Source organism: Gossypium raimondii, chromosome 3 (genome assembly GCF_025698545.1).
Source record: "Gossypium raimondii isolate GPD5lz chromosome 3, ASM2569854v1, whole genome shotgun sequence".
NCBI lineage: Eukaryota > Viridiplantae > Streptophyta > Magnoliopsida > Malvales > Malvaceae > Gossypium > Gossypium raimondii.
Genome location: NC_068567.1, coordinates 47,840,288 through 47,912,376, shown reverse-complemented (window position 1 = coordinate 47,912,376; position 72,089 = coordinate 47,840,288). Strand labels below are relative to the sequence as shown.

Genomic DNA, 72,089 nt, shown 5'->3' with positions numbered 1-72,089 from the left:
GAAGCATATGCATAATAGACATTTTGGACAATGTAGACTTTATAACTAAGGCAATTTCAGGTATATAAATTGCCAAATTTTGCATAAACTATGTCTTTTCTATTATATATAATTAGTTGCGAATTCAATAATGTCTATTATAGATTTACAGATTAAAGTGGAAAAAGAACACAGAAAAGCTTGAGGATGTCCCTGATGGTATTATTGTTTTAAAAGAGATAAACATGTCAAGATAAAACTCAGTTAAGGAATCAGTCAAGATATTACTGACATCATTTTTCAACCAAATGCAGCATATATTAAGATATTGTATTACCATAGAGAACCAAGTACCATTTATTAAAGAACATCTTGATTAAATAAAATGAAAAAATCCAGATTGACTTGGTTAATGAAATAACTCAACTCCATAATTTGAGAGGTAAAAGAAAAGGGAAAAAATAAAGTGTCTTAGTCTATTCTTGAGATAGTAGCATATAGCAAAAATTATATGAATGAAAACATATCAAACTTGGGTCTGAAACCATTACCATATGCTGCTTGTGAAGGCCTTGCAGCACTGAAGTGGATTGCATCTGTCTGTGGTTTGCGGCGCCTTGCATTGTGGTCAGAAAGACGCCGGCGGCAGCTTCGCTTCTTTTCATCAAACTCTGACAGAGCATGGAACCTTTGACATCATGAATGAAAATTATGATTTCAACATTCATAATGAGATAGAATCACAAGTTCAGTAGTAAAGAATCAAATCACTACCATCAACTAAGAAATTCAAGTCTTCAATACTAAGATAATTAAAACAATATTTTACCTGCTACACTGCTGGCAGAACCGGAGCTCCAGACCACCTACAATAACCTTAGGGCTCTTTGAGTGACTTTCACAAACTCTGTGTTTCCGATGGTAATCCTTAGCCGAAGAAAGATCAAGGTTACAGCCTTCGACTTGGCAACGCAGAATATGTTTTGTCTGACAATTGGGTTTGGATCTCTTTGCCGGGGAAGGGGATGGTCCAGGAGTGGCAGAATAAGATGAAGTCTTTGAATTGCTTCCTGTGCAAACATCTTCAAAGTATGTTTGCTTGCCAAGCTTTAAACTGAGCAATGGCTCACCAGAGCCAACTGAAGCCTCAAATATTGGGGAACTACCGGTGTGCTCAACCTTGGAAACCTTTTTCTTGTTGCTAATTTCATGTGGTATAGCTTCAAAAGCCTCCAAAGTAAATGTGGTCACTTTTACCTCTCCCGCAGATGAAGAATTAATGGATGCCGATTTCGAACTTTTAGACAAAGAAATAAGGCCCAAATCTGATCCAGAACCACCACTACCTCCAGCAGCAGCACCAGAAGAATAGAGAGACCCAGAGTCCAGCTCTTCCTCGCCCTCAATATCCCACTCTGCCGATCTTAGCTTCCTTGGAATTTCAGTTGGTGTCGCATTTAACATCATTAGGTTCTCCCACTCCCATTGCAACGGGGTTTTGGCATTCCAGTCCATGAGAGAGATAGAACTCACAGAACAGTTCAAACAATCTTCTTCATATAAAAGCCAAGCCACTTGTCAACAGATCCTAAAATATAACCTAGAGGTTTGCTCAATTCATTAAGGAAATAAACGAAAAGAATTTCAATCATCCTAAATTCAGTAACCTTATATATGAAGCAGACCATTCAAAGAATCCTTATAGACACATAGCACGCAAAACAACTGATAAACAAAAATTAATCCCTGCATATCAAGTTCAAAACTTACCTCTAAATCTAACAGCATCAAAGTCCAACCCTCTCTGTTTCTCAGATCTAGAGTGGTACAAGTTAGAAAATTTTCTATCCACTTCAACGAAACAATATTTAGTCCACTCCTTCCCCAAGTTTAAACTAAAAAGGGTTTGTTGATGCCACTTCAAATCCACTTAGCAAAACAATCGCAACCAGGGTAGTAGAGAGGTTTGACTAAACAAAGCAATCACTTCTCAAGCCGAGCGTTTTTTTATGCAGATATCAATATCCAACAGAAAAGAGAGCTTAAGCAACGACAAAAAGTATGTTATATTGGACCTTGCAGATTCGAACTAGAATAGTAGTAGAGCTTTTTTCTCATCCATTCATTATTGCTAACGCAAACAAACTGACACCATAGTTCCAAACTGTCTCTCTATACGAGTCTTGTACGAATGTAAGCTGATCTTCAACCCCAAGTAAAAACATAGTAGTGTTCCATAAACCTTCAACATCAGCAGTAAATTCCACCACCAAAACTCTAGAAAAATTTAGCTTATCTATTAACCCATCCAACAATAACTACCCGGTCTAGCCTCTTTAACAAAGCAGCTCCCTCTCTCTCTCTCTGCTCGCCCCACTATCTTCAATAATTCTAAGAAGCAGTAACAAAGTCCAAGTAGAGGAACCCAAAAATTAAACAAATAAAAGGATTCACGTTTTAATCAAGTAACCTAGTCTAAAAAACACTCTAACACTTTCAATAATTCCAATTCAATTATCTGGGAAATCTTGCAAAGTAGGTCCCTGACTCAGACCCACAACTACTGTACAAAACAAAATTCAATGAAACCCTAATCTACCATAAATTCTTGTACCGAAAAATATCTACCATACTGATGTATAAAAAGCTATCCCGACAACCATTTTTACTTGAACCCCCACGAGAACCATTAAAATCAATCAACAAATACCATACATGTCAACCAAAAAAATAAACAAAAAAGAAATTCTACTCACAATTTTTTTCTCCATACAATATATATGAAGTTTTGCATTGAAACAGAAATAGAACAAACATATAAACTAAAATATTCATTTTTACTAAAAAAATAGAAAGTATTTGGTCCCCTTCTTAGATATCATTCGTCATATCGTTTTTCCTTTTAATGTTTTGATAAATTCTTCTCAGCTTTCAGCCAGAAATACAAGGTAAAAAATAATAAAAAGGAACCCTTTTAACAAACATAAACGCAGTCGTTTCCATTTATTTTCCCCAGAAAACAAGAAAAGAAAAGGAACCATAACAAAAAAAAAAAAACGCACTTTACCTTCTTTTTTTTTTCTTTCTAAAGTTAAAACAAGTTCACATAATAAAGGTAGAAGATAGGAAGAAAATGATGTTTCAATCTGAGCCGCAAAAACAAGAGATGTTTCCCCATTTTTAGAAACTCCAGTACCTCATTATTGCTTTCTTTGTTAATCCAAAATGAAAACTCTGTTTTATCTTTCCTATTTATTAACGGCGTTTAGTAAAAACAAAGTGAAAACATATATAAAAGAAGAAGAAAGAAAGAAAGAAAAGGCAAGGCAAATGCTTTCTGGTGAGATTGAGTTACTTACCGATGCGTACTTCAATGGTGGGCAGAAAGAATAGAAAAAGAAAGAGCAGAAGGATTAAAGATCTTGAAAAAGAAAGGAGATAAGGTACAGCAAAGCACAGCCCACAGCCGAGTCCGAGTCTGAGACCGAGTCAGGGTCTCTTTCACAGACTGAAAATGGAAGGACAAGCAACGAAAGAGGTGGTGAGAGTGGCGCAAAAAATAATTAAAGCCTAGCTTTTTTGGAAGAAATTATTTCCTTTTATTATTATTATTTATTTATTTGTTTGTTGTATTATTACTGCTGCAGTAACTTTTTTTTTAAATGCAGAAATTAAATTAGGTAGAATTTATTTAAAATAATGACACGTGCCAGTACAAAAGCTGATTGCATTGCAACTTTTGCAGGTTATGGAGTATGGACTATGGAGTAGTAGTTTTTTGGACGGTAATGAAAGGGTTGCCTTTTTCTCGTCAGTTACAGGTAGCCAGCCCAACTAATATTAGGTCTATTAATTATATTATCCGATGTTGTATTTTTAATCCCTTAATTGTTAATTAAAATTTTACCTATAAAAAAGCAACGTATTAATAAATAAATTTAATGTTGATCTTATAATAAAATTCCAAATTTTAAAAAATACAAAAATTAGAAAATAAGAATTTAAAGAATTTGATTAAAAATAAAACAATGCAGATTATTGGAAAGGCGGGGCAGAATTCAAAATATTAAAAAGAATAAATCATCCCTACAATTCCTGAATTAAGAGTTTGTGCTGCAAAATCTACTTGACATTAATTATTATAAGTTAATGAAACCTTTTTCTATTTTTGGTTTTAAAATATATCAACTAACTCTCAGGTTTTTGATGATTATTCTATGTTCTGTCATATTATAATTAAGGAAGTCCAATTTTTTGGATTATGATAATCATACTAGCATCAAAACATTAAAATAATTCACCTATCCAAGGGACCACAATTTGTGTTTAGATGGTGGATCTTTCTCACTTTCACCATTAAAATAAACCTTTAAACTCAGTATTAAAATATAATGTCATTAACTCTGAGCAAATTTGTCAACCCAGAGCTTCCACCGTACGTACAATCAAATATGGGTGTCAACTGTCAACCTATCCTTTAAACCCCCCTTTTTTCATTCTAATCTTTTAGGATCCCTTTAACAATTATTTGTAACATATTTTGACATTTTTATTTCTAAACCCTAATATACAATTATTCACATTGACACTTTGTCCCCTCTTAACTACCAAATCAAGTAGCAGAAACAGAGATAGTAACATATTGCTATTATTAATATTATTATATATAAGGAGACTGCAAGCATTTTCATTTTTCATTTTAAACATAAGATCATAACAATGAGATGGATTACTTTGAGTAAATGAAAAGAAAGGGATTTTATTGAAGGAAATGTTGGAATTAGGAATAGGAAGGGGGTTTGGGCATATTTTCCATCATCTTATCTTTCAAAAGCCTTCGCATGATTTTGCCAGATGGGGATTTGGGAATGGTGTCCACAAATTGCAGAACCCTCACTTTCTTGTAGTGTGCAACATTGGAGGCTACGTACTCCATTATGTCCCTTTCGTTTTCTTTGGCATTTGGGTTCATCACAACGCATGCCGCCGGAATTTCCCCTGCTTCTTCGTCAGGCAGCCTGTATTTCAATTCCACTCTTCATTGAGTTTGAGTGTAACAAATAGGTACATGTTTAATACAAGTATGACTTTATCTATTCAATACTTAAATATATTCTACAAAATAATAAAAATTTGTCTCATATTTGAAAGAGATTGGACAAAAATATATAAGTTCGAAAATAAAAATATCCGTTTAAAATATGTATCAAGCTCTGAGTTTAATCTATTTCTCAATGTTATAATATATTATAATTTAAATCATATAAAATTATATATATAGCCATTATACATAGTGTAATTATTAAAATATATTAATTTATTTATGTTTGAAAGTTTCATAAAACAAAATTATATATAAAATTAGAAAATATTAAATATAAAAAAGTAACACATTTAAAAAAAATAAAAATAACTTGGACAGATCTAAATAAAAGAATTTGGATAATATTTAACCCTTTTATGTATTTAGAGCATCATTATATTGTATAGGATACAGTGGCAAACATAGTTGCTAATACTTACGGCACCACTGCTGCATCTTCGACTGAGGAATGAGTAAGGAGGATGGCCTCTAGTTCCGCTGGAGCTACCTGTGAAAGTACCAAACACTTCCAAATTTTAGCCAATTCAATTCAACTGCTCTGAAATATGACAAGGTTATTGCTGTTTATGAGATCAAGTTAAAAAAAGTATATGGGTTGGTTTTTTCTTTAGAAAGGAAAAAAGCTAGAAAAATGTCATAATGTTGAGCGAGCTTACTTGAAAACCCTTATACTTGATTAACTCCTTTATGCGATCCACAATGAAAATATCTCCATCATCATCTATATAAGCAATGTCACCTGTATGGAGCCATCCATTCTTGTCAATGGTTCGATTTGTCTCCTCCTTGTTTTTATAGTAACCTGTAAGGTTCAAAAACCTTTTTACATTCCAATATGATTTCAAATGATCTTATGATGTATAGCTGTTACTATTGTTTTGCACCTTGCATTACACATTGGCTCCTTACACACAATTCGCCTGGGGTATTCTTCGGAAGGGATCGACTGGTATCAGGATCGATGAACTTGATCTCTAGATTAGGAAGGATAAACCCAACTGAGTTTTTCTTTGCAGTGTCATGGCCTTTCATGGGGTTTCCATGGGTGAGTGTGATGCAGCTATGCTCAGTTAGTCCATATGCCTAGTAGCAAAAAGAATATCAAACAGATAAAGTATCCAGTACTATAAGGCAAAGCATGAGATTCAAGTGACTTTAAAAGGGTCATTGCTTACCTCTTGGACTTGGACACCAGGAAACTTGTTTTCGAACGAAGCAAGAAGCTCAGGGGCTAATGGAGCTGCTGCAGTCATTATAGCCCTGAGTTTGAGCTTACTAAGATCAAATTCCTCAACTATGGGGTTCTTAACCAGGGCCAGAATTATCGGTGGCACAATGGGGGCAAATGTGACCTCTTGTGTGATCAGTGCATTGAGGAATGTCCGAAGATCGAACCTATTCATGACCACCACTTTCCCTTTGTTCCTAAGTGTGGCACAACATATTCCGGTGATACCATAAATGTGGAAGAAAGGAATTAGGCCTAATGTGGTGACTTCACCGATCATCTCCGATCCAACACTAAAGAGCGAGGAGCATAAGTTAGCCACTAAGTTTCTATGGGTCAGCATTACACCCTTTGAAATCCCTGTGGTGCCTGATGAGAATGGGAGGGCACATAGATCACTCTGGAGAACTTCTTCCTTAGTAAACCGAGTGCCTGTACCTGCACGGTCCCCGGCTTCCAGCAACTCGTCCCAATTCGTGGCGCCTTCAATGTGCTCCTCGCCTATCACAACGACGGGTTGCTCCAGATTCTTCACCTGCTTTTTCAATTACCATATATTATGTGCCATTACATTTCCTAGGTTTCAAGAAAAAAAAAGACAAAGTACCATATAGAGCCTAGAGGATTAATTTCATCACCTTTTCATAGTTTGGGCCATTTGTTACTATCAACTTAGCATTTGCAGCATAAGCTTGTTTCTTTATTTCCGATGGGTGCGATGCGGGGTTTGCACCTGAGAAAACACCGCCGGCAGCCATGATTCCAAGAGCAACAATGCCATACTCAGCAATATTTGGGAGTAATACCAGAACTACATGGCCTTTCCTAAGGCCAAGCGACCTCAAGGCCTTGGCAAACCTCCTCGTGTCCCTAACCACATCACGGTACGTGTATGATTTCCCGGACACTGCTTCAACGAATGCTACCTTGTCAGCATATAACTCAGCATCCTGGAGAACAAATTCCGGCAACGTCAAGTTATCCGGCACTGAAACCGGTGGGTATTTGCTACGGAAAATATGTTCATCTTCATCTTCAGAATGTTGCACTTGGGTTGGATTTTCCATAGTTATTTGCAAAGAATGAATTGAAGGGGTATAGCCTTGCCCTTTGCTTTATAATGGAATGTGAAATTGTAGAAAAAGAATTGGTAATCATGAACTGTGCATGGGATTATGAGTAAGAATGAAACAAGTAAAATGTAAAGAATATTGCAGTTAAATTTGTATTTTGGCTTTTGGTGAGAGTTTGTTGTTTCATATTAGAACCCATGCTATTGGAGCGTTGCACCAAACTTTTACTTTAAAAATGAAAATTGAGACATTGTCTATTTTAAATTCTGTATCATTAATTGCATGTGAGGTACTCAACACCTAGTAACTTGCTCATAAACATAAACAAATTGGAAATCTCGACAACAACAAATTATTGCATGGCTTTAAAAGCCACATTTTAGGTAAACTATTAAAAAAAATACATAATAATTTTTTAAGTAGCCTTTTCTTTAACCAAAATTAAATAAAAATATTAAAAAATATTTTTTTTTCAATCTTTTCGTATCAGTCAAATTAAAAGGATACTAAAGTTATCGTTTATGGAAAAATAGAATTTTCTGAACAACAATCTTTATTTAATTAACAATCCTATTATAAAACTCAAAAGAAAAAGCTTTTATTTCGTAACCAAAAAGCTAGCATTCAGCAACTAATGGCATATTTGATTCATTGAAATGAAATGGAGTAAGAATTAAATAGTTATTACGAGGAATAGAAATAAGATGTAACAAGTACTATGTTATTTAGTTAGTTGAATTAATAGTATTACTTTGTTTCGCGCGGTGAAATAATACGAAAGAATATGTAAATAATATATTTAAATTACAATTTTCTTTTATAAAAAATATTTTATTGATGTTATTGTTAATATCTTGTAAAATTTTTAAATTATTTTATATTTTTTAGGCTTAATATAAGATTTGGTACTTGAACTAGGTATTTTTCTTAATTCGATACTTTTTTTTGGTGCAATTTGGTACTTAAACTTGCCAACCGTTACACAAAATACTCCAAAACACTAATGATGTTAATTTTTTTATGAGGTGGCACACATAACTAATGTATGGCTGACACATGGCATATGAAACCATCAATGTGGAAAATACATAAAAATTTTAACTTTTAATTTTTAATTTCTTAATTAAAAGTTAATCCCTTGTTTGGGAAATTCTTTACTAAAACTTAATCCGTTTTCTTTCAAAAGTTAAACCCTAAACCATACAGCAACTAATTTATTCATCTTCTTCAAATTTCTTTGCAATCAAAGAAACAAACCAATATCAAGTAAGATTTGTATTTTATCTTGAGTGGGTCTACTGATTTTTTTTTTGAAATCTCTTTTTCTTTTTGTTTCTTTTATAAAATCTTTTCTAATTTTTATTTATGATTTTTTCGTTAACAATTGAAGGAATAAATTGTGTTTTGCTATTGAAATATCGTGTTTTTAATATTTGAAACCCGAGATATGTTGTTATTTTAAACTATGTTTTGTATTTGGGTTAGGTTTTTTTTATTTGCTTTAAGGAATTTGATAATCGATTAAGAGTTCTTTTTGGATTTTTTTTGAAATTTGTTTTATGATAATTCAAAACTGATTTGAGGGTTCAAAATAAATATCTAACTTGGGAAACCAAATTGAGAGATTTCGAATTTGAGTTCATGCTCTGATAGGTTTTCTTTGATATGGTTCCAAGTTATAATACGATTTGGAACTCATTTCGATTTTGAATAATTAATATTTTTTTTAATTTCTTTGACAACACACCTTTTTTAAGGGAGTGAAAGTGAATTGAGATTATTGACGATGATTATAGACAGGTCAGAGAATAATGTTTTTTTTATTTGAAATTTAATATACACATGTACTGCATATATTGTTATCGTTTTATGGAACTCATGTTCTTTTTGTTTGCAATTTTTTAGTATTAAGTGTAGGCTTGTAATTGGTTGTTTTTGCAGAGTAAAGCATGGATTTGATTAGGGCACTAATATATGTAGACTCAGAGGAGATAGGTGATTTAAGCCAAAGGCAAAGGAGTAGTAAAGAGACAGGTGGGGTTGGTGGGTCTAATTATGTTAGTGGTATAAGGGTAATGAAGATAATATAATTGAGTCCCAAAGTTTAGAGAATGATGAAAAGGAGGCCTCAAGTGGTACAGAGGAGTTAGAGGGTGGGCCTGATGATGAGGATGGAGAGATAAGAGGGATTATGGAAAAATATAAAGCATTTATAGAAAAAAAAAAGAACTATTATGATAGATGACCTTCAACCTGAACTAAATTTTGAAGACCTCACTAGTGAAATTGAGAGAAAGAAAACAAATGGTAGGAAAGTAAATGATGTAGAAGCATATTCTGATAGGTCTAGTGGAGATGACATTGAGTATTTGGGGTCTTTTAATTTGGGTAGTTATGAAACTGAATTAGATAGTTGATGCGGTCGTTGAAAGCACCAAATCCTCAGGGACTGGATTTGCACAATGTCTTCTTCCGTGAAATCCCAGGCAGAATCTTGCCTAAGAAAACTTGTTCCTGGAAAAAAATAAGAAAATAACAGAATTAAAGGTTTGGATCTGGAAACGAAAAATAAAATAAAAACAAAATTAAGAATATTGAATCGAAGATTCGAGAAATTAAAAATAGAGTTGAGAGAAAGGAAATTCTTATGGGAGGTTCCAGTCTCCAGTTGTCTCGTTCCGCCTTGGGTTCAATCCTCGACTTTTAGATGATCCTTCCCAAACCGAATAAGTCAGTTATAGTGGAAGAGGATGCCTACAACCACTAGCTCCAAGGATTTAGACTTACGATTTAGTGGAACCTGACTCTAGCCAATAATCACTTCTGTGGGATTGTCTTATGCTAGATCAATGCTTCTCAATGGCGAATCCCACGCCATTTTCTCTCTTGGGCTTGCTAACCTCTGACGCAGTAAGGTAACGAACCGATTGTGCAATCTTCCCAAAATATACAAAGCGGTCGCCTTTGCATACGTTGAAAAGCTTACTTCTTAAGGGACATGGACGGAAGCCTCAGCCCCGTAGTGCGGAGAAATGATGAATACTCGGTGAGGAGGCTAAGTACGGACTCTAAGACTCAAGAACCCTTTTTAGGGAATATCGACAACCTTCAGCTAGATGGGTTTAGTGGCTCATGGTTGTGGTGGAAAAGAAAATAAATAAAATAAAAATGGAGATTTTATTGAAAGGAAATATGAGAAGAACAAAAGCCTAGACTTTTGGGGAGAGAGTGTTTACAGAAAAATATAGATGTCTTTTGAGTCACTTCACCCCTTATTTATAGTGTTAGGGGAGATATTCTAATCCTACTTAAACTCTCAAAAGATAAACACATTTAAAAATAAAATAAAATCCTAAAATTAAATAATCCTTAATAATTATCTTAATATTAATTGTCCTAATTAAAATAGAGTCTGATAGAATAAAATCTCTTCTTTTTGCATTTCAATCCTTGTTTCCTCTATGCTTGCACTTTTGGCAAAAATTTTTCATTATGTCACACATTGGCCCATTTTATCTCTAAATTCACGCTTTTGCCCATTAATTTTGCTTTTGCCTTAAATTTAGTCCCTATGAGATAAAAGATCATAAATAGCTCAAATTAGCAGGATCATACTTAGAATAAATACATAATTAATACATAAAAATACGTTATTCTAGAGTGTTATCAATAGTGAGTTAGCTTATAAGAAAGGGAGAAGTGTCTTATTTGATACATCGGCCACAATAACTATATTCCAACTTGGAATGAGTTTTACTAATAAGAATTAATTCAAGAATGCTTTAGTAGCTTATGCTATAGCTAAGAGAGTCGATATTACATACATTAGGAACGAAAAGTTTAGGACAAGAGCTAAGGGTAAATCTGTTGGTTGTCATTTTCTTATATATGCTACTAAGGATAGTATTGATGGATTTTTCAAGATTAAGACTTGTGAATTAGCACCAATGTTCTGTGACATTTCAAAATAGTCGAGCCAACTACAAGTTTGTTGGAAGGCATTTTCTTAGTAAGTTGAGAATGTTATCTCAATTAAAGCTACTTCATATGCAAAGACTTGCAAAAGAGGAGTTGAAGGTAGACTTGCAAATAAGTGTATGTGATAGAGCTAGGGCATGAGACTTAGAACAAATTAAAGGTAGAGTGCAGTTTGAGTTTAGTCATTTTTATGATTACGTTTTTGCTTTAAGAAAGAAAGACCCAACTGCCAATATAGAGCTAATGGTTGAACGACCTACTATTAATCACACCCCAAATTTTAAGAGAATGTATGTTTGCTTTACAGCTTTGAAAAATGGGTTTAAGTAATTTTGTAGGCTTATTATATATTTAGATGAATGTTTCTTGAAAGGGTTTTATAAAGGTGAGGTTTTATTAGCTGTGGGCAGATATGGGAATGATCAAATATACCCTATTGCATGGGCTATTGTTGAGGTAGATAATAGGGAAACATGGAGGTGGTTCCTTGAAAATTTGTGATCGGATCTGTAGTTGGGTAATGGTGATGGATTCACCATAATAGTGATATGCAAAAGGTTTGTATCTTTTCTTTAATTTTTATTTAGTTGGTTTTTCATACAAATTAAACCATATTTATGCTATTAAGTTTGATGTGTCTATTTTGTAAGGGTTTGGAATAAGAGATTGCATACATGTTGCTAAGAGTGGAGCATCAATTTTGTGCAAGGCATTGTTATGCTAATTCGAAGAAGGAGCACACTGTTGGTGACTTACAACATGCATTCTGGGCTTGCTATAAATCAACAACTGAGGCTGAATATGAAAACAATATATAGAAGGTAGGTGCAATCAAGCATGAAACCATGATAAGTCTTCAAAGTTCTAAAATGAAGCATTATTGTCGAGCATTCTTCCAAACTAGATGTCAGTCTAATGTAATGGATAAGAACTTTTCTAAAGCCTTTAATTCAGGCATAGTAGGGGCTAGATTTATGGCCATCATTTCATTATTTGAGCAAGTCAAATAGTATGTAATGGGTAGGATAGTGAATAATATGACTAAATGTGCTAAATGTGCTAAATGGATAGTCTTTTTTGTCCTAATATATGTGGGAAATTAGAGAGAAATAAAAAAACTTAGTGCTTTTTTTTCATGTAAGATGGAATGGACCTGAAGGATTTGAAGTGGTCTATGGAAATAATGTTTATGTGGTTGACCTTGTTAAATGAAAATTCACTTGTAGGGCTTGGAATCTCACTAGTATCCCATGCCCTCATTCCATTGCTGTCATATTGTAGAAGCAAAAAGATATTGCAAATTATGTCTTTGCTGGATATTGTATAGATTTATATAAAAAAAACTACATAAATGTGTATTACCTCCTCTACCAAGTGAAAAATTCTAGACAAAAACAAACATGGGACCAATTGATCCACCTATCCCAAGAAAAATGCCTGGAAGACCCAAGAGATGCAGAGTGAATGAGGCAGGTGAATCAAGTTGTGGCACTCAATTATTAAGGAGGGGAAGGAAAATACGATGCCAAAAGTGTTTCAAGATCGGAAACAATGCAAAAAGTTGTGTGAGAATTTCTTGATTTATTTTTCTTATTCAATTTTATTGTGCATGCATCTATATAAATTTATGTGGTCGTTATTGTTGCAGAGCACTTCGGCACCTATCAATAATGGTCCAACCCTTATCACAGACAACTCAGTCCCTACTAGTGGCACTTCAAATCAGGTAACCATTCATGTATTAATATTACAATATTTTTAATTTTAAGATATTTAACTTACATTTGTTATACTTTTGTAGGAAAATGAAATTTTCTACCAACTTAGATCAAGAGATGTAGTAAATCTTGATACAAGAGCACCTACTATTACAACTCCACCATCACAACCAATAGTTGAGGTAAACTTTTTATTATAAATATTATGAATTTTTATATAAAATGAATAACTTTATGATTTCTTATAGGGTCAAGGAATTTTTACTGTTTATTCCAATGTTTCAAAAGCACATTCAACCCCTACAATTGGTGGTCCATCAATACCAACTTCAACTTTCGCGCCAAATTTTGGTTGACTTGGGAGAAAGGAAAAACAAATCTTGCAAGGGATTGGTTTATATACATATGATAGAATGGGCTTCAAATTTTGAATGTAAGTGATTTGCCTTTAAAGTTTTATTTATGGTTTATTGTATAAGTTTAATTTTACTGATGTTATGTTTGTTTTTTATGAAGCTTGAGTTTTAAGGTGAAATATTAATCTCTTTACCCAAGAGAAAGAAAACTAGCAAAAGGAAGGAAATTAACATTGATGCAACAATAGGTACAAAAGATAGCAGAATCACAAATGCCAAAATTTAAAAATAGCAATATTTGGAAACTTTGCCTATTAAGATTTAATTACTCAATGTAGTTAGTTGTTGCCTATTAAAACCTGGATGTTGGCTATGAAAATAGACTATTATGAATATTAGAACTATTTAGGAATGTTTGCAAATATTTTGAAATTTTTTTGTTATAAACGATGGAAATTTGTTTCCAATTTCATTTGATGTTATATTTTGTCATTTGAAATTCGAATGTTTGCAACTATTTGAAACTTTTGATTCTAATGCATACGGTCTCATTTGTTTTCAATTTCATTTGATGTTATATTTCATCATTTGATATTTCGAAACTTGTTCATTGTGTTTTCGTTTCAAACATAATCAATAATATTTAGCTTGAGATATGAGGGAGAACAATATATTTTAATCAATTTAATTTTAATCAAACAATTCAAACCATAATTTAATAGTAATCGGCATAATAAAACAATAACTTAAGAATAACATAATCAAATTAACTATTATGCACAACCGAAATGAATAATGCTTCAAAATCGAGATAATTTTTATTAGTTTAAAACATAATCGGTTTATTGTTAATTCATGGGAATTTTTAACATGGTTATAATGTGGTTAGGACATTGGCTTCCACAATGATTTCATCATACGGAGCTTCCAAGCGAATCATTTTTCTAAGCATTAACCTAGCAAGCTTTGTAGCTTCAACCGAATGGTTTTGTTGACACAAGCCAACCAAAAGAATAGAATAGATCTCAGTGTCGATGGATGAAAAGTATAGCATTCGCTTGATTTCATTGTATAAGCAAAAACTATCTAGCACTTGTCCCTCACGACAAATCTCCCTAATCATGGTACTACAAGCAATGGCACTGGGTTTAGCCCCACTTACTAACATTTTCCTAAAGAGCTTCTCTACCTCATCGAGTCTATTAATCCTAATCAAAGCCAATACAAGAGAACTATAGCAATCACTATTGGAAACACCACGTCCGGTAACTCTATCGATCAACTTACATGCTTCTTTTACATGCCCCTCGACGCAAAGACCCATGATCAAAGTAATAACGATTATATAGTTAGGAACACACTGGCAAGCTTCCATTCTATTCAAAATTCTCAATGCCTTTATTGTTTGACCCTTCTCACAAAAGCTTTTAATCACAAATGTATATGTGATTACATTCGGACTACAATTCCTACCTGCTTTGTCCATCTCCCCTAATAATTCTAATTCCTTTCTCGTACTCATGTGCTTACAAATACCCTCAAGAAGCATGAAATAAGCCACAACATTTGGAGAAAACCCTTGCCCCTTCATAGCCTGGAACAACTCACAAGCCTCCTCCAATCTACCAGCATTACAGAACCCCTTGACCATTGCAAAATAAGTCCTCATATCAGGATAAAGATCAATCAATCCAATCTCTATCATCAATTTATGACCCATATCCATATCCCCTTTCTCACAAAGTAGCCTGATAACCACATTATAAGCAGTAGTATCCAGATGTAAATTAAATTATGGCATTATAAGTAGTATCACAATATGTCCTCACCACATGAATATATTTATATTTACTCTACCCTCGATATTGACTCAAAAACAAAATCGCAACAGCCCAAACTCCAAATAAGTAATTTGGTTAAAACGTTACCTTTTTTTGTTTCAAAATACCAATTCCATGTGATATTTGCAGTGCTAACAACAATGGCATAACTATTGATTTTCAAATTCCCTAAACCAAATAAAAAACCTAACCCAAACACAAAATATGATTTAAAATTTGGTTGTTGATTTTCTACCAAGACTTTCGTATGATAATCCGATCAGCTTCAGTTGGTTGGAGAACTCACCAAACGTGTTGAAGCATATCCTTTGCTTGGATAGTACAAGGATCTCCTGTGATAGGCTGCATGGAGCCTAACCTTCTTTAGCTTCCTCTTTTAGTCTACCAAAAAATATATATTGAAAAGCTAATATTTGAATAGCAAATTAACAAAATATAAATAAAAATTAGAAAAAAATCAAATAAAAAAAACTTTGTTCCCTAACCTATCTACAATCATAGTCAATAATCTCAATTCACTTAGTTCACTCTTAGAAAAGCAGGTTCCTTAAAGATGTGCTATAAAAAATTTAATTATTCAAAATCAAAATGAGTTTCAAATCATATTATAACTCTGAACCATATCAAGGAGAACCTATCAGAGCATGAACTCAATTTCGAAATCTCTCAACTTGATTTCCCAAGTTAGATACTTATTTTGAACCCTTAAAAAGAACTCTTAATCGATTATCAAATTCCTTAAAGCAAATAAAAGAAACCTAACCCAAATACAAAACACAGTTTAAAATAACAACATATTTCAGGTTTCAAATATTGAAAACCTGATATTTCAATAGCAAAACACAATTTATTCCTTCAATGTTTAACAAAAAATCATAAATAAAAATTAGAAAAGAGTTTATAAAAAAAGAAAAATAGATTTTCAAATAAAAAAATCAAGAGACCCACTCAAGATAAAATGCAAAATTTACTTGATATTGATTTCTTTCTTTGATTGCAAAGAAATCTGAAAAAGATGAATGATTTAGTAGTTGTATGGTTTAGGATTTAGTTTTGAAACAAAATGGGATTAAATTTTAGTAAAGAATTTCCCAAAAAGGTTATTACAAGTTAAAAATTTTATGTATTTTCCACGTCGATATTGTAATGGTTTCATATGCTATATGTCAACCATACATTAGTTATGTGTTCCACCGCATAAAATAATTAACATCGTTAACGTTTTGGAGTATTTTATGTAATGGATGACAAGTTTAAGTAACAAATTTCACTAGAAAAATTTAGATACCAAATTAAGAAAAATACCAAATTCAAGTACCAAATCTTATATTAAACCTATCTTTTCATATAAAAAGAACACAAATTATTTTAAAAAATTTACGTATGTTTTGTAAAAAGTATATTTAAAAATAACACTAAAGTATGATTAACAAATATAAAATATGACTAATAAAATAATAAATAAATATAAAACATATTTTTATATGTTATCAATTAAACATAATATTATTTTAAGGCCAAATTATTGATTTATAATAATATTTAAAAAATTATCATTTATTATTCAGAAAAGCTTATCATTTATAATAGACATTTTTTATAAAAATAATTTTGAGATATTTACTTAAAAGATCTATATTTTCTAATTTCAAAATTATCCGTAACTTTTTTAGTAAATAGCTTTAATCAATGATTTACTTAAACTAACCTTTCTCACTCTATTAATAAAGTAGCGTTAATCAATGATTTTGTAGTAATAACATAATTTATACCCAATAACTTATTAAATAGGGTGAGTAAAATTCGATTCTATTCGAAAAAAATCGAGTTTCGGGTTGAGTTGAATTTTACAATTCGTATAACAGATCGGTGTAAATATCCCTTTGATCCTTGTCAATTTTGAAAATGAGCAAATTGGTCTCTTTCAACAAAAAATTCAAAATAATTTCTAAAATTGAAAATATTTATAAATTTTCAAATTTTATATTTTTAAAATTTTCAAATTTTAAAAAATTATAAAGAATATATAAAGAAAGTTAAAAAATTAAAATGATAATTTTGGAACCTAAATAAGTTAATTAATGGTTCAAGTTTATCATACTAAGGTATCTTTTTTTTCTTTGAAAAATTTTCAAATATATATGATTTCAAATTTATGCCTCTAACATGAAATCAGTTATACTGTAACAAGATTTTAATTTGACATATTTAATTTTTTAATTTAACTCAAACAGTTTCACTCGATTAGACTCAACTCGAATTTCATTTCACTTGACTCGATTCGAAAAAATTCAAATTGAGTTAAGATGATAAAGTAGGACTCGTCAACTCGAAATTTTTTCACTTGATTCGGTTGAACACTCATCCTTAATATCCATGGGAAGACAAAACATTTCAAGATCAAGTACCATTTTGTGAAAGAAGTTGAAAAAAGCAAGGAAGTAACTTTGGTTCATTGCAGTTCAGAAGTTCAGCAAGTAAATATTCTGGCCAAGCCTCTTAGAAAGGTGAGGTTCGATAAATTGAGGAATGAAATTGGTGTTCGCAGCATGGAAGCCAATGAGGAGTGTTGTTAGATAGCCAGCCATGCATTGGCGAACACATATGGCGAACAACATAAATGGCAAACCATCCAAATGGCGAACAAACATAACGAACAGTCCAAGCATGAGTCATGTGGTGCACAGTCAAAATATGAGAAGGTTGGCAAACTGTCATGTGAGTGATGCATTGATGATTGACTTCTCCTTGAAAATATGTTTAAATGCTAATTTTGTCATGTTAGCCTTTGTGTACAAGTTATGTTTTCTCAGTTTTTTAGGAGATTAGACGTTTTTGGTAGAGTACGAGGAAAGAAATCTTGTTATAAATTGTAATGTTTTTTCTCGTTGAAAATTAATGAAAAATATTAACAGATAATTTTATATCGCTATCATACTCGTTTCTTCTCCACTTTAGTTTCTTTCTTAGTTCATATCTCCAACAAGCGACTTTAAAAGTAGGGTTTTACCAAGGGAAACTACAGAATGAGGTAAACTCATTCCTAATTGTTTTTCCCTAAGAAATAGAATACATTTTGTCTATTAAGAAGATCCTTTATGGTCGACCTTCATATGCTTGGAATGCGTTTGAAGGCACTGACTAAAGTTTAGGTAAAAATTTTAAGAAATGCATATAAGAATATGACACCAGTAAGATTTTAAATAGTGATCAATCTATTATTGGTTTTCATGATTGAGGCAATTTAGTGGTTGTTGGGGCCTGGAAGAGGGAAAGTTTAAGTGGATGTAGATATACATACATACATACATACATACATACATACATACATACATACATACATACATACATACATACATACATACATACATACATACATACATATTATCCTTCATAGCTTGTACGCATTTTTTAAATAGTTTAGATTATATGTTTGGCATGATATGAGCGCATTTATGTCTTTGGTTATATTAATAGTCTTGCCAAAAGGTTCAATATAGGTGTTTTAAACCTTTGTAAGGTGTTCTCTCACTTTCCATGGAGATATTCAGTATTTAATAATTGGTTAAAATTCTAGTTCCTACAAAGAAGTTCTTTGAAATGTTCCTTTTCTTTTACTTTCTTTGTTTTTGATTAAATTCTTTAAGATTTTCTTAATTGAAAACTTCTAAACCTATATAATAGTAGTATCACTTTAACCATGCTAACAATTTAGAAAACTTTTATTACTTATTTCGTTATTTTATATGTATGCATACAAGGATTTGAGGTTGTGCTTCCAGCTAAAGCAACCATGGAGCACACTATAGTCCTTGCATTTGATGCTATAAATAGAAAAGACTTGCAAAGGGTGCAAAATTTGCTGAGAATCAGTCTCCAAGTCCTCTTGGTGAGCGCAATTAACATTGTTATCCTTGTGATAAGGGCAAAAAGTAAAATATTTTAATCCCATTTTATTCAATGTAAATTGTGAATTTTTGCTCCTAATCCCTTAAATTCATATTTTTATACTAAAAAGAGCATCTGGAAGCAAAAAGAGCGAAAGCGAGTGAAAACTAGAAAATTGAAACAAGGTACAGGGTCCACACAGGCTGGACCATTCCACACAGTCTAGACACATAACCGCGTGAGCCACATGGCCATGTGGCAGGCCATGTTGATTTCGTGAACTGGCACTCCGAATAGTAGAAAAACACGAAATTTAGGTTTTTCGGGCATTCTAAAACCTATATATGAAAAAAATAAGAATATAAGAGTGAGTCGTCATAGAATATTCAAGAAAACAACTCAAAAAACACCATTAAAGCCGATTCTAAAGCAAATCTCCGTCAAGATTGAAGACTCCCAATTGATTTCTTAGGAGATTATCATGAGTTTCTTTATTTCTTTCAGTTATATTGTCTTTTGGATGTTTTTATTTTCAAGCATGAATTAATTTTCTAAATACCTAGGGGAGATAAACCCTGTGATGAATTATGTCTTTTGATTCTTTATTTTACGCAATAAATACTTAAATCTTGTTCTCAATTATGTGTGCTTAATTCTTGGTTTGATATTTTTAAACAATTGATCAAGATACTAAGCAAAGAAATTGCATGATTTAGATTGATAATGACAGATGAAATCTATGTGAATTTTTTCCAGGGTATTTGTAACACCTTTAACCTGTATCCATCGCCAGATTAGGGCTACAGAGTATTACCATACAAACGGAACATTTAAACATACATTTCATATACTATCGTAAACATATTATAAACTAATCATGCACATACATGTCATCCCCAAATTGAGCCCTCGAGGCCCTAAAAAAATACCTTAGAAACAATTCGAGACTAAATTAAAAACATTTAGAAAGTCTAAGAAAAAGTTACAAAAATCTGGAAACAGGGGTTACACGGCCGTGTGGCCAGGCTGTGTGCCTCACACGGCTGAGACACACGCTCATGTCTCAAGTGGTGTAACCTTCAAACTAAGGATACACGGCCATGTCCCAGCCTGTGTCCTCACTCGTGTAACTTTATGAGTAGGGTCACGTGGCCGTGTCACACACCTGTGTGTTGGGCCATGTAACTCTCTGAGTTGCCCCACACGTGGCCGTGTCACACACCTGTATGTCTGGCCGTGTAACTCACTGACTTGCATACAAAGGCCTTCAGATGACACACGATCGTGTCATCAGGCCGTATGCCATAAACGGCTAAGTCACACGCCCGTGTAGACATAAATTTGCCTAAAATCAAGCCATTTCCTATACCATTTCATTCATGAACAATTAGGTCTTTTGTGCACATTTTCAAGGCACCAAAACCACATCCAGAACATACAAACATTTGCCATTCCAAAGTCCTAATTCAACTAACCAATATGCCATTCAAAGGCAACTCAAATGCAATCTTCAAGACTTACCTAAACATGCATATTTTACCAGTTTTCATTTATCAATTATTAGTTTCAAAACTTACCAAACATGCCACAACTTGACCATTACTATTCCATCACGAAACATACCATAACTTGACCATAATCTTACCATTTCAAATATACAATAGAAGTCATTCCAAACATGCATCATAAGTTAACCAAAATGACACCATCAAACAAGGTATCAAATGGTACCAAACCAAGACAACATCCATAACTTATACAAACTAATTCACCAACTAACCATTCAACAAAATGACATTACAATTCAACCTATACATGCCATTATAACATTAGCCAAAACATTCAAAAACTACCGATATTTATGCGGGACAGTATGATAGATCTCCGATGAGCTTCAAAACCGATCAAGCTTCCAATAATGTATAAAACATTGGAGAGAAACTATGTAAGCAAATAATGCTTTGTAAGTTTCTAGAAAATAAAACATAACTTACCATTTCATTCACATAATCAAAGGTATAAACATAATATAACTCAAACCACAAGCTTGACACAAGCCTAAGCATCATCATCAATACACAAGTTAGTGCATTTATACATAACTCATTTGCATTAACCATATGATAAATCATTTTCATATAAAAATACATCTTTGGTTCATACATTCTTTTCATGAGCATATGAAAAATTCCACTTGGAAACTTACCATTTAAATCCCTTTTCATTCCCGATGAACCATCTACAATATCATCAGATACTCAAGAAAGCTCACACGAAGTGTGCTTAAACAGATAACCATAACCTTTCCTTTACATCATTGTTCACACAAGCTGTGAAATGGGCCTGCTCACACGAGTTGTGAGTCAGAATGTAAGATACAAGATGTTGCTCACACAAGCTGTGGAGTATCCGCAACAAATGCAAGACCTCAGCCATTGGTAGGACATTCAAGACTAAAACCCAAAACATGAAATCCCTAATGACATATCATTTGTATCCTACGAATTTCTAAGGTTCAACCGAGACTCAACATCCGTCAAATCATCATGGCTTTGGTACAATTATACATTGATCCATTTACATTAAACTAACATAATAAACGTTCAAATTAACAACATTAATTCAATAATCATTCATTTGAACTTACCTCAATAACTACGGATTAGAAGTTAAACAAGCTATTCCGAAGCTTTTGCTTTGCCTCGACCTAAATCCATACGTGGTTTATCTTAATCTAGATAGACAAATTTCAATCCATTTAATACCTCTAGTATTCAATTTAGTCCACATTTCATATTTATGATAAGTTACTATTTTTCCCCTAACATTTTAACTTTTTTACAATTTAGTCCTTAAGCTCATAAATTGAATTCTAAGCATTTTAATCCCCCATTCAAGCTAATAAAATTCATTAGGGACTTACATCAACTCATATAAACCATCATTTCATAAATTTAACATGAATTTTTACCATTTTTACAAATTAATCCCTAAATGCAAATTTCATAAAAAAATCACTTTACAAAACTTGTTCATTTATCAACAAGGATTCATAATCTACCATTTAACATCAAGATTCAGTCAAAAACATTCATGGCATAACACTCAATCTTAACAGTTTTACAAATTGACCCCTGGGCTAGCTAGATTAAGCTAAAACAACCTCAAAAACAAAAAAAAAACATTAAAAACATAATTCAAAATCATACCATGCAAGAGAAGCAAGCTTAGCCGAAACCTCCTCTCCTTTAGTGGACAAAAATCAGTTAGCTTTGATGAATGAAGAAGATGAAAACTTTTGTTTTATTTAATTTAACCTTAATTTACTTAATTATCATTTTAACCTTTAAAAACATTCAAAATTCAATAAAAATTTGCCATGAATATCCACTAACTATTAAAATGTTCTAATTACCATCTAAGTCCATATACTTTAAAGTTTCATAGCCATTTGACTCTTTTAACTAATGGAACCTTACTTTTACACTTTTTACGATTTAGTCATTTTCACTGAATTAATCATGCAAACATCAAAATTTCTTAACAAAATTTTAATACGACCTTACTAATAGTCCATAGACATTTAAATAATAATAAAATAAAAATTTACTTGTCAGATTTATGGTCCCAAAACCACTATTTCGATTTCACTTAAAACAGGTTGTTACAGTATTGTTTCGCTTCTTGGTTGTTTACTCAATTATTTTTATGTTTTGTTCTTTTTCATGCTCGTAGTTAATTAATTTAGTTAAATTTAGTTTTTAATCAATCACTCAATTTTATCGGCTAAATAATAGAAAACGGTAATTACTAGTACTTTTAGTCCTCGTGGGAACAATATCTTTGCTCATCGTAGTTATACTATTAATTGAAAAGTGCACTTGCCTTAGTCAGATTTTTAGTTAGTGTACAACTGCATTCAAGTTTTTGGCGCCATTGTTGGGGACTAAAATATTAGGAAAATTTTATTTCTATTAATTTAGCCATTTTTATTTTTATTTTAATATTTTGTGTTTAATTTAATTTTTACAGTCTAATTTTTCGTTTGTTTGATTCTGAAAAATTCTTTTGGTTTATGATTATAGGAAACTCGTTGGAGCCGTCAGTTTATGATAGTGAGATCGAAAAAATTGCTTACAAAAATTGGAGAGAAGTTCGAGAAGCAAGAGAAGATCAACATATCTTAGTAAACGATCAAGAGAAAAAGGATATTACTGTGGACATGGAAAATAATCAAAATAAACAACAAGCTCTTGAACATCTTACTCCTCGGACTATGTATGGTTATGCTAAGCCTACTCTAATTGGGGCTGAATCGAGTATTGTCAGACCGAGAATTACTGCAAATAATTTTGAGATCAAGTCGAATACAATTCTAATGGTGCAGCAATATGTTCAATTTGATGGGTTGGAAGATGAAGATCCGAATGCTCATTCAAGATTAATGGCGTTACTAATGATGCCATACACTTACGGTTGTTCCCATTCTCTTTGATGAGCAAGGAAAAATAGTGGTTGAATTCACTTCCACGGGGTCCTATCATTACTTGGGCACAAATGATTGAAAAATTTTTGTTGAAGTAATTTCCACTGGCTAAAACAACTAAGTTGAGGAACGACATCTCTTCCTTTGCTCAAACTGAGTTGGGGACATTGTATGATGCATTGAAGAGATTTAAGGATATGTTGAGAAGGTGCCCTCATCATGAGTTACCTTTGTGGTTAGAAGTTCAAACCTTTTACAATGATTTGAATCCCTCGACTAGACAGATGAGTGATGCAGTAGCTAGCGAAACTTTGAATAATAAGACACCTGAGGAAGCCCAAGAACTTGTTGATGAGATAACATTGAATAACTATTAGTGGCAAGTCATAAAGACAAAATCGATCAAGGAATCAGTGTTTTTAATATGGATGTAGTTGCTAAGTTGGCAAGTCATGTAGAATCATTGAATAGCAAAATTGATGGTTTGAGTTGCAATAATACGATGAATCCAGTAATGCAATGTGATGTAACTGGAGCAGGGATGATCAATCCAGAATGTTTACCCTTCGGTTCTAACATGGAGCATGACCAAGTTAACTTTATGGGTAATAATTCTAAACCTTAAAATAACCCTTATATGGATGCATTTGTTATGTTGGCAAGTCAGGTAGAGGCACTAAAGAAAAAAATTGATGGTTTGAGTTGCAATAATACGATGAATCTGATAATGCAATGTGATGCAACTAGAGCGGGGATGATCAATCCAGAAGGTTTACCCTTCAGTTCTAACATGGAGTATGAACAAGTCAACTTTATGGGTAATAATTCTAGGCCTCAAAATAACCCCTATACCAATAGCTATAATCTAGGATGGAGGAATCATCCAAATTTCTCTCGGAGTGGTCAAGGAAATCAAAGGTCACAACCCCTTTCAGGTTTTCAACAACATTTATCAACAAGAAAAAAAACTGAACCTTAAGGACATGTTAGCTAAACTTATTTGGGTGTCCGAAACTCAATTTTAAAACACTGGGACAATTTTGAAAAATTAGCAAGCATCAATTCAAGGGCTTGAAAATCAGATTGGATAGCTTGCTAAATTAGTTTCAAAGAGACGGTAAGGTATCTTACCTAGTAACACTGAAACTAACCCAAATGAGAAAGTTCACGCAATCATTGTTTGAAGCATGGAAAGATTAGTCGAGGCTGAAAAAAAGGCAAAATTAGAAGCTATTGTGAAAAAATGATGAGGTCGAACAAGGCAAGAAATAGCGAAAGATGGTGGTCAGAGAATACAAACCTCGAATTTCATATCCAGCAGCATTGAAGAGAAACCACATAAAATAATAATATGGTAAATTTCTTGAGATCTTAAAAAAATTGCATATTAACTTACCTTTTGTTGAAGCCCTTTCGTAGATACCAAAGTATGCAAAATTCTTAAATGAGCTAATAATGAACAAAAGGAAGTTAGACGACTTGTCAAATATGGAGCTTAATGAGGATTGTTCGGTCATTCTCCAAAAAAAACTACGTAACAAGTTTAAAGATCCAGAGAGTTCCACTATTCCTTATCTCATTGGTAGTTTAAATGTTGAAAAAGCTTTCACTGATTTAGGGGCTAGTATAAATTTTATGCCTTATAAAACATTCAAACAACTTGGTCTTAGGGAACCAAAACCCACTAGGATGAGTATTTAATTAGCTAATAAATCAATTAGGTATCCTAAGGGGTATTATTGAAGATGTACTTGTGAAAGTGGATAAATTTATATTCTCTGTTGATTTTGTTGTACTAGACATGGATGAGGATATTGACATTCCAATGATCTTAAGTCCACCCCTTTTAGCCACTGGTAGAGCTGTTATTAATGTGGGTAATGGTGAACTTGTGCTAAATGTAGGTGATGAAAATGTTATTCTTCAAGCACATGATTTTGTTAGAGTCCCTAGTAAGGAATATTATGCTAATTATTCTAATAAAGTTAGTAATCATGTGACTCAACGTTCTTTGCAAGAAATAACTAATGAAATCATGTTGGAACCATATCATATTCAAAGTTATAAAGCTCGAGGGACAAGTGAAGAGCGAATGGTGCACCTCGACGAACTAGATGAATTGCGAACGAAGGTTGATGAGAAACCGAGAAAGCATAAGGAAGTAACAAAGCAATGCCATGATGTGAATGAAAAGGGAACGAACCAATTCAAACGAACCTGTTAGACAAATCATATCCACAAATTTTTTCTCTAGAGTTTAAGTCAAGGGGGTTCGACCCATATGTGGTAAAAATAGTTTTTCCATACGGTACACTTGAGGTAACACATCCTAAATACGACACATTCAAGGTAAACAACCATTGTCTCAAATTTTATTACTGTGGTAATACTAATAATGAGAGAGAGGAGCTTCGGCTCCAAGATCCGCCTTAACCGTTTAGGCAAAAGGGAAAGTCGCTCTAAATAAGCACTTCTCGAGAGGCAACTTGAGCATTTTTATTTCATTTATTTTTAGTTTGTTTATTTTAAGTAAAAAAATAAAAAAAGGGTTTGTTTATTTTACTTAAAAAATGAAAAAGGCCACACGACCTAGGGTGGTCCACACGGCCTAGACACATGGACATGTCTTAGGTCATGTGCATATTGGAGCTAATTTCTTCTAATTTTCTTTCAACACAAAGGACATCAGTGAGTTACACGGCCTTAAGACATGGTTGTGTGAGACATACGGCTTGGCACACGAGCGTGTGATAGACTATGTGACCTACATGCCCTCACGTACAGGCGTGGGAGAAGTGAAGGATCATTACACATGGTATGGACACACGGGCGTATCTGTGGCAATGTGGAAACTGGGTTTCTTTTATTTTAATTTTTAAATTTCACATAGGCTAGAAGTGCACACACAGGCATGAGACACTACTGTGTGTCCTAACACAGACCTATACACGACCGTGTCTCTTTAAAAAAATTTGAAACCCTAATTTTTCCCCTTTCCCTTCTACTCACACCGTTGCAACCGAGTCCCACTCCCTTCCCATTCAATCTACTTCTACCAAACCCCAACCCTAGCCGCAGACACACCCATGACCACAGACACCATGCAACATACCCTTCCATCGTCCTCTCGTGCCTCATCGTCATAGACATTTCCCCTCTCTTCCACTGTTCATCGACCCCTTTTTTCCCCAACGTCACCCCTAACCTTGATTGAACCTTTCTCTTCCCCTTTCCCATTTACCTCGGGCCTCCATCCTCATAGCCACTATTTTCCCTTCCCTTTCCACTCTTAGTCACCCGAATCAAAGTCCCTATCACTGCCGAACATAATATCGTCGACCGATTCACTCGCGCCAGCCACCGCGCACAATCGACCACCGTCTTGCGCCCCACCATTGTCGTTGTTAACCACCCCTTACCACTGTTTGGTCCCTCACTAGCCTTATCTTTATTTTATTTTATTTTTCTATTTCTATTTCTTGTTTTATTTTTATTAACTTTTTTTATTAGTGTTGTTACTATTTTTATTGTTGTTGATGTTATTCTTATTATTAGGTTTATTATTAGTATTATTAGTATAGTTGTGTTATATTACTGTTAACTTTATCTTTATTAGGTGTAGTTATATTTTTATTATTCATATTTTTCTTATTGTTTTTGATTTGTTGCATATGTGCTAAATTATTATTAGATTTGTTGACAGGTGTTTTAGTCTAGATTTTAGTTTAGATTCAGTGTTTGTTGTGCGATTTATTGGACTAGGACAGTTGTGTTAATTCGTACATTTGATTAATTTTATGCTAATATTTGATTTTAATATTTTATTTCAAATACATTATGACTAACACACATGGTAAATCTAAGGTCATTGTCCCCACCTTGAAAAAATGGGAGACACCGGGTGCGACATAGTCTTCAGGCCCCACCTCCATTGCGAGACATCTATGTCTCCAATTTCCTCTGGGTACACACGAGGACTAGTATCAGCACCTACAGCAACGAACCTTGGGATTGGTTCATTGTAATGACTGGGAGGCCTTACAGGAGATACACTTGGATGACAGAGTGCGAGCACTGATCGCAACAGCTCCGTAGGACTGATTTTCTCTATCGTCGAGCCTATATACATGGAGCTGACACTGGAGTTTTGCTCGACATTTTTTCTGCAGCATGCTATGTCACGAAACGATGAGTCGCGCATTGTTTCTTTCTGACTAAGTGGTATGCCACGTTATATGAACGTCCCAGATTTTGAACCCGTCCTTAGACTTTATTCCAAGGTGTTCATGAGTACTCTAAAGTTCCCCACATTATCTCGACACATCCATCATTTAGTGCCTCTCTGTTGGTCTGAGATAGCTGAGACAGTGACACCGTACAACCTGAGCCAACCGAAGGCCAGTTGTCTACTTCTGGCCCTTTGTTATATCCATGCCCTTGTAGTGCACACATTGACCGATCGTAGGGAGAGAAGTGGGGTTACTGGTACGACTGATGCATATTTCTTGTGGTGTATGTCGATGCGACACCCCATCGATGTTGCTTACTTTGTGGCCCTCTCTTAACGACACCATTCTAACCAAAGTAGGAAGGGTCCTATCTGTTTTGGCCCTTATGTGACTCGATTGAAAAGATATTTTGGACTGCTTGACATTCTGGAGCAGACTTCCTCATTCACATTAGTTGGAAAAATGACCCGGCAGAGATTATCCATTATAAGTCATATGAGGATGATTGAACGCCTACACAGAGCGGGTCCCCATCGATGCATCCTATCTCATTCGGATCCTTAAGATGAGCACGAGCTTTCGAATGATGATCTTCCTTAGCACGAGGACCTAATTTGATCATCTCCTCCTCCGAGTCACCCTACTACTACGTATTCTATTTCGAACGATGATATTTCTGAGCGTTTTGACCACTTTGAGTAGCGATACTTTGATCGGATTGAACTTTTCGAGTGGCGACAATCAGAACAGATCGATCACATTGAGGCATATCTGCAGCGGATATGCCAGCATTTACATATCTCTCCTCCCGATCATCTGCCTTGTGATCCAGACACCTCACACGACGCCAATCATTGACCTGATTTTGTTTTCTGTTTTTTATTTTTATTTTTGGTTGTACTTTTATTTTTATTGTTAATTGTTTTTATTTTATTTATGAGACTTCCTTGTTTTATTTTATTTTTATTCTACACTTTATTTTTAGTATTTTTTTGTTATTTTTTCTAGTTTATTTTCTCTTTATCTTATTTATTTTTGTCTATTTCCTTATTAGTTTGCTCGAAAACATGTACTTCTTTAAGAATTGCCTACGATTTTGGTTTTCACTATTCTGGCGAATTCATCCAAATTCAAGGCAATTTCAGTTCTTTCCCTTTTATGATATTGTGTTTATTCTGTGATTATAATTGTTTGTACTTTAAGGGCAATGTACCATTAGAGTTATTTTTTATGGGGAGGTTGTTTATATGTTTATGAGATAAAATCTCTGAATTGTTATTTGTTTTTAAGTAATTTTCTCACACCTACCATTAGAGTTATTTTTTTATTTGGAGTTTTATTGATTTTGTTTTGGTATAATTTGTGCATATTTTTGCATTGTTTAATTTATACTTTAAGACACGAGAGAGTTAAGCATGATAAGTTGTTTTCCAGAAATTATTATTTTAGGTTATCTTCTTGAATTGAAGCATTATCTTGAAATTTAAATTTTCAAGTTTGAAATGAAAACCATGATTTTTTGTAAGTTTTTGAGGCTATAGAGCATATATAATTTTATGCTCATTTTATTTTTGATTGTGAGTGTGTCGACTAGATTTGTTATTCTAGAACTTGCTTCGGTTATACAATTCTAGGCCACATTATTGATTTGATATAATGAGATGATAGAGACACTTAAGATTTAACCCATTTAACCTTTAAACAGCTTACCCATTGAATTAACCTCTAGTAAACCCTGTTGGTCCTAACACTTTTTTTTTCAAACCCGTTAATGTTAACCCCTAACCCAAATTACTGTTGTAAAATTATCCTTTTACTGACTCATTTTGTCAAGATTTGATTTGGTTAGTTGCCTAACTATGTTTCATCATTTTATTACTAAAATCTATTCTTGTTCTAAAAAAAGAAGAAAGAAAAAAATTGATTGAGCTTGAATTGTTAGTTTCATATTCTGTTGAAAAGCTTGTTTTCATTATTTATTTCTTCTTGATGTAAAATCTATTCAACAATTGATTTTTTTTTATAGTTTAACAACTTATCAACTCAATTTTCGATTTTAACCACTTGTAAAGACCTTTTGATTGGCGTGTCATCTCATTTTATAGTGGTGGAGACTTGATTTTGAATCGAGTATATGGTAATAACATTTTTCATTTGACTATTGAGTGCACATTATTTAAACCTTAAATATTTTGAGTGCTTTGAGTGTTTTTGGTGAATCCTTGGTGTGGATGTTAATTCTTGCTGAGTTTGAATTTCAGGTAATAGTTGAAATAGGGGAGATGTTTATGTTTTGGGCCTTAAAAATTTTGGCTTGGAGTGCTTATGCTTTTTAGTGTCATTGTAGTGTGAATTTCCAATGCATGACTATCTATGGATTATCCTAAGACATTATTAATGAAAACAATGAATTAAGGGAAGTTAACTTGAATGTGAGTATAGAATTTTGCTTGAGGACAAGCAAATGCTTAATTGTGGGGATATTTGATAAATGTTAAAAGTAACATATTTTAATCCCATTCTTAATACATTTTGGATGATTATTCGATGTAAATTGTGAATTTATGCTCCTAATCCCTTAAATTTATGTTTCTATACTTAGGAGAGCATTTGGGAGCAAATGGAGAGGAAACCAAAAAACCAGAGCAAGGTACAAGGGTCACAAAGGTTGGACCATTCCACACAGCCTAGACACACGACTGTGTGAGCCATACGAGCTACCACATAGCCATGTGGTAGGCAGTGTCAATTTCGCGAACTGGCACTCTGAATAGTGAAAAACACAAATTTTAGGTTTTTCGGGCATTCTAAGACCTATATATGACAACAATAAGAAGACAGGAGTGAGCTACCGTAGAATATTCAAGAAAACAACTCGAAAAACACCATTGAAGTCGATTCTGAAGTAGATCTCCGTCAAGATTGAAGACTTCCAGTTTATTTCTCAGGAGATTATCATGAGTTTCTTTATTTCTTTAGATTATACTGTGTTTTGGATGTTTATATTTACAAGCATGAACTGATCATCTAAATACCTAGAGGAGATGAAACCTATGATTGATTTTGTCATTTGATTCTTTATTTTATGCAATGAATACTTAGATCTAATTCTCAATTACGTGTGTTTAATTCTTAGTTTGATATTTTTAGACTATTGATCCATGTTTGATGTGCTTAAACCAGAGGAGGAATAGACCCTGTTTAAGAGTAGATCTAGCGTAATTGAGTGGAGTTGCATGCAATCCTAGAAATAGGATGACATAAATCTATCAGATTAGTTTCAAATCTAATAGGGGAATTCATAGACCGAGTTAATATGAAAATAGGGGTTTTAATTAGAAAGAAATTTCAATTAATCAACCTAGAGTCAGTTGCTTTTATTCTTGAAGAGAGATATTAGCATAATTTAGGGATTTCTACGGATCAAGATATTAAGTGAAGACAGCATAATTTTGATTGATAATGATAGATGAAATCTAAGTGAATTTTTTCCTGGGTATTTTTTCGCTTCTTGGTTGTTTACTCGATTATTTTCATGTTTTGTTCTTTGTCGTGTTCATTGTTAATTAAGTTAGTTAAATTTAGTTTTTAATCAATCACTCGATTTTATCGGTTAAAATAGAAAGATAGTAATTACTAATACTTTTAGTCATTGTGTGAATGATATATTTGCTCACTTTAACTGTACTATTAATTGATATGTGAATTTGCCTTAGTCAGATTTTTAGTTAGTTTACGACTACAATCACATTGCGTCCTATGATATGCGTGATCTTTTGCCTCGAGATGATTCACTTCTTAAGAAATGTATTAACCCAATGGATGCATTAGCCACGTCTACTATCAAGTGGGCACAACAAGCTGTGAATGAATTTTTATGCATTCTTATTGCGACTTTAAAAGAAAATTTCATTACATATTCTAGGGAATATGTTTAGAAAAAAAATTCCCTATATTTTTTTGTTCATTTAACAATTAATAAAGTGTATAAGAACAAAGACAACAAAGAAAATTATTAGTGAGAAGAAGTGCCTAAAGTCGTTCACGATATGTTGTCTTAGAGCAATAGGCGATAGTGCTTTTTAAAGGTTCTTCACCTTCAGACAACCATATTAAGCATGTTAGATGGATAGTTGGATTAAAAATTTCCTTACTTCAAATCTACATGTTTTACAACGACAAAAGAAAATGACAAGTTATTTCCTAAAAGTAAACATGCAGTCAATCGAAGAACAATGACAAAGGTAAAAGTAAGATTTCTTTTACAATGAAACATGGAAAAGCATTTTGTGTGGCTTCATCCTTCCAATGCAGCTCTTTTCACCACTTTCCCTTCTCTTGAATTTTGATTATGTTTCTCTTTACACTGTCGTATTTGAAAATTTTAGGTATGAAAACAGTTTATTATTATAGTGAAAGTTTAAAAATTTTAAAAATCGAGCCGATTTGTGATATTTATAATAATAAATATTTTACTGAAAAGTAATTGTGTTTTTATGCGAGATAGATCCAAAACGTTCTCAGCTTTCAACCGACTAGTCTTCTTCATTATCCTCTTACCCTGAATTACATTGAGTGTGAAATCGAACAATAATAACCAAACAAAGAACCAAAAATGATTTATTATCTTCAGTAGAAAAGTAATTCTCTCAATAGAAACTAGTAGAAATTATTTAAACCGAAAAATAGAATTTATTCTAAGAAAATAAATTTTCACTACTTTCTGGCAGAATAACAAGATATGAAACTTATGCATAAAAACTTATGTAAATAGCTTTACTAGTGTCACCTATTTATAGGGAGAGATAAGAGAATCCTAGTTGAATAATTATAACACAAATAATATTTATTAATAGAAAAACATTCTCGTAATCTACCTTGAAGAGGGGAGCATACCCTAGATAGAAACACTAGGGTTGTTGTAACACCCCTAACCCGTCTTCGTAGCTGAATTAGGGTTACGAAGCATTACCGAACAATCAGAACAACATTTAACATCAAAACATCTTAATAAAATCATTTTACATTAATTAAATAAATATTATTAAAAACCTATCAAACATATGTAATTGGGCCTCAAATCAAGCCTTTGAGGCCCTAAAAATAGTTTAGAAGCAATTCGGGACTAATTTGAAACAAATCAGAAGATTTGGGGAAAAAGTTACAAATTTGAAAAAAGTGGTCTCACGACCATGTCCCAGCCCGTGTCTTAAACCGTGTAACTCACAAAGTTGGTTCACACGGTCATGTCGCAGTTCATGTGCCAAACCATGTAACTCTCTGACTTGTGACACACGATCGTGTCGCAGGTCGTGTGGTAGGCCATGTAACACACTGACTTAATAAACTGAAAATTAACAAAGTGACACACGACCGTGTAGCCAAGCCGTGCAACAGCCTGTGTCCCAGGTCGTGTGCTCCACAAATTGACCCTAAAATCAAGCCATTTCAAGGCCAAAACATACCTATTCAACCACTCCATTCATGCACACATTCAATAGACCTAAGCCTCATTCAAACACATCTAAACATGCCAATTCAATCAACCTATTTCATCTAACCAATATGCCATTCAAAGGCACCTAAAACAAGTTTAAAGTAATCAAATAAGTAAATTAAGTACATACATAACTCAAACCTATCATTCACTCTCAATTATCCACCAAATGACCAAATATAGATAAGCATTCATTTATAATACCATTTCAATAATGATAACTAAGCCTAGATTAAATATTATACTTGAAACACCTCAATTGCAAACCAATAAACCAACCATTTCAATAGTATAACCATCATGTAATAACATTTACATTAATATCCCAAAACAACTATATACAAACATTGATCTAAGTTAACACATCATTCACAAGCTTACAAGACAACATTCCTCACAAGTAACTTTCATTAGAAATTAACTAAAATCAAAAGTTCATCACTCAAAACATTGACATCCTAGGTACATGCCAAGACTCAAAAGTAAACATCATCAGCTTGAGTTCGGGATTGACATAGAATGCTGAGTTGCTAGTCAAAATAGGTACCTAACCTACACACAAGATAATGATTAAATACTAAATTTACTTCTTTATTCAGGAACTACTATTGTACCCTATAAACGTAACTATATAAAACACATCATTCTATATTCATTCAATTTTTTCAATCATTGAGTCCAACATGAACATACATAACCTCTTCATAATAACCTTCATTTACGGTATGAATTAATTTAATAATGGCACCCGGTGCCTAGTGGATAAACCCTAACACGATTTTACGCCCAGCACTAGTCAGATAACCAACAATAGATGTGCCCAGCACAAGTCGAATCAATCAACTGTGTCCTGTGCCCAATGTTAGTTAGTTAAACTAACAAATATAATGGTGTGTCCAAAACTAGTCAGATAAACTGACAGAAGTTATGCCCAGCGCTAGTTAGGTAAACCGACAAATAATTGTGCCCTACACTAGTTGGATGTACCAACAATGTGTTGCACGCAACGCTAGTCAGATAAACTAACAATTTCGGTTGCATAATTCCGCATTCCATCAATTCTTTATCAATCTTTAGCATTAATCAATTATGTTATATCCCATGATCGAATATCATACCATTCAATATAATTCCATAATATTTCATTCAAACAATTTAAATTCTAATCATTCATCGATTTCTTTCATAATTTAATCATTTGCATATATATATATATATAAATATAATTAAGATATCAAAGTACTAATTAAGTACTTAATTTAAATAAACGGAGTTCGATTTCAAAGACTACGAACTTACCGAATTTACGATAGTTTTCGATGAACGAGATGTATTAATCGGCAACTTTCTCCTTCCCTCAATTAACAACAGCTTTGCTCGTCTCTTAATCTAAATATGATAATATAATTCAATTAACTAATTCAAAACTACAATAATTCAATTTAGACAATCTATCATAAAGTCATACCTCCACATTTAATTCCTAATAATTGGTCAATACACAACTCAATCCTTGACATCAAAAATTATTTAATTTCATATATTAATTCAATTCAATACACATAATTCCTTATTTTCAATTTCGCTCATTTGTCCCTAAACATTTACACTCCATAAAATTTAATCCATAGAATTAAACAAGTCAATTCCACAATTAATACATAACCCCAACATTGTTGAATACTTAACCTTATTATACAGCCTATATATCCTTAGAGCTTGTTTGGTTTGGTGTATTGGCTATGCCAATACATCCCTAATCGGTGGGCCCCACCTAATACCTCTCTAATCCGCCGTTTGGTTCAGCGTATTGCTAATACGCGTGTATTCCGTTACTTTCCTAATCGGTGAAAAGCACCGATTTCTATTCCCCTTACGCTTGATTAGGTGACGCTTCAGCAAACCCTCCCTCTTTTACCCTCCCCCAATCCCCTTTGTTTCTCTTCTGTTTTCCACCTTCATCCGATTTGCTTCCTTGTTTCATTACTTCAACCATTACTTCTCCCAATCCTTACTTCAAAGTTCAAGCTTTCCTTTTCTTAATTAAAAAAATAAGCAGAAAGAAACCCTTTGGAGCTCTCTCCTTGTTTCCATCTCCGTATCTACGCCTAGTGTTCCATCAACTCATTTTATGTCCTTCTCCAAATAAACTTCCCTTTCTTTTTCTTTCTATTTGAACCCGAATGTTTCGTGCATTGGCTTCTGTTTTGCTTTGTTGCTTCTTCCTTGAAGCCTCTTTTTGGGTTCACTTTTCTTATGGGGACTTGACAACCTGCTCGGGATTGTTCCTATGACGGAAAGAGGCGATAAGATATCGATAACGGACTTTGGTGGTGTCGTGACGATGACGCTCAATACCATAGCCTTCCGGAAAGCTATATATCGGATTCAACATCCGAGAAGGAGAGGTGGCACGCTACTTTTGTGCCTTCAGAGTCTACTTAACAAGCAGTTTAATCTTACTAGTCATATGACACTTTATTTGGCTCGAGGTGCCGTTATCAAAGCCACTCAGGTAACTCAAGTCTCTTAACTACTGATTATTACTTGCTAGTATTATCAGAGTCTTCACTCAAGTTTGGATCTTACAGAATCTTTATTCCAACCCTTCCCTTCCTAATATTGCTAAAAAAATTGTTGTATTTTACTCAAACGTAAGGTTTAATTGTGAGGAAAATGGGAGTGAGTTGAATCTTAGAAATGAATTGATCATTGTCTTTCATCTATTATGAAGTGGATATATGTCTTTCATCTGAATTTGTATTGAAAATTACTAGGCAAATATTTCATTGCAGGGGAGCTGGACCTTGGTTGAGTTTCTTTATATTGACGATGTACCAATCCAAATGTCCTGGACCATTTTGTGTTTGCTTTAAAATGCAACAAATTAAATAGTGTCGTATGGTATTTTAGCACTAACAGTTAATGTCATCTAACCTTTGCACCAATTTGGATTGTTCATGACCCTTGTTAATTTTTTTAGAGAAAAGCAAAACCTACAATAAAGGGAAGGGTTCTCTTATTTGTTGGTTAAATTCTTTTCCAACTTTAATTTTACGTGATGTGGTGGAGTTAAGAGTCATGGTCTATTTGAGCTCAAAAGTTAACTTTTGGGGACTGAATGTATTGTTTTCAGTGATGTTTATTTTCTCTAATGTAGGTTATGTGTGATCTATTTTGAACTATAAAGAGTTAATCTCCAATTGAAAGGAAATTGCATAGTACCATTCGAATTTGATCATGTGAACTACGTTCGGTTTTATCACAAACATCTTATATCCATCTCATTTAAGGAAAGCTATTTGCTAATAATGTTGATTGAGACTGTATGTTATTTGTTGTAGCTCAAAGAACTAGATGTCTATCATCATCGGGTAATTCAAAGATTCCTACAATTGAAGATGCATTGAAGGTATGTTCAGGATGGTGTTTCATCTAAATACTATATTCTATTATTGGTAGTTTCTTCTATCAAAAGGTAAATGGTCAATATCGATTACGCTTCATCGAATATTCAGTTGATATCGACATCGATTCGGCAGTGATTCTAGATGCCAAGGTGGGGCCTCCATCATATGAAAAGGGCTTGCAAATGATATTCTTTCCATTGTGAGTTATTTTGCCTCTCTTCCCTTGTTTTGATTTCTTTTAAATTTTGATTTAGAAATGTGCTAATGAGGCATTAGGCAATACACTTATCTTCTAAAATTTCAGGTTGAGAAGATGCAATGTAAGAATTGCCTCATTTGGGCTAAAAGTGATAGTTTAGTAAGGGACATAATCAAGCTCTCATCGGATGTTGCGGTGAGAAGATAAGCATCCCGAGCTCCTTTGGATTTTCTCTATAAAAATAAACTAGTGTTGAAAGGGTAATTGTGATGTCTGTCGAATGACTATCTAATACAATATCAGTTAGATTGTGTAGTCTGCATTCTTTTTAAGGGGAATAAAAATTTTATGTCTGGATGAATTGCAAATTGTCACATGCTACCTGATAGTAATATTTGTGCTATAGAGGTGGCAATAGCTGATATGATTTGAACAATCAAAATCTGACTTACCAAGAAGTTAGACCAGTTGTTTCAAACCCAGGATTCCCAAGCTGCCATAACGAGACACAAAGAACTGTTTACCTTATGCAACATGTCCTTTAAATAGGAGGATAAACACGTTTAAGTAAAATCAAACCCATTCTCTTGCATTGGTAACTCCAAGTATCCTCTTTTAAGGTATCATATATTATTTGTTGTTCAGTAATTTTCAGAAACTTAAATTTAGATTTTAGCATGTTGTGATGTGTATTTAATTCCATCAAAGGATTACGTTTCATCACTTTCCTTTTATACAATGTCTAAAATTATCTGTAATTTTTACTGAACTCTTAAATAGCAAGATCAACACGCTTGAATTTATAATTCCCTGCATTAACAACTATACTGATATTAATCGAGTTAAGACCTATAATTGTTCTTTAACTCTTAATTCCATCAAAAGATTAGGCATCACCACTTTAACAATAACAATAAATAATGCTAGCATCTTGAACCCATTAATAACATTATAGAAGATTAAGTAAAATTCCCGATCATCCAACTCACCTGATCGTTTTCTTTAGTTTACCTTCTGTTGCCCGATTGGAATGGGTCAGAAGATTTCTTTCTCACCATTAAATATCAATGTTCAAACTTTTTGATGTTGTAAAACTATATAACATATGGATTATGATGTACAATTTCATTTTCATCTAACCTTTTCTTAATATAAGTTAATTATGTTTATGCAGAATATAATTCTCAAGTTATATATTGATTTTAGTAAATTCATATAAGAACATTTTATTATTAAGAATTTTATGAAATTATATATCACTATTAAATTATATTTAATATTAATTATTTTAAATTGTATAAATTCTTATAAGAAAATTTATTATCAAGAATTTTATGAAATTTAATATTAATTATTAAATTATATGTAATAATAATTATTTTAAATTTTATTAAATCATATATTTTAATTAAAATATATTTAATATTAACTATTTCAAATTTTCATTTATAGTATCATATATTATGATTTGAGTAAATTCATATAAGAATATTAATTATTAAGAATTTTATTAAATTATATATTTTAATTATAATATATTTAATAATAATTATGTTAATTTATATTTTACAGTATCATATATTATGATTTGAGTAAATTCATATAAGAATATTAATTATTAAGAATTTTATTAAATTATATATTTTAATTATCTTATTAAAATTTAAATAACAATAACAATAATAATTTACCAAAACAAATTTACGCTAATTATTAAAAATTTTATTAAATTATATATTTTAATTAAAATATATTTAATAATAATTATGTTTAAATATGATTAAAATATTTATTATTGATAATAATAATCTTATTAAAATTTAAATAACAATAACAATAATCATTTACCAAAACAAATTTATACTAAGGGTATTCTAGTCATTTTAGTTTTTTCCATTATGCTATTACACCTCTATTCCATTCAACCAAACACAAGATTACTATTACGCCTCTATTCCATGACATTCAACCAAATAGTTGATTTGCTATTACACATCTAATCCAATACACCTCTAATCCAATACAGCGAACCAAACGCACCCTTAGATTTATGACAAATCTTTCTCATAATACAAACTACTCAATTAAATCCCAAATTTCTAAATTTATAAAGTTTTACTCTATAAAATAACACAAAATCAACGTCAAGCACTCAAGGAAAACTCTTTCAAGTAGAAAGCTTCAAAAACATTATGGGTGCGTTTGGTTCGCTGTATTGGATTAGAGGTGTATTGGATTAGAGGTGTAATAGCTAATCCACTGTTTGGTTGAATGTAATGAAATAGAGGCGTAATAGTAATCTTGTGTTTGGTTGAATGGAATAGAGGTGTAAAAAGATAATGGAAAAACTAAAATGACTAGAATACCTTAGCATAAAATTATTTTGGTAAATGATTATTGTTATTGTTATTTAAATTTTAATAAGATTATTATTATCAAGAATAAATATTTTAATCATATTTAAACATAATTATAATTAAATATATTTTAATTAAAATATATAATTTAATTAACTTCTTATAATTAGCGTAAAATTGTTTTGGTAAATGATTATTGTTAATGTTATTTAAATTTTAATAAGATTATTATTATCGATAATAAATATTTTAATCATATTTAAACATAATTATTATTAAATATATTTTAATTAAAATATATAATTTAATAAAATTCTTATAATTAGCGAGAAATTTGTTATTGTTATTTAAATTTTAATAAGATTATTAATATCAATAATAAATAATTTAATCATATTTAAACATAATTATTATTAAATACATTATAATTTTGGTATATAATTTAATAAAATTCTTAATAATTCATATTCTTATATGAATTTACTCAAATCATAATCAAAATTTGAAATAATTAATATTAAATATATTTTAATTAAAATATATGATTTAATACAATTTAAAATAATTATTATTAAATATAATTTCATAAAATGTTCTTATGAATTTACTAAAATAAAAATATAACTTGAGAATTATTTTACGCATAAACATAATTAACTTATACTAAGAAAAGTTAGATGAAAATGAAATTGTACATCATAATCCATATGTTCTATAGTTTTACAACATCAAAAAGTTTGAACATTGATATTTAATGGTGAGAAAGAAATCTTGACCCATTCCAATCGGACAATGTAAGGTAAACTAAAGAAAACGATCATTTGATTTGGATGATCGGGAATTTTACTCAAAGCATCATACCGCTGATCGTCGGTTAAACCTTCAATTGACCATAAGGCTGAATATAAATTTGAAGCTTTCTCTTCCATATTCTCTTCTGACTTGTGCTGAACTACCACCTCGGAGGCAATACTTCTACTGATTTTATCGCCAACGGCCTGGATTTTTTCCCCCAACAAGGTGGCAGCCTCCTCAAATGAAGAATACACATCATCACGAGCATCAGATTTCTTCTTTCTCTTGTTTGAAGATGAGGAACCCCCTTGGTCTCTATCTCCTCGCGGATCCGTACCAGAAACATCCATGTCGTCTAAAGAGACGTCATCTTCGCAGTCATAGAATGTGTTTCTCTCTTCATTCATATCTGTAGTACGTTCATCCTCAGCATGTATTTCTTCAAGAACATCAGCAGCTGTTTGAGCGTCTTTCCCAGTCGCCCGATCTCTTGCGTATATGGCAGTAAACTGGTTGTAGTAAGGGAAAGAACGATGTCTGAACTGAGAGGCTTCTTTGTGACTCTAAAAAAAACGAGGAAATCATATTAGTTATAATTTTTGTAAAAAAACAAATAAATACTTGAAATACATTTTACCTTAACATAGGATTCCCAAACAGCATCTTCAGCAACAACGAGCTGCCTATGCTCGTCCCAACCAAAACCGCTGTTGTTTTGACCATTAAGCATGTCGTAGACGACTGACCATTCCCTTTTTAGGCACCTAATCCGAGATTCAATATTTGGTCTCGCCTTCAACATTGCTCTTGGTAAAGCCTTTTCTAGCATTTTCTCTAGCTCGTTCAAATAACCGGCTTTGAACCCGGTATCAGCATTAAATGTTCCTACATTGTGCAAATCCACCATGCAAGAAACCAAGGCTGCATCCTCTTCTGGAACCCATTTTCTTTTGCTTCCTCGAGAAGCTTGAGAAGAAGCACCCGTTGGTGGAACACTTGACATATTGTTCTTAAGAAAAAAAAACAAATTAACATTATTTACTATTTTGAATATCATGAATCAAAAGGTGAACAATTTATAATATTATATCGTTAGTTCAATACTAAATTTAAATTTATAACACATGCTGAATGAAAAGATAATTAAATTATAATTCAACAAAGTTTAGTACAATACAGAATTGTAATCAAAGACCACCAAAGTTTAATAAACTAGATACATAAAATAACATCAACAAATCAATTCAAACTCAAATTGTCCCTAAACCTAACTAATTTCTAGATGCTTGCCATTCATCGAACATTTGGTTGGCTAGTTCCATCCTCCAAGTAGCCCAAGCATCCGATGGATGAATATTTGTGATATTCGGTTCATCGTCATCCACCACATTAGTAGGTAATCCTTCTCCCACCTCCGCTTCAATAGGATCAATACTCATATAGGTTCGAATAAAATTATGGAGCAAACAACATGCAATAATAATTCTATTGTGCACCCTTACAGGATAAAACGATGGACTCCTAAGTATTCCCCATCTAAGTTTTAATAAGCCAAAGCATCTTTCAATGACATTACGTCTTTGAGGCATGTTTCATATTAAAAACTCTTGCGGAGAACTTGGCTGATAACCCTGACGCCACTCGTTCAGATGATATCGCTGTCCTCTAAATGGTGCAAGAAATCCCTCACAATTTGTGTATCCAGCATCAACTAGATAATAACAACCTATAAAATAAATTGGCTAAAAAAGGATTAATTCAGCAAACAAAGTTTGATCTTAATGAATAATTCAAATTCCTCTAACTATACACTGTACCATGAGGAACTTTTAGTCCATGTCTTCTACTAATGGCATCTCGAAGCACCCGTCCATCGACAACTGAACCTTCCCAACCAGGAAGAACATAAACAAATTGCATCTCAGGTGTACAAACACCTAGCATATTTGTTGCTATGTCACCTTTTCGGGTGCGATATCTAGGTTTATCAACTGTTGGCACCCTAATCTTGATGTGGGTTCCATCAAGAGCACCTAAGCAATTCTATATCACATGATATAAAACATTGAGTTAGAACACTATGATTAATCATATTAGTCAACTAAATATTGTACAAGCTATATATAAAACTCAGTCTAATACCTTAAACCATTTCCACCTTGTGTCAGAAGAATCGGTACAGAATCGGGTCCGGCTTTTAAATAAGACATCTTGTAGCGTATGATGACATTTAAAACACTATGAAATGCCCTGCTTACAGTTTCCCCGGACCTCCTAAAGTGATGCTTGATAACTCGATTTTTTAGGTGATGGGAGATGATATGTTAAAACATTGCTACTTGCTCATCAACAAGCATGAACCTTGACGACTTCAATCCCCCTATCAATTCTAACATCTCACATAGTTAAAAAAAGGCAGCTCTATTCATCCTAACTTGTTCAATACAAGTCTCGTCACTAGCATATACAAGCCTCTTCACATAATCCCGTTGTGCATAAAAATCTACGGTATAGGACCTAATCCTTGGTCTATAAGTATGTAGGCTAAGGCTGGCACCCATTCTAAATAAGAACCAAATCGCGATTCTACAGATTTCCAACCAAATTGTCAATGCAGCACCGATTCTTTTACGCCTCACACTTTGTACAATTAAGGGCAGACGAGCCATTACTGCACCATATTAAAATTAGAACTTGAGAGAATAACATCTATGTTCATATCTTTACGTATGACAACTAATATCCATATTACAACAAAAATTTAAAAAATTTAAAAAATTTAAAAATTTAGAAGAGTGGAGATGATGTTAGCATAATGGATGGGTGCAGAAGAAATTAAATAAGGGGAATGAATGGGTAATGTGAAGAAGATGTGACTTGAAGAGAGGAAAATAGAAGGAATCAAATTTCAAGAATGATTGGATTTGGTTGACAAACTTTTCTAACATTTCCAACATTTTTACATCACCACAAGATTTTGTCCCCAAATTTATGCTTTGCTTATCTCTCTTATTAATCTATGTTGGATTATATGTAAACACGTCCTTTTCAATCAAATCGCAATTTCAATTTCTTTAGTAAAACATCTATCCAATTTTATTATAAAAATTCAAATCAAAAAAATATCCTAAATGATGCATAAACTCGAACGACTTATTTCTAAAACGACATATTATACAAAAAAGAACATAAACAAATTTGGTGTCCTCTTAACTGTGATGCTTTTGAACCGAGAGGAGGTGGAAGCGACAAAATGAGTAAGCAACAGCCTAGCCGAAGCTACAACCCAATATTCCCTGGTCACAAAATTTAGATAAATAAACAACAAAAGTTGAAAACCACCTTCATTACCATAAAGTAAGCTGCATATTTAGGAAAAGGATCCATTCATCTGAAATCTTCTTATGTTTCACGCTAGTTTTATAGGCTACTCATGAACCACATGATAAAAGAATGCGAAAAATTCACCAAAATCATGCAAATAATCTCGAGAAAGATATAAAAATCAAATAATTTAATTGCAAAAAACTTACAAGTGACTCAAATGAATACAAGAGGCTCAGTGAATACAAGTGGCCGGAGGCGAAGCAAGCAAGGGAGGTTGGGACTGCACCATATTAAAATAAAAATACAATTTCAATAATAAAAATAGAAGAAGAAAAAGCGTAGAAATTGTAGCATTAATTACTTCTTCAACTATGTTTAGAAAAAATTATAAATAAGGACATACATTCTTAGTAAAAATACAATTTCGATATCCAGTTCAGATAGCAATATACACATGACTAATATTACGACCTCATTGTATGAACAAATTACTGAACCAGAACAACAGAAGCAAAATGCCGTATATACAGAGCAAAAGCCTGTTTCGAGTTTAGGCAAGGGTATTTTGCAAGTGTGTTTCTCTTTGTTCCTTTTATATTTAGTTTTGATTTTGGCCACGGGGACAATGCCCGATTCCCCACTATATCACGACTCATGAACCACATATATAGTGTTATATATATATATATATATATATATAACCTCACCAGCACCCAAATCCCCTCAAAAAGAATGAAACCCTTTTCTTGAATCTCATTTGCCTAACCCAAAAGTCAACAACCGTGGAAAATAGACATTGGTGATCATTCATAACAATTTTTTATATATATAGAAAGGTAAAATACATTAGCCACCCCCCTTTTTTTTTTCTTCTTTCTCTCCTATGTGATGCATGTTATTATGTTTTATGTGTGTCGCATTCTGCAGTCAATTTCTAATTCTTTACCCTCGTCTGTGATCTAGCAGCTGCTTACCTAGCCTTCCCCCTCCACCCTAGGGGAACTAACCCATTATCTTAAAAGTAATGAACCCCTTTTATTTTTTTCCTTTTAATTTTAGCCAAGCATTTTGGGATATTAATTGTTCTTATGTTCTTAGATACAATTTACTTATCCAGTTCAGCTAGCAATATACACATGACTAGAAAGCAAGAGGGCAAAGAAATTAAGTAAATTAACCTCAAAAAATGTACTCTTACAGGAATCGAAGCTTTTGAAGCTTGCCCAGAGTAGATGGAATGTGCCCGGTTAAAGTATTCCAAGATCCTCTGGGATTATACCAGATATGTTATTACTATAAAGCTCCCTGTCAAAAAAAAATGGTAATCTTTAGCAAAAGAAGTTCAATAGAAGCACATAAACCATGCATGTATCTATGAAAATGTAACCAAATCCAATGGAAAGATGACAACAGATGCAAACCATTGTGTAATGACAAAAGCATAGAACATCATTGTTTACAACTATTTCTCTGGTATACCGAATACCTCGACATTCAGTGGGTTTTGGTTACTAGGATGACAAAATCATGCTGGTGTTTTGTTTTTCCTTTATGTATGTCTCAATATTCTAACAATGAGAGGTAGCATGTAAGAAATGAGTTATCTATTTTGGGGTCAACCAAAATTAGACTAGGCCTACACTATCGACTTACAAATTCTGCAAAGCCGGAAGCTGTCCAAGCTGTGGAACCAAATGACCAGACAGATGACAACAAAATCAGTCGCTCGCAAAATAAAACCAATCAAATGCATATAAAATAACTTCAATTAACACCAACTGCTTTCTTTTACACAACAAATCAATAAGAACAACAGAAGAACACATGCAACCCCAAATCCCCCTTTAAAACGCTTCTTTTCCTTTGATTAATTAATGCTTTTAACAATTTAAACCCAAAATGAAACAACTTCCAATTCCCTGTTAGAACGAACCAACAAAGCCTATATACTTCAGTAAAATGAATGATGCAATATAAAACCAAAAGAGCTAAAAAACTCAGTAAATGAATGATATTAATTAGCATACAAGGAAAATGATCATAGTTTATATGAAGAAAAAATACCTGAAACTAGGTGCAAACTTCTGGGTCTGTTACCGAAAACAAAGAAAGAAAGGAGAAGAATTTGGGGCTTCTGGGTTAAAACTTCAGTATGTTACAGAAAACAAAGAAAGGAGATAAAGGCGAAGCAAGAAATTGGGGCTACTGGCCGAAGGCGAAGCAAGCAATGAAGGAGATAAAGGAGAGACAAACCCAGGAAACAGAGGGCAAATTAGGGCGTGAAACTAAAACGGATGTAAACTGAGGAGGAGCCAGGGATTAGAAATCGAGAATTTTCGGGGATTAGGGCCGTAACGTATTAGGGGTGTATTAGCCAATACATTGAACCAAACAACTGCTTAAGAGGGGCTTAAGTGGGGCCCACAGATTAGGGGTGTATTGGCTAATCCAATACACCCAACCAAACATAGTGTATGTGTATACTTTCTCAACTTTACTAATTTTACAAATTAACACCCGAACAAGATAGATTTCAACTCAACTAACACAAAAAACATAAAATTCATTAAGAAACAATTAAGATATCACTTACATGCAATGAGAAATTACAAAACCGAAGCTCCCTTAGCTATAACAATGGTGTTTTGGTTGGAATGAGAAAGAAAAATGAAGAAGATGATAGTGGCCTCATAATGTTTTATTATTCTTATTATTTTTACTTTATTTTAATGTAATTTTAGTCATAAACCCACTTAAAACAAACTTCAAAACCGGCCACTAATTTTAACATTGGCCAATTTACCAATTAAGTCCATCAACTCTCTAATTCCTCTCTACTTAGCACTATTAACTTTTGGAACTAACTTTTCAAGCTTTTGTAATTTAATCCTTTAACTAATTTACTACCCAAACGTCAATATAACTTAACAAAATTTTAATAAGAGCCTCATCAGACTTCATAAACATTAATTAAGTAATGAATTACTGACTCGCTTGCCAGAATTGGGGTCCCGAAATTATCGTTTTTGACACCACTAATAATGGGTCGTTACAGTTGTCGTCTCTCACATGTAAAATGAGAGGAATTGGGCTTCTCATGTAGTTGGTCCAATTATATGTGTTTCCTCGACTTTTGATCCAGCACTTTATAATTTCATCCAACTTATTATTTGTTTTCTATTTCCAAAATAAATATTAATTAATTAATTTAATTAACTAAAGTAGTTTCCCAATTAAATAAATTTCTCACTCCAATTCTAATTCTATTAAAGTCATGACAACTTTACCGTAAAAGAATCTATGAGGAAATATATTTAATTTCCATATTTAATTTATTCATAATTATTAATTATTTTATTTTTATTTTTGAACTTTAATTATTTAATTATAATTAATTAAATAATAATTTGAAAACCTTAAATCAATTCTCAAGTCATTTCTATACTTAGTGAGAAAACACATTCATTTGTGAATGCCATCATTTGGCTAACTTCATTATTTTTTTAATTTCTGTTCATTTGGTTCTACATGCAATTTATTTCTAGTTTCAGCAAGCTAGTAGAAGAACCGATTGGACAAATATAATTAGACTCAAATAATTCATAATTAAGTTTCAGCTTTTCACCTATTAATTATGAAATTATTTAGTCACAGAGTCATTCTACTATAGTATCATGATTGAGCTCTCCCTAGTTACATACCATTACGAAAGCTATTTAATCAGTGCTCGTCCAATGACATTATCATAAGTGTGTTACCCTAATAGGATATCCTTAATCTATTTGGGATAAATTTGTTCTTCCAATACGAGTCTATTTTATCTTATGGTAACCATTACATCTTCCTTCATGAAAAGTCAATTACTATCAAATAGTCATAAATTCATTTATCATAAAGACAACAACCCGTGGCCACATTTACTTTTCATCAACCATGTAATGCCAATGAGAGGATATCATTTACCCATTAGTTGGGCTATGAATTCCACTACTATGAATGATGCTACATATTGCAGAAGTCATGTACCAACGCATCAACTTTCGGTTCTTTATCTATTTGAACTCGGACTTTTACTTACATCAGAATATAGTCCATTATTAACTTAGGATTAAATATGTCACACTATGAACGTCACAAGTAAATAAATCCATAAACAAGTTTAGGATTTATTATACTTGAGTAATGTTCGATGTACTATTAGTCCAATCAATCACGTCTATGTTTCTATTTTCTGGGAGTCATCTGTTCTGATATTCAAGACAAAGCATCTCCACAATTGGACTTAATAGACATCATATTAGTCTTTCAATCAATTTGCTCATTTTAGATTAAAGTAAGGGCATGTTTAGGTTTATCTATTAATACAAGTTGTCTTTTCGTATTACGATTTAACCACATAATACTACTTAGTGCAGATATGAAGGAATTCCAAGATGTTTGTTGTAACCATCACAATCACACTTTGAAAGCCTTACATTTTTCTTTTGTAACACTATAGATCAAAATGATTGTTTATGCTTATGAATGTTAGGCTTCTTCTTGCATTATCAAAATCCTCTGTAAAACCAAAGCTCGAAAATCTTTTGTAAAATCAAATCTAAAAATGATGGCTATAAAATATTATATTATCTTATGAACAACAAATATCAACTAATGAAATTTTGTACATTGTACAATGATCCTTATATTGTTTAATGATCTCATATATTTATGTTGCTTTATAACATTCATTGTGTTTCTATAGCGTAATGATCGTTTACATATTTACAATGTATAATGATCCTTTTGTCTTCTTTCTCGCATTTGCTTCCTTTTGTAATCTCTTTTGTTCTAATTTAAAGTTATTTTAACAATATATAAAAATTAAATAAAACATTGATATCCTTGAAACAACTCAAAACCATCTATACTAGTATATATAAAAGAAAAAATAAGATGTTTATTAAGACATTTGAAAATGTACCATGAAAAAGACAAATCCAAAATGTGGAAAAAGTTTTTTTACAAAAATATAAATTAAATAACTTAGGAAGTTTCATTAGAGCCGGTCCTGGGGGCTGTTTCGAGGTGCAACTATCCAGGGCCTAAAGATAAAGAGGCCCAAAAATTATTTATTTCATTAAAAATAAAAGGGGCTCAAAGGATAAAAATATCTTTAAAATAATATTTATTTCATATAAAAAGATTCTTAAATTTTAATTGTTTGGTATAAATAATAGATTTTTAGTAAGGTAATTTTTCTATTCATGATAAGTGCTAAAAGGGGTAATTATTCTATTCATGATAAGTGCTAAAAGTAACATGTTTTAATCTCATTCTTAATACATTTTTGGGTGATTATTCGATGTTAGTGGTGAATTTTATGCTCCTAATCCTTTAAATTCATGTTTTTATACTTAGGAGAGAATTTGGCAGCAAAAGGAGCCAAAAAAATGAGTGAAAACTAGAAAATCGGAGCGAGTTACACGGACCACACGGGTTAGACCATTCCACACAACCGTGTGAGCCATACGGGCTGCCATAAAACCATGTGGCATGTCGTGTCGATTTCGCGAAATGCACTCCAAACAACGAAAAAATGTGATTTTCAAGGTTTTCGGGCATTTTAAGACCTATATATGACAAAAATAAAAAGATACGAGGGAGCCGTCATAGAATACTCAAGAAAACAACTCGAAAAACACCATTAAAGCCGATGATTTCCATCAAGATTGAAGATTCCCTTTTAATTTCTTTGGAGATTATTATGAATTTCTTTGTTTATTGTGATTATACTGTATTTTGGATGTTTTTATTTACAAGCATGAACTAATTTTCTAAATACCTACGAGATGAACCCTATAATGAATTATGTTTTTTGATTTTTATTTTACATAACAAATGCTTAAATCTTGTTCTCAATTATGTGTGCTTCATTATTGGTTTGATATTTCTAGATTATTGATCCATGTTTGATGTGTTTAAAACAGAGGAGGAATAGACCCTGTTTAAGAGTAGATCTAACGTAATTGAGTGGAGTTGCATGCAATCCTTGAAATAGGACAACATAAATCTACCGGATTAGAGTCAAATCTAATAGGGGAATCCATAGATTGAGTTAATGCGATAATAGGGGTTTTAATTAGAAATAAATTTCAATTAATCAACCTAGAGTCAGTTGCTCTTATTCTTGACGAGAGATATTAGCATAATTTAGGGTTTTCCACGGATCAAGATACTAAGTGAAGAAATTACGTAATTTAAATTGATAATGATAGATGAAATCTAGGTGAATTCTTTCCTGGGTATTGTTTCGCTTCTTGATTGTTTACTAGATTTTTTTTCTGATTTGTTCTTTTTCGTGTTCGTAGTTAATTTATTTATTTATTTTTAGTTATCAATCAATCACTCCAATTATTCAGTTAAATAATAGAAAGATGGTAATTACTAGTACTTTTAGTGTTCATAGGAACAATATCTTTACTCACTGTAGCTATACTATTAATTGATAAGTGCACTTGCCTTAGTCGGATTTTTAGTTGGTTTACGGCTGCATCAAGTTTTTGGCAAATATAAGGAAGTTAGACGACTTGTTAACTATAGAGCTCAATGAGGATTACTCAGTCATTCTCCAAAAGAAACTACCCAACAAGCTTAAAGATCTAGAGAGTTTTACTATTCCTTGTCTTATTGGTAGTTTAAATGTTGAAAAAGCTTTGGCTGATTTAGCAGCTAGTATAAATGTTATGCCTTATAAAATGTTCAAACAACTTGGTTTCGGGTAACCAAAATCCACTAGGATGAATATTCGATTAGCTGACAGATCAATTAGGTATCCTAGGAGTATTACTAAAGATGTATTTGTTAAAGTCGATAAATTTATATTCCATGTTGATTTTGTTATATTGGACATGAATGATGTTATTGAGGTACCCATAATCTTAGGTTGACCATTTTTAGCCACTGCCAAAATTGTTATTGATATGTGTAGTGGTGAACTTGTGCTGAGTGTAGGTGATGAATAAGTTACTCTTCAAGCACGCAATTTTGTTAGAGTTCCAAGGGAACGAGATGATACTTGTTATTCTATTAATGTTAGTAATCACGAGGCTCGACATTCTTTATAGTAATATACTAATGAATACATGATCGAACAATATTCGTCTCAAGGTGATAAACATCAAGGGATGAATGGAGAGCGAATGGTGCAACTCGATGAATTAGATGAATGACGGACAAAGGCTGATGAGAACCCAAGAACGGTCAAAGAAATAACTAAGCAACGCCATAGTGTGCATGTAAAAAGGACGACCCAATTCAAAGTCGGGGATAAAGTGCTACTAGACAAGTCAGATCCACAAATGTTCCCTTAGAAGCTTAAGTCAAGAAGGTCGAACCCATTTGTGGTACAAAACTTATTTCTATACAGAACCATTGAGGTAGCGCACCCTGATTATGGCATATTCAAGATAAACAGTCTTCACCTCAAACTTTATTTTGGTGGTAATATTGACAATGAGAGAGAGAAGCTTCGACTCTAAGATCTACCTTAAATGTTAGCTTGAAAAGGAAAGTCAAGCTTAGACTCTAAATAAGCGTTTCTCGAGAGGCAACCCAAATGTTTTTATTTTACTTATTTATTCATTCAATATCATGTTATTTTAAAAAAATTAGAAAAGAAAAGAAAAGAAAAGAAAATTGAAAAAAAAATGGTCCACATAGTCTAGGGTGATCCACAAGAGTGTGTCTCAAGTCGTCTGAACACTGGAGTTAACTTTTAAAAATTATTTTTTGACCTACACGGTCTGAGTGGAGGCACATGGCCAAGAGACATGGTCGTGTGAGACAAACGGCCATGTGGGACACACGGCCTGAACACACGAGTGTCCTAGGTCGTGTGGATACTCAGCTTATTTTTACCTTTTTTTTATCACACATCGTCTGAATGATTCCATGCAGTCTATCCACACGACCGTGTGACTCACATGGCCCTATACTTTGTTTTTCCTTTTTAAAGATGTTTTTTTCTTTTGTCGTTTTATTCTTTTGTTCCTCCCTACCCCTACCCGAAGCCTTATTTTTATTTTCTTTATTTATTTTTTTATTTTTTGGATTTATTCTTTTATTTTGTTTTATTTTATTTTATTATGCATTTTTTGTTATGTTTTTTCAATTGTTTTTTCTACTTTGTAGTCTTTTTATCTTATTTATTTTTTTCTATTTTCTTATTAGTTTGCTCGGAAATATGTACTTCATTTAGATTTGTCTATGATTCTAGTTTTCACTATTCTGACGAAATCATCCAAATTAGGGTAGTTTCAGTTTTCTCCCTCCTTTATGATATTGTGCTTATTTTGTGATTATATTTGTTTGTACATTGAGGGCAATGTACATCTTAAGTGTGAGGAGGATTTTATATGTTTATGCGATAAAATCTCTGAATTGTTGTTTGCGTTTAAGTAATTTTCTTGAACCTAACATTAAAGTTAATTTTTTTAATTTAGATTTTTTTATTGATTTTGTTTGGGTTTAATTTGTGGATTTTTGTGCATTTTTTTATTTATACTTTAAGACACGAAAGAGTCAAGCATGATAAGTCATTTTTCAGAAATTATTATTTTAGGCTATCTCCTCAAGCTAAAAAAATTATCTTAAAATTTTAAATTTCTAAATTTGACATCAAAACCATGATTTTTTGTGAGCTTTTGAGCCTATAGAGCATATATTTTCTGTGCTCATTTTATTTTTGGTTGTGAGTATGTCGACTTGATTTATTATTCTAGAACTTGCTTCGGTTATACATGTTGAGACCACATTATTGATTTGATATATTGAGATGATAAAAGCACTTAGGATTTAACACACCTAACCGTTAATCAGCTTACATGTTGTATTATCCCTTAATAAACCCCGTTGATCCTACCACATCTTTTCTTTTTTCTTCTAACCCATTAATGTTAACCCTTAACCCATATCTATGTTATAAATTATCCATTTTATTGACTCCCTTTTTGTCAAGATTTGATTTGGTTAGTTACCTGACTATGTTTCATTATTTGCATTGCTGAATTTTACTTTGTTCTCTAGAAAAACAAAAACAAAAAAGAAAGAAAATCAAGATACCAAAAAAGTATATTGAGTGTGAATCGTTAGTTTCATATTATGTTGAAAAACTCATTTTTATTCTTTATTTCTTGTTGATGTAAATTCTTTTACTTCAACAATTGATTTTTTTTTCTAGTATGGTAACTTATCAACTTGACTCTCGATTATAACAAACTTTTCTGACCATTTCCATACCATTAACCTAAGTCTCATTACAACCTTCTAAAGGCCTCTTGATTGGTGTTTCATATCACTCGTTTGACTGTTGAGTGCATATTACTTGAACCTTAAACACTTTGAGTGCTTTGAGTAAATCTTTAGTGAGGATGTTATTTCTTGTTAAGTTTGAATTTCAGGTAATTATTGAGATAAGGGAGATGCCAAATGTTTTTAAAACTTAAAATTATCTACTTGGATTGCTTGTGTTGTTTAGTGTAATTTTAGTGTGAATTTTCAATGCATGATTTTCTGTAGACTATCCTAAGACATTATCGATGGAAAAAATAAATTGAGAGAAGTTAACTTGATCGTGGGTTGAGGATTTTGCTTGAGGACAATCAAAGGATTAAGTGTGGGATATTTGATAAGTGCTAAAAGTAACATGCTTTAATCTCATTCTTATTAAGTTTTTGGGTGATTATTCGATGTTAATGGTGAATTTTATACTCCTAATCATTTAAATTCATGTTTTTATACTTATGAGAGCATTATGGAGAAAAATGAGCTGAACAATGAATGAAAATTGGAAAATCGGAGCGAGTTACAGGGGCCACACGGGCTGGACCATTCCACACGGCCTAGACACACAACCGTGTGAGTCACACGAGCTACCACATGACCATTTGGCAAGCCGTGTTGATTTTGTGAATTGCACTCCAAACAGCGGGAAAACGCGATTTTCAGGATTTTTCGGGTATTCTAAGACCTATTTATGACAAGAATAAGAAGATAGGAGGGAGTCGTCATAGAATACTCAAGAAAACAACTCGAAAAACACCATTGAAGCCGATTATGAAATAGATTTCCATTAAGATTGAAGATTCCCTTTTAATTTCTATGGAGATTGTTATGAATTTCTTTGTTTCTTGTGGTTATATTGTACTTTGGATGTTTTTATTTGTAAGCATGAACTAATTTTCTAAATACCTAGAAAGATGAACCCTATGATGAATTCTGTCTTTTGATTTTTATTTTACACTATAAATACTTAGATTTTGTTCTCAATTATGTGTGCTTAATTCTTAATTGATATTTGTAGATTATTGATAAATGTTTGAGGTGCTTAAATCAGAGCAGGAATAGACCCTATTTAAGAGTAGATCTAGCGTAATTGAGTAGAGTTGCATCCATTCCTAGAAACAGGACAACATAAATCTACCATATTAAAGTCAAATCTAATAAAGGAATTCATAAATCGAGTTAATGTGATAATAGGGGTTTTAATTAGAAAGAAATTTCAATTAATCAACCTAGAGCCAGTTGCTCTTATTCTTGAAGAGAGATATTAGCATAATTTAGGGATTTCTACGAATCAAGATACTAAGTGAAGAAATTGTGTAATTTAGATTGATATTGACAGATGAAAATCTAGATGAATTCTTTTCTGGGTATTGTTTCGCTTCTTGGTTGTTTACTCGACTATTTTCCTGATTTTTTTCTTTGTCGCATTCATAGTTAATTAATTTAGTTAATTTTAATTATCAATCAATCGCTCCAATTATTCGGTTAAATAATAGAAATGCGGTAATTACTAGTACTTTTAGTCTTCGTGGGAACGATATCTTTACTCACTATAGCTATACTATTAAATATAAGTGCACTTGCCTTAGTCTGATTTTTAGTTGGTTTACGACTACTTCAATCCAATATTAATGGAGTAAAAAACTCAACAAGCATATCTAAACTAATGCCAAGTGTTTTTTTAATTATTATTTTGTTATACTCTAAAAATAAATGACATCAATCTAGACAGAGTTTTTTTACTCTAGTAACAATATATAAAATAATTATCTTTTTAATAAATTCACAATTAAATTGAGGTTGGATTGATTCATCATATAGTTAAGTAAAATTCTTAAATAATAATAGTATGAATAGATATTTTCTTCTTAATTGTATACAAAATTTATATTTTTCGACGCATTAAAATAAAAATTATGATTTATTGTGATAACCATCACGCCATATCCACTTATAATTGTTTTTATATAAAATCTAAAACAAATTCTAATCTACGGATTTGTACAACGGTGACCTAGGTGTAACTAAAATAGTTACTATATATTATAGCTTAAAACATGCTTTTAAATTCTTATACTTTTGTATATTTAAAATTTAATCATTTTATATTTCATGTTTTAAAATCCGGGTTCAATTGTTAACTCCATCCAATTTTTCTAATAAGTTCACTAATATGATATTTTAAAATAAAAAGATACTCAATAGTCATGTATAACATTACACATCGGACCAAAATTCATGCATAATTTGAGTTTTGTCCCTTTTATTAGTAGTAACTAATTTTAAAATAAAAAATCGAGAAGGAGTTTTTTGGAAAATATTGATGTTGATGTTATTATTAATGATTTTGCATCTCAAAATGCTCGAGAACTCATTTTTATAATTTTTGTGTTTTTGTAGTTGATGACATAAGAGAAGATTGAATGAAAAGTATTTTTTTTAACTTTGTTAGAAAAATATATTATTAAACAATGTTATAAAACATATTATTTTAATAAAATTATTAGTATATGATTTTTTTATTGTATTATATTTTATAATTTTTAAAAGGCCTAATTTATTATTTTGCTTAGGGCCCCAAAAATATTAAGAACAAGCCTGAATTTCATGTTAGTTTTTGGTGAAAAGCTCATAGAATAGCTCTTACCAATTTACACCTTAAATAAATAGGTTCATAAAATATAATAAAAAAAGGAACTATTCAAACTAAAATCTTGAATTTTTATAGAATTACATATTAATTTGTAATATCATTCAGGATAACTTCTTTTCTATTTTTAACAAGAATTTTTCAATAACTTAGAAGTCTTACGGTACATCTAATATATATGTATATATATTTGTTTAATAAATATACATATTGACATATAAGAACAACGAATAAAAAATAAATCAAATTATCACAGCTTGTACATTAAAATGAAAAGCAATAAAAAAATATCTTTATGTAGATTAAACTGCAGCTACATTTGAACTTTTTTGCCTTTTCAAACATGTCCTTCGATCGTGGTCTAGTTGCTTGCAAAGTCCTTATCTAGTTATCGTTCAACCTTCTTTAATATCCATCTCAGTTTTAATTCGTGTAGACTATGATCGATCCTTTTTTTGAATGTCTACAAGCAGGATCTAGTAATAATTGAGGGATATTACGCTCTGGCCAATAAATTTCATGAGGAATTGGATTGAATTGAGACGCCCAAGTTTGAAAGTAATGTTCAATGGAATAATAATTTTCTATGTATTGCCAATTGTCAAGGGCTAATCTTCCACGTACAACCATCACATGGGAACAAGGAAACCTATAAATTTACCATTTACCACATGTACATGTTCCTTTATCAAGTTGAACAACTTGTTTATTATGGCCTCATTGCATTCTCTCGCCATAGGATGTAGTTATTACTTCTAATGCACTTCTTTGTCTATCAAATGGGACTAGATCATGTGTGTTAGCTTTTGCCAAATAACCTTGAAGTCTGATTCCTTTGGCTAATGCCTCCGTCGCAAAGCCTCGCCTAGTGCTAAAAAAGCTAACTAGTCGATAAAAGGTTAATTGCACACATGCTATGATAGGAAAATTTCAAGCTCCTTTTAGCACACAATTGAACACTTTAGGTAAATTTATCGTCATTATTCCATAATGTCGACTACTATCATGTGTCAATGTCCATTTCCTCACCGGTATATCATCTAACCATTTCGAGCGTCAAGATAATATTTTCTATCTCTTTAATTATGAAATCAAACTTCTGCAATTGGTGTGCACTCTCAACTTTATAGACAAGCATTTGCAACTATTTATGATGAATCTTTTCATTGAAATTACCACATATATGTCGGAAGCAAAATCAATGATAAGTCCATGGTTCTTGCCATCTAGAGTCGAACTCATTCGTTGCTACAAGAATGATCAGATATCAGACAAATACCTTTTCTTTGAGTGACCTTCTCTCTAATGCAAGTAAGAAACCATCAACAACTATCAAAAGATTCTTCCTTAACAATAGCAAATGCAAGTGGAAAAAGTTGATTGTTAGCATCAACTTCCATTCCAATAAGCATTTTACCTTTATATCTTCCATATAAATATGTAGTATCGATACTTGTAAATGGTCTACAATACTTGAACCCTCCTATAGAACGTGGAAAAGCCCAAAAGACACAATGAAACACTCCAAATGCCTCGACAAGAATTTTGCAACTTAGATTGCCACATAACAATTGCCCCATTATACTTCTCAAGTGCAACAACGAATCTAGGCAACACTCTATAAGATGTGTCCTAATCACCAAAAACATTTATGATGGCCTTCTGTTTTGCATGCCATTTCTTCTTATATGAAACATCATAAGAAAATTTGTCTTTGATTTTGGCACTCAAAACTGCAGTAGTAATTGAAGGTTCAGCTTTCACTTGGCTTTCAATTTCATTCGCTAACAAATTTGAGGTTAACTATGGGTGATCACGACTCAACCTTAGGTAGACACATGTACGAGTGCCATCATATTGAGAAATCTCAAGTAATGCATTATATTTACATTGATATGCACGAAGCCTCCGTTTGCATCCATTGTTAAAATGTCTTTTACACCTCAAAGCCGGTACCTGTTTTTTGGCTTCCACCACTTCATAATTTTGGTGTCTCTTAATAGAGTATAATTGCACGGTTCTTTTCATATCTACCTTATCTTGGAAAATTAATACTTTTTGGATTCCAAACAGTAGTTTTAATTTGTGGAGGCCAATTACCAATAACAGCATCATCAAGTCTATTAATATTTGTAAAGAATGGTATATTTGGCTCTTGAGGTGGCACCTCTAAAGGAGCGGTTTCAATTTCTAAGTTTGACTTCTTCTGGTGATTGGTCAGTATTATATCAGCATTTTCATCTTTTTCAAAATCATCTTGCTCTTCAGGCTCCTCATTTTCTTCTTCAAATACTCCGCTATCCACATTTGTATCCCTGAACATATCATTAGCTTCGGAAAAAATAATATTTAAATATTAACTATTTAGGCATGCTAGACTTTAATGCCAACAACTATTAGCTATAAGTTGAAGAATAAACAATGATAATGATATTTATCAACAATTGAAAAGAAAAAAGTCGAGGAGAAAAATCATTGAAACAAGAGAAAACGTTATTATGAAATTCTAAGAAACAAATTAATTTCATTGAAAGCCATGTTATATGTGTGGATATATACACCACTTCATATTGTTTCAATAATAATAATTGTTCAACCATATCAACAAGGCACAAGGGAAACATATTTGGTGCTTCATGGTTTAACTCTTTTGAAAAATTATACTCAGATATGTTCTACACAAATACTCATCAATAATTCAAATTAAAGCATTTAAAATTAACCCAAAACAAAAACAACAGATTAACTTACTTATAAAACTTGTACCGTGATTCCCATAAATAGTATTCAAAAGATACAAAATTTACAATAAATAATACAAACAAATCAATCACCAAAGATGAAAAGATTTAATCTCTTCAACAAAAGATGAGTTACTAAGCAGAAAAAAATTATGGAGATGAAAATAATGTTACATTAAATAATGTTTTTTATGTTGTAAAAAAAACTTTCTTTTTATGTAAATTATTAAAAAATTTATTAAAACTTTTAAAGATTTCATATAACTTAAAGCATTAAAAAAAATTCGAAAGAGATCAAGAACGTAAGATTGAAAAACCCTTAAACTCTCTCTGTTCCCAAGAGTACTTTGCTAAGAAGTCCTAGAGATAGCAGTAACTGCTGCGGCTTGGGATGGAAGCAAGTGGTGGCGACGACCGAGAGAGGAGGGATGAGATCTCTCTTCTTGCCGAAGAACTAGTTCAGTTATCAGTCAAAGGCTCGATGGTGGTACCAAGTTCCAAACCTACACTAATATGTACGGTTTGGACAGAAAAGCTGTATAACCCAGACAGTTTTAGGGCTCATATGAAAGGCATATGGAAGATAAGGAAAAAGTTTGAGATTCAGGTAGTGGGACAAAATTTATTTTTAATAATTTTTGAGATGGAAGAAAATCTGGAATTGATTTTGGAGGGGAGGCCTTGGCTCTTTTGTAAAAGTTTAATTTTGTTTGACAGACTATGCCAAGCGGTGGAGAGGGACCAGATCAAACTTACTTCATCCCCGTTTTGGATAAAATTTGAATCGTGTTTTCCAGAGTTCGACAAGAAAGATCTATTGCATGCTATTGGTAGAACGTTTGGTGGGGTTCTCAGATCTGAAATTAGTGAAGAATTTTGTCGACTCAGACTCAATTTGGATGCTCAGAAACCACTTAGAAGAGGTATTTTTGTCTTTACTGATTATGTTAGTAAAGTATGGATCCCTTTTAAGTATGAAAATTTGCCATTGTTCTGTTTCAGATGTGGAAGACTGGGGCATGGGATGAGTAATTGCACTCAGATACCACCTGCAAGGAAAAACAAAATTAGTGAAAATCCTCCTTATTCAGTCGCCTTAAAAGCAGAATCAAGATTAGTTGGAAAAGAAAGTATGAAATTTAATAGTTTGATGAAGCAGACGGGGGTGCAAAGCTCTTATACTGGAGGGGAAAGAAATACGCCCAATATTATAAAAAGTGCTGAGGAAGGATACACTGATTTGGGGGGTTCACAGGAAAATTTAAGATTAAAGGAAGGGGGGGAGATGCTGAGAAGTACACATTCTGGCGCAACAACAATAAAAGCTGAAAACTACATGAGGAAGAGGAAGTCCTTAGATGTAGATTTTACAAGCTGTTTTAAAGAAAGTGTAGACAGAGATGTAATTAAAAGGCTGAAACAAAATATTGCAGAGGATTATGATAAAGGTCCTTAAGTGATGATGACAGACAACGTTAAGCAAATTGAGGTGCAAGACTTACTGAGATCAGCGGCTGCCAATAGGCAAGTCGACCGGACGCAATGAAAATCGTAAGCTGAAATGTTCGTGGATTGGGGAGTCCACGAGCTGGAAGAAGGCTGCGTTATTTCCTTAAGCAGGATAATCCCCAAGTGGTCTTCTTAATGGAGACTAAATTTGATAAACAAAAGATGGAAAAAGTTAGACGTAGTTGCGGTTTTATGAATGGAATTGATGTTGAGGCTGAAGGCTCAAAAGGAGGATTATGCTTAGCATGAAAAGGAGATTTGATAGTTAGTTTACGGAGTTTTTCAAAAAATCACATTAATGTTTTGGTTAAAGATGAGCAGGTTAAAGAAGAGTGGAGATTTACAGGGTTTTATGGTTCTCCATATGTCCACAACAAGAGCGATTCATGGGATCTATTGATGAATTTGGGGCTAGATAAGAATTATCCATGGCTGGTAAGTGGTGACTTTAATGAGATCATGTATTCTTTTGAGAAATGTGGGGGCGTCCCAAGGGACGAGCGTAGAATGCATGCATTTCGAGAGGCCCTAGAAAATTGTCAATTAGAAGATCTGGGGTATTCAGGAGTATGGTTTACATGGGAAAGGGGAAATTGACCAGAGACAAATATTAGAGAAAGACTTGATAGGGGGTGATAAACAATAAATGGAGGCTCCTCTTTCCGGCAGGTAGGGTTAATCATCTCTCTTACACAATGTCTGATCATTGTCCACTTCTAATTAGTACAGATGGCGATAGTAATTATAAGGGTAATTCAAAGTTTAAATTTGAGGCGTGGTGGTTAATGGAAGAGACGTGCGAAAAAGCTATCAGAGAATCTTGGGAGTCAGGAACAGGTACTTTTGACGAGAAACTTGGAAAATTGCAAACAGATTTATTAGTTTGGGTGAGAACAATAAGAAAGAAAGAGAATGACTAAAGAAAAAGTTATCAAAGCAGCTTGATATGTTAATGGGAGAAGAGAGGAATGATAACACGTTGGTAGAAATTATTGACACCAAGATCCACCTGAATATGGAAATAGATAAAGATGAAATGTATTGGGAACAAAGGGCAAGGGCGAATTGGCTTAAAATAGGGGACAAGAACTCAACCTTTTTTCATAGGTTTGCTACATATCGAAGACGTATAAATTCAATATCCAGGTTGGAGAAGTTTGAGGGAGGAGAAGCTAATGAAGAGAATGAGATTAATGAAGTAGCTTCCTCCTATTTTCAGGAGCTCTTTACGACAAAAGGTGTTGGGGATTGTTCACATCTTTTATCGGGAATAAAGGAAAATATTTCGACAGATATTAATAGAGAGCTAATGTAAATATTTACAGCAGATGAACTATATGCGGCACTAAAGGGAATGGGACCTACAAAAGCTCCAGGACATGACAGTTTCCCAGCTATTTTCTTTCAGAAATTCTGGCATATTATAGGTAAGGAAATAACAAATTTCTGTTTGGATATCTTAAATAATGGCGCCAGTTTTGGTAATTTCAATCATACCGATATTGTGCTGATTCCAAAAATCCAAAATCCCACAAGCATTGTTAACTTTAGACCCATTAGTTTATGTTCGGTAATCTACAAAATGGTCGCAAAAATAATTGCAAATCGACTTCAAGTAGTTATTGGAAGATGTATTGATGCAACTCAAAGTGCGTTCATTCCGGGAAGGCTAATAACAGACAATGTGCTACTAGCTTATGAGATCTTGCATACTTTTTGGCAGAAGCATACAGGGAAAAAAGGATATATGGCAGTAAAGATTGACATGAGCAAAGCCTATGATAGGGTTGAGTGGGGATATTTGAAGGAAGTAATGTTACGAATGGGTTTCACATCAGAGTGGGTTAGGCTGATTATGAATTGTGTTTCCACGAAATCTTATGCAGTTAATATTAATGGAAGAAGTGGAAGAATCTTTTCACCATCTAGAGGCTTGCGTCAAGGGGACCCTTTGAGCCCTTTTCTATTTTTGATTTGTAGTAAGGGATTATCAGCTTTGATGAGAATGGCTTTAGCGGCGGGAATGCTAAAAGGTGCAAAAGCCAGCAGAAGAGGTCCAGAAATTTCACACTTGCTTTTTGGAGATGACTGTATTTTGTTCGGGGAAGCATCAGATAGGGGTGCTAGGGTACTAAAGGATTTTTGAAGGAATATGGAGAGTGTTCTGGGCAACGTGTTAATTTCAATAAGTCTACAATATTTTTTAGTACGAATACATCTGATGAGAAGAAGGAAGAAGCATCGGAAAACTTGAGGGTTAGGATCTCAACAAACTTAGAACGTTACTTGAGGCTTCCGAACATGGTTGGTCGAAGAAAAAGGAACCCTTTCAGCATTTAAAAGAGAAGATTTTTACTAGGATTAATGGGTGGAGTACTAGATTGTTATCCCAAGGAGGTAAAGAAGTCTTTATTAAATCAGTGTTACAGGCCATTCCAACCTATGCTATGCCGTGTTTCTTACTACCAAAGACTCTTTGTGGAGAATTTGAAAACATATTTGCTAAATTTTGGTGGCAGAAAGCGCATAGAAGAAGAGGTATTCATTGGTGTCAGTGGAAATATTTATGCCATCCTAAAGATGAGGGTGGATTGGGTTTCAAAAATATGGCCCAATTTAATATCTCCCTTCTAGCTAAACAGGGGTGGCGTATTTTGAACAATCCAAATTCTTTAGTAGCATAAGTATTAAAAGCCAAGTATTTTCCAAAAGTTGATTTTTTAAATTCACAATTGGGGAATAACATTTCGTATACTTGGAAAAGTATTTGGGCTACTAAGGGTGTCTTAGCTGAGGGATTATGTTGGAGGGTGGGTAAAGGTACAAATATTTCAATCAGTCGTGGTTATTGGATTCCAGTTTTACCGCATGATAGATTACCAGTTTTAAATACGAATTTGAATGATAGTAATGTTGCGGAATTAATTGATTCAAGCAGTAGAACATGGAAACAAGAGTTGATAGAGTATACCTTTCCGGAGGATGTAGCCGAGATGATTCTCAATATCCCGCTAGCTGAAAGACCACATGAAGATTTCCAAGTATGGAGCGCTGAAGCGTCGGGTGAGTTCACAGTACGTAGCGCCTATAAACTATTACAAAGTATTGCAAATGATCCTAGAGCTTATGCTTTACAAGCTGACTATAAGGACTTCTACAGGAAATTGTGGCTACTTGATCTACCTTCAAAAATAAAAATTACAGTTTGGAAGATCTCTTGGAATTTCCTAGCTACTCGCGTTAATATGCTACTTAGATGACTAACGAATACATCAATGTGTCCTCATTGTGGCTCTGGATCTGAATCTATGGAACATCTTTTTCGAGAATGCCCTGTTACAATATCAGTGTGGAGAGAGTTATCATTTCATAAATATGTGCAGGAAAACCAGATGGGGTTTCTACAGTGGTTAACCTGGGTTTTTACACAAAGCTCGACATCCCAGCGTCGGATCTTCTGTGTTGCAGTGTGGGCTATTTGGGAAGATAGGAATAACAGACTGCATAACAAATGGAGTAAATCTGGAAAAGAAATAGGGAGATTTGTTAATAGCTGCATTTTAGAGTTAGATTCAGTTGGTAAAAATAGTCGACAAACTTCCATAACTGTTAAAAAATGGAAAAAACCAATGGACAGTTTTGTCAAAATCAATTTTGACGCAGCATATGAAAGAGGACAAAATAAAACGGCCATCGGAGTTGTGGCCAGAGATAAAGAGGGTTCAGTTCTCTTATCTTGTTCGGAGGTTCATCAAAGGGTTTCCTCAGCCTTTGGAGCGGAAGCAATCGCCTGTTGGAAAGCTCTCCAGATCAGAGTTCACATGCAGTGGGAAAGAGTTATTATTGAAGGAGACTCTTTATTAATGATAAAGAAATGCAAAACAAAAAGCCCAGATAAATCACTGGTTAGTGCACTTATTCATGACATCCATCAGCTTTTGTTATATTTTAAGGAATGTAAGTTCGAGCATATCCCAAGATCAACAAATAGCCTTGCGCATATTTTAGCAACTGAAGCGATTAAGAGTAACAGAGGAGATTACCTGGTCGGACGAGTCCCTAGAGTTGCAGAATTTCAAGCAGAAAACGAAAGGGTGAGAGAACCAGATTGAAGCAGGAAAAGGGAGAAATGGAGGAAAGGAACCGGAGAAGGGCAGATATCAAAGTGACTATACAAAGCTCTCGGGTGATTCAAAACGTCTTGAAGTAGAAAAGATGTTGAAGTGACAAGATGTGTATTGAATTTTGAGACTGATTGGGCAGATGGAACGGCTGAATTAATGTGCTGCAAAGATTGTTTCCTTTTTTCATTTTCTAGGTGATTAGGTTTCCTTTTTTCATTTTCTAGGTGATTAGGTTTCCTTTTAGTTTGTTTTGTTTTTCCTTTCGTTGGGCCTAGTCTGGTTACTGGGCTTGCTCTATTTATTTTTCTAGGACTATTTGTGTAATTAATAGTTTAATTAAAGCCCAATCTGTGATTTATTTCAAAAAAAAATTCGAAAGAACCCATTCTTGAAAGAAACTCTGTTAAATTATCCACGTGATGAAAGGCCATAACATTTATTTTGGGATTTAATTAGGTACATCATTCCGCTATAAGTCCAAAGTTGAGCTATAAACCATTAAAACTGAATTAACATTTATCGTTAGGCTATAATATTTTTCAATAGATACCAAAAATTCATATTTATCATTAGCAAATTATGTAACACGAGAAAAATGAATATAGAAAAATTATTAATAATTAAAATTTTTAAAAATTAATTAAAGATGATAATTCATAAGAAGAGAGGCAACAATAGCATTATTTGCCAAAATTTTAGAATTTCTACATTTATTATTCATTTTAATATGCAAAATTTTATATGATGAAACAAGCCATTTATAAAACTAAAAATATATTTGCTTACAAAAGAGTTTATAGGTATTTTGGATGACAACTATAAAATAAAAATTTATAAAATTAGGCTAAATAAGTTAAGTATGTCTTATTCTTTTTTTTAGTTAGCCTTTTAGGTCGTTTTTTTTTTAAATTAGGGAAATAGGTCAATTTTGGAGAGAGTGTGTAAAAGCACATCCAGCTGGGGACACTTTCCTCCAACGGTCATTTTCCCCAACGACTTTTTAAACATTGGAAATGGTAAAATTATTTAAAAAGGCCAACGGTAATATTTTTTTCCTATAAATACCAAGTCATTTTTTATTCTTTTCACTCAAATCCAAATCTCTCTAAACTCTCAATTCTCTCAACTCTCTCAGTTCTCTCAATTCTTCGAAATTTTCTTATACACTTTATTTAAAAATACTATAGTTTTATTTAATTATTTTGTATATTCATTTCGGTTAAAATTTCAGTAATGACAAGCTCTCTAATTCGTTTCAGCAATAAGCACATTTCCACCGCTCAAGTGATAATGGTAAGGAGAAATTTTAAATTTCGTTATTTTCAATTAAGTTAAATTTAAAGTTTTTAAAATTTTAAAATATTTTATTTTTAATATAAATAGGCGGATGATTGTGTTTTGGAGGGGTTCATACATAATTTGTCAAAGAGCTCAAACATCGAAATTCATGGTTACTTACAAAACGTGGGATTCTTGCATGCGTTTTGTATACTCGGGGGCTATAAACTCGACCCTACACTCATCAGCGCTAGGTGGAAAGATGGAGACTGGAGACACACACTTTTGATCTTCCATACGGTGAGTGTACAATCACACTCGAAGATGTAGCTTTACAATTAGTTTACCTATGGATAGGCTAGTTGTTACAAGGTCAACAGTCATTCTCGGTAAAGAGGAACTTTGCGAGGCATTTTTGGGAAGATGTCGGACAAGTTTCAAGGTAACTGGATAAATATGAAGTGGTTGGAAACTAATTTCAAATATCTTCCTCTAAACACGCCCAACGTCGTCAAAGAATAATACGCCTGAGCATTCATCGTAAGGTTAATCAAGGGCATTCTAATGCTCGATAAATCTCAAATTTTGGTACACATAAGGTGGCTACTACACCTAGTCGACTTCAAAGAATGCGGACGACTGAGTTGGGGATCAGTTGTGTTGGTTACGTTGTATCAGGAGTTGTGTCGGGTGAAGGAACTGAATAAGATGTCAATCGGTGGTTGCCTTCTTCTGCTGCAGTCGTAGGCATGGTGGCGACTAACTTTTCTACGTCCCCAAGTGAACGACCCTTATACATTCCCATTGGTAACAAGGTAAAAATCATTTGATAATAATATCTAGTTAATATAGTAAATGCTGTTTATTTATTATATATTTGAATTAACATATCGCTTGAATATATGAAACTATAGGCTGAGTTACGTGGGACTACCGAAGCAACTCGAAGATATCTGACTATTGTTAGACAACGCTAGGAAGCCGATGTTAGTTACTGATTTTTTTCAAACCTATAATAATTACGCAATAATTTGTAATTTAAAATTTTGTACATAACATAATATACAATTGCATACTGCAGTTTGAATGGATGTTGTACAAGCCTAATTTTTAACTTGGGGCCCAAAACCCAACACCTAAACCTACCCAAACCCATTTACAGCCCAAATTCCAGCAGACCCACTATGGCCCAAAAAACCTAACAACCCTAGCCCACAAAAAACTAAACATGTTCCAGCCAAGAAAAACCAAGGTGCGCTGCACCTAGGCCTTCTGACCCTCTGCTGCCGTCGCCTTTGCCACCACCAACTCCGCTGGCACTGTCCCACCTGCTCCACCTGACATTGCTTGCAAAGAAGAGCAAACATGCAACAGCAAACAGTAGAAATAAGTAAAAAAATATTATGTGAAATTGGCTATAAAGGTCGGATTTAAAATGTATGAAAAGGGGGATTTTTCTTTTGAAAATATGTACGAAATCAAAATAAAAACAGACATTCGAGAATAGAGAAACAAAAAGCAGCATTTTAAGGTTTTATTTTTCTCTATTTCATTTTTTTCTTTTTATTTTCATTTCGAAATCTAAGATAAAAAAGAGAGGTTTTATTTGCATTTTAACGACTGATTGTCTCAGTAACTCGAAACGTTTCTAGTCGTCGTGAATATATTTCTACATTCATTGACCTCGCCAACTGACGATTTGCAACCATTGCATCCCTGACATGTTCTACAAACACGTGTCCCGCCTCAATCTGCTCGACTTGTTGCTGACCCATTCTTGGCATCAAGGTAGCCAGCCTGTAGAATGTAACAGAAAAGACAGATGCAATTGGAAGATGACGTGTTTTTAACAAGACAACGTTGATCCCATCGACTAAGTTTGTGGTCATTTAGCCATAACGAAAGCACTCGTCAAAACTTTGAGCCCATTGCCACGGCTCCATTGTGCCCAACCATTGTCGGAAAGATGTGTTTGTCTGCCCCTCCATGTCACTCTCAAGTCGGATCATTCTTTGGCGGAAAATATATGGCTCTAACTCATACGCTGTATACGTATTAAGAAAAAATAAGTTCTACTAACTCGATAACATAAAACATTACAACTTATATTGAAAATATAAGGTTATCATTTACCCATTGCCACGACTTGTCTCTTCCAGTCTGCATTCCTATAATCTTTGTAGAAGTTAGCCGCAATGTGCCGGATGCAGTAAACAAACTTCTATGGCACACCGGAACTCCTAATTGCTGCAATTAAACCTTTCCTTTTATCGGAGATGATGCAAATGTTATCTTTGCTAATAGCATACCTCCGCAGGTTAGTGAGAAAGAATTCCTAAGACTCCAAGTTCTCTTTATCTACGATGGCAAATGCTATCGGGAGCACGTTTCTATTGTCGTCTTGAGCAACTGCAATAAGTAGGATCTGTGTATATTTTCCATATAGCCATGTCCCATCCACCTGCACAAATGGCTTGCAGTGGGGAAATGCTCGCACACATGGATCAAACGTCCAGAACATCCAATGGAAAATCCTTTTTGTCGGCTGTAACTGGTCGTCCTGGCCATAATAAGGCATTGTCTGCAACTCAATCACAGTCCTCGGTACGTACTCCCACATAGCAGCTATCCATCCTTGTAGCTCGTTATACGATGAATCGTAATCCCCATACAGTTGCTCCATTGCCATCTGTTTAGCTATCCATGCCTTTCGATATGATACTCGATACTGGAATCGTGTTTGCATCTCGACAATCAGTACCAAAACTTTAAGGTCAGCATGTCCTTCACCATTGGCATGATACACGTACAAATAATTTTTGAATCAAGTTTTCCATGATCTTCTGTCATACGTGTTGATGTGCATGTATGAGGACCAACAAATTTTCGTATCTCCCACATCTGAGAACTTTTAATGAATGCAGCTCGTACCCACCAATTGCAGCCTTCCGCTGTATTCCAACACTCCCCAATACATATTGTCGGAGTAGACACTGCAACTTTATAATCCACTGATATGTTCATACTGTACCGTTTAATAGCAAATACGCACTCTTCTTTACAGCTGAATCTCTGGCCTATGAATAACTCCTCATGATCAGAATTTACGGCCAACCCGTGAGGATAAACTATTCCAGGGTACTCCAGGAACTCAGCTACATACGCTGCGTCGAGGTCTATAAGCGACATGTGTGGCCCAAGATTATTGTGTATCAAAATACGTCGCATCTGGTCCCCGACCAAAGAAGCGTCAATATTTTCATCGTTGTTGACATCTTCAGCGTCAATATCATCAGGTACATCGTCTACATCGGGATCACCATCACTATCAACCTCTTCATCCCAATGATTGCTACCACATTCTTCTTCACCACCAACCACATCAATATTAGGTGTAATATTCAGATCGATACCGATCCCACCCATAGTCGATTCACTATTAACGTATGATATTGGAGCCACCATACACGGTTCTTGAGCTCCGTCTTCTTCATCAGATGCATTGGCATCTTCATTTTTCTCCATACTGACTAACTCAGCAAATAAGTGAATCGATGCATTCTTGTCACTCCCATTCCCACAGTAAAGAGCAATCATTGTCTCCATGTCTTCGTCGTCTACAAGTTCCATTTCGGTGAATTTGACCGAATTTGTCGAAACTGGAAACTTGTAGAAAATTTTTTATATCCTTCTCCCACAACGTCTAAGAATTTTTACATTAATCATTGCCTTCATTTCATCCAACGAGACATTTCTATTAAATCTCATTGCTATTTGTTAACGACATTCAAATACACATCTAACACTTGTTGTCAAGATGACTCCATCGAAATAAACGCATACAAAAAACTTATTATCCATCTTCAATATTCAATCTGTCAAAAAATAAACAAAATCTCAAAAAAAATCTCCAACGGTAAATAAATTACTTAAATAAAAAATTTAATGTTTCAATATGCAATTTTTCATCCTTAAGCTCATACTTTTTTAGTTATCATTTTGTACATGAATAATATTTAACCACTAACCCTAATAACTAACACAATAACAATAAGATCATGTTTGGTTGGGTGTAATGGCATAGCCATTACATCCCTATTACGTGGGCCCTACCTATTCATATGTTTGGTTGCTCGTAATGCTATTACGACCATATTCAGTTACGGATCTATTACCTCCCTTGGCTGTAATAGCCATTCCCTACCTCAAACGCTGATTATGGATTCATTCCCTATTCTGTTTTTTCTATTACATTCTCTGCCCTCGTCAATTTCTGCTTCTTCCATCAATTTTTGCCTCAAACGCTGATTAGGTAATTTCCCTTTCCCTTCCATTAATTTCTGCTTCTTCTTCTCGTTTTATGGAGTTGGTTTAGATAAGGGTGCAATACGTCTAAAGCATCTTCTTCTTTTTTTCATTCTTCTTTCCATTTCCTTTCAACCTTCTCCCTCTTTTTTCATGCCCGGGTCTCTTCCTCACTGGAAGTGCTATTGCTCACACTGATATTGGTTTCTTAGGGTTTTTATTTGTTTTTGAAGGATAAACCGGTGAAGTTAATCTCATGTTGAAGATCTTCAAGAAGAAAACATCCCCCAAAGGTATTTTAGATTTGATTCCATCGTTGCTTTCTTGCTCTCTTTTTTCTTTTTCCTGCATTTTACGGTCATTCTCTAATTGCTCACTTCCTCTGTTATGTGGTCATTGGTTTATGGCACAACACCATGTATGATATGTGGTTCAGGAGAAATTGAAGGAGCCTTATTGAAATACTTGGGGGTTGAGCGCAATGGTAAGTGTTGTAAACATATTGCTTGCAGTTATACACATATCATGTAAAACTCATGTCAGAGTTTGAAGTTTTAGATTGTATTGAATATGAAGTATCTATTGTTTTTATCATTCAAAGGTAACAAAGGACGGTTTATTCTCTGTTGGAGAAATGGAATGTATGGTAAGTCTTTCCCTTTACATGTTTACTTCTTTTTTTCTCCATAATGCCAAATTTTATTAGAAAATCTATTTATGCTAACCTTTTCTTTCCTTAATCACTCTCACAAATTTAACAACTTTGTAAATGTTTTCTGCAGGGATGTTGTGTAAATGCTCCTATGATTGCAGTTGCTGATTACACCAATGGATCTGAAGGATATACGTATAATTACTATGTGGGTTTCTATAGAGTTCTTTTCGACTTACCTGATTAACCATAACTAGGTAGTGTGCTCAATTGATAACCTACTGGAATTTTAATACGTGCATTGCCAAATTTAAACAATGCAGGAAGATGTTACTATTTAACGAGTTATTGAGATAGTTAAGATAGTTGCAGTGGGATTTTGCCAAGAGAACTGATGTCTTAAAGTGTTACTGCAAGTGTTATGCAATAGATATTGAGGGTTCTATATCTCACGATTGGTGTCATGATGTAGTTATATCTGTTTTTACAGAGATAAAGAAGCTCCAAGATTAACTGAGAGTGGTTTCCAATTCTTGGTGTGCATCATGAAACTCATGGCCCTTTTGCCTCTTTTCTGTGTAATTTATAGTTGATGGATACAAATGCTCAGCTTTGGTATATTATTAGAGAGTATATCTCCAATTCAGAGGTATATTTGATGAGATAATTATTGTGCTCTGCTTGGAACTTGTTTGTTAGTGCTATTGTGTTTTGCTGTTGTTAAGTTCTTGAAGGGGAAATTAGCATGAATTTATTGTAAATTTTTATTTGGTATTGGTTTATTAGTATATATTATCCTTTTAAATGTGAATGTACCCAAGGGGTGTGACTGCATGCATGCAATCAAGTAATAACTTGTGTATTCTTGTGTGCTTGAGCATTAGCACTACTTTTAGTTCAAGGGAAAAAGGTGCCATTTCCTATATGGGACTTTTGGTTGTACAAGTGTTTGTGGATTGATGGATCCATATATTGATAAGCTTAATGAAGGAAAAATAGAAATTGGCTCCTTGTCTTGGCCTTATACTGATAAGCTTGTACTTTATATAATTGCTTTTTGATTTGTTGTCTTGCATGAAGTGATCTACTACACCTTCAATGGAGAGAATATTTGCTTAAAGTATAGGACACAAATGATTAAATTGTAAAGTTTGGATATTGACTAATTTTATTAAATCAAATTATATCATAACCTGCTTTCCTTTTTCGTTTTAAAAGAAGCACAGTTTACTAAGTTGAACTTATGGAATTTAATAAAATAAGTTTGTTTTATTTTATTATTAAAACATGTTATTTTTATAAGATTTAAGCTTAAATTTAATCAAAATGATATAGAAGAATGGTATAAGGTTGATATAAAATTAATATTCCAAAAGAATATAGGAGATAAAATGTTAAGTTAGTTGAAATATAAAATTAAAATAACTTTACTCGGATGTAAATGAAAACTCTCATTACATAAATATATATTGATGTATTTTATGGCTAAACAAAATCAATCCCTTGATTAGTCAAACAATTAATTAGTTTAGTATCCTGTATCTCCAAATAACGTGGGAGAATTATATATTTTATTAAATTATATTTAATAATAATTATTTTAAATTATATTTTATAGTATTATATATTATGATTTTAGTAAATTCATATGTTTTATTAAATTATATATTTTATTAAATTATATATCATTTATATTAATAAGCTTATTAAAATTTAATAACAACAACAATAATCATCTACCTAAAATAAATTCTGCTAAGGGTATTCTAGTCATTTTAGTTTTTTTCCTTATGCTATTACACCTCTATTCCATTCAACCAAACACAAGAATACCATTACGATTTTATTCCATTACATTCAACCAAACAAAAGATTACCTATTACGCCTCTATTCCATTACGCATTTATTCCATTATGCCTCTATTCCATTACGCATCTATTCCATTACAACCAACCAAACATGCTGTAATAATAGTTTTATACCCAAAATAATACTAACTAACAATAATAATTAGGGTTTTACTAAAATAATAACTAACAA

At 33.0% G+C, this 72,089-nt stretch overlaps 5 protein-coding genes and 1 non-coding gene across 9 annotated transcripts in view; 1 reads left to right on the top strand and 5 right to left on the bottom strand.

Moving 5' to 3' along the window:
- The window catches only part of LOC105794493 (squamosa promoter-binding-like protein 2), a 6,124-nt gene extending 2,574 nt beyond the window's left edge, over positions 1 to 3,550 (bottom strand). Inside the window, exons 1-3 of one of the 4 annotated variants that reach the window (XM_012623680.2) lie at positions 3,339 to 3,550; positions 809 to 1,579; positions 531 to 667 (exon numbers count right to left, since the gene is read on the bottom strand). In XM_012623680.2, the coding sequence (XP_012479134.1) occupies positions 531 to 667; positions 809 to 1,494 (823 nt within the window). In that variant the 5' untranslated portion in view covers positions 1,495 to 1,579; positions 3,339 to 3,550. The other 3 variants (XM_012623679.2, XM_012623681.2, XM_012623682.2) reach the window with 3 other exon arrangements.
- A 1,105-nt stretch (positions 3,551 to 4,655) lies between these two features.
- Positions 4,656 to 7,378, bottom strand: LOC105794492 (4-coumarate--CoA ligase-like 1). Its single transcript, XM_012623678.2, has 6 exons — positions 6,950 to 7,378; positions 6,259 to 6,846; positions 5,968 to 6,166; positions 5,740 to 5,885; positions 5,503 to 5,570; positions 4,656 to 4,997 (listed from the first exon to the last, which is right to left on the bottom strand). Exons 1-6 carry the CDS (start codon positions 7,376 to 7,378, stop codon positions 4,760 to 4,762), a joined length of 1,668 nt encoding a protein of 555 aa, XP_012479132.1. The 3' UTR covers positions 4,656 to 4,759.
- Positions 7,379 to 14,310: 6,932 nt separating this feature from the next.
- On the bottom strand, positions 14,311 to 15,625 carry LOC105795930 (pentatricopeptide repeat-containing protein At5g47360). Its single transcript, XM_012625581.2, has 2 exons — positions 15,564 to 15,625; positions 14,311 to 15,184 (listed from the first exon to the last, which is right to left on the bottom strand). Exons 1-2 carry the CDS (start codon positions 15,623 to 15,625, stop codon positions 14,311 to 14,313), a joined length of 936 nt encoding a protein of 311 aa, XP_012481035.1.
- Positions 15,626 to 23,770: 8,145 nt separating this feature from the next.
- On the bottom strand, positions 23,771 to 23,877 carry LOC128040107 (small nucleolar RNA R71). Its single transcript, XR_008194767.1, has one exon. It is a non-coding gene; the product is annotated as a small nucleolar RNA R71 (small nucleolar RNA).
- Positions 23,878 to 37,434: 13,557 nt separating this feature from the next.
- Positions 37,435 to 41,141, bottom strand: LOC128039970 (uncharacterized protein At2g29880-like). Its single transcript, XM_052628917.1, has 3 exons — positions 40,776 to 41,141; positions 40,120 to 40,701; positions 37,435 to 37,479 (listed from the first exon to the last, which is right to left on the bottom strand). Exons 1-3 carry the CDS (start codon positions 41,139 to 41,141, stop codon positions 37,435 to 37,437), a joined length of 993 nt encoding a protein of 330 aa, XP_052484877.1.
- A 28,611-nt stretch (positions 41,142 to 69,752) lies between these two features.
- On the top strand, positions 69,753 to 70,462 carry LOC105796191 (NADH dehydrogenase [ubiquinone] flavoprotein 2, mitochondrial-like). The gene is made up of 4 exons (XM_012625783.2): positions 69,753 to 69,880; positions 69,996 to 70,042; positions 70,179 to 70,256; positions 70,372 to 70,462. Exons 1-4 carry the CDS (start codon positions 69,784 to 69,786, stop codon positions 70,387 to 70,389), a joined length of 240 nt encoding a protein of 79 aa, XP_012481237.1. The 5' UTR covers positions 69,753 to 69,783; the 3' UTR covers positions 70,390 to 70,462.
- Positions 70,463 to 72,089: the final 1,627 nt, after the last annotated feature.

Coding starts and splice junctions, on each gene's coding strand:
- LOC105794492 (XM_012623678.2), bottom strand. CDS start 7,378: ATGGAAAATCCAACCCAAGTGCAACATTCTGAAGATGAAGATGAACAT. Junction 6,847..6,949: donor ATGGCCCAAACTATGAAAAG/GTGATGAAATTA, acceptor TTGAAAAAGCAG/GTGAAGAATCTGGAGCAACC. Junction 6,167..6,258: donor CTGGTGTCCAAGTCCAAGAG/GTAAGCAATGAC, acceptor TTTTGCTACTAG/GCATATGGACTAACTGAGCA.
- LOC105795930 (XM_012625581.2), bottom strand. CDS start 15,625: ATGCAGCCTATCACAGGAGATCCTTGTACTATCCAAGCAAAGGATATG. Junction 15,185..15,563: donor GATATGCTTCAACACGTTTG/GTGAGTTCTCCA, acceptor TGTGGTTATCAG/GCTACTTTGTGAGAAAGGGG.
- LOC128039970 (XM_052628917.1), bottom strand. CDS start 41,141: ATGTCAAGTGTTCCACCAACGGGTGCTTCTTCTCAAGCTTCTCGAGGA. Junction 40,702..40,775: donor TTTGGGAATCCTATGTTAAG/GTAAAATGTATT, acceptor CGTTTTTTTTAG/AGTCACAAAGAAGCCTCTCA. Junction 37,480..40,119: donor ACATTGTCCGATTGGAATGG/GTCAAGATTTCT, acceptor TCGTTATGGCAG/CTTGGGAATCCTGGGTTTGA.
- LOC105796191 (XM_012625783.2), top strand. CDS start 69,784: ATGTGGTCATTGGTTTATGGCACAACACCATGTATGATATGTGGTTCA. Junction 69,881..69,995: donor CTTGGGGGTTGAGCGCAATG/GTAAGTGTTGTA, acceptor TTTATCATTCAA/AGGTAACAAAGGACGGTTTA. Junction 70,043..70,178: donor TTGGAGAAATGGAATGTATG/GTAAGTCTTTCC, acceptor TGTTTTCTGCAG/GGATGTTGTGTAAATGCTCC.